This window comes from Asterias rubens, chromosome 16, assembly GCF_902459465.1.
Source record: "Asterias rubens chromosome 16, eAstRub1.3, whole genome shotgun sequence".
Classification (NCBI taxonomy): Eukaryota; Metazoa; Echinodermata; class Asteroidea; order Forcipulatida; family Asteriidae; genus Asterias; species Asterias rubens.
This window is the reverse complement of record NC_047077.1, coordinates 8,736,140-8,808,228: the sequence shown is the minus strand read 5'-3', so window position 1 is coordinate 8,808,228 and position 72,089 is coordinate 8,736,140. Positions and strand designations below refer to the sequence as shown.

At 39.0% G+C, this 72,089-nt stretch overlaps 2 protein-coding genes across 3 annotated transcripts in view; one reads left to right on the top strand and one right to left on the bottom strand.

The window, feature by feature from the left end:
• Positions 1–5,384, top strand: part of LOC117300976 (hairy/enhancer-of-split related with YRPW motif protein 1-like) — an 8,011-nt gene extending 2,627 nt beyond the window's left edge. The window contains exons 4-5 of one of the 2 annotated variants that reach the window (XM_033784850.1): positions 1,576–1,648; positions 2,369–5,384. In XM_033784850.1, coding sequence (XP_033640741.1) covers positions 1,576–1,648; positions 2,369–3,045 — 750 coding nt within the window. In that variant the 3' untranslated portion in view covers positions 3,046–5,384. Of the gene's footprint in view, positions 1–1,575; positions 1,658–2,368 lie in introns of both variants that reach the window. The other variant, XM_033784849.1, reaches the window with a different exon arrangement.
• An 11,058-nt stretch (positions 5,385–16,442) lies between these two features.
• LOC117301090 (rootletin-like) lies at positions 16,443–65,336 on the bottom strand. Its single transcript, XM_033784973.1, has 22 exons — positions 65,280–65,336; positions 62,722–62,790; positions 61,175–61,389; positions 60,149–60,372; positions 57,449–58,111; positions 53,322–53,686; positions 52,236–52,430; positions 43,928–44,032; positions 40,786–41,040; positions 37,503–37,652; positions 36,586–36,804; positions 34,801–35,649; positions 34,281–34,652; positions 33,701–33,868; positions 32,770–33,027; positions 31,999–32,178; positions 30,736–30,774; positions 30,135–30,218; positions 28,384–28,569; positions 24,875–24,957; positions 21,791–23,945; positions 16,443–19,844 (listed from the first exon to the last, which is right to left on the bottom strand). Exons 1-22 carry the CDS (start codon positions 65,334–65,336, stop codon positions 19,587–19,589), a joined length of 7,149 nt encoding a protein of 2,382 aa, XP_033640864.1. The 3' UTR covers positions 16,443–19,586.
• Positions 65,337–72,089: the final 6,753 nt, after the last annotated feature.

The following is a 72,089-nucleotide window of genomic DNA, read 5'->3' as shown; positions in this document are numbered from 1 at the left end:
CCCTCCACTGTTGGCTCGCAAACCTTAAATACTCCTTAATAATAATAACATGCTGTCCTCGATAGATAAATAAAACGTTTATAATTGGAGTGGGCTCTTGTGTTGAACAATTAAAACCGCGTGAGTACGGGTAAACATAGGATATAGGATTGTCCTTTAGCTCGCACTCAGTCCCCCGGAGTTTCTTATATCCCACGGTGTTTCTCCAATCACTGCATGTGAACCGTTTGTGCCCCATGAATTATGGTTAAACACAATCTAAATTGCCTCAACACAATGCCCACTTCTGCGGCTCATGAATTTTTCATGTGAGAGAGTGGTTCTTTAGTAGTTACCACGGGTGTTGGGCGGTGAGCTCAGCACGCTGCTGCTCGTGGCCCCGAGCGGCCCCTGCGAGACAACAATGGCACGGCAGCGCAGACAAAAGACGCAGCAGTGCAATTAATCGGAGGGAGCTTTAATCTCATACCATGGTTGAGACAGGGACTAGAGAATGAACATCACAGGACAGTTCTGAAATAGCGCGTGCAAAAACAAATGATATTGCAATGAGGCGATCGGGGATTTAATGAGCCGTTTAATTTCGTCTTAAATACCAATCATACAATCATACAACTTCGTTCAGCCATAAAATCATGTTGCCTTATTAACACATAAACTCGTGGATTAAAGACAGTGGACACTATTGGTAATTGTCAAAGACTAGTCTTCACAGTTTGTGTATCTCAACATATATGCATAAAATAACAAACCTGTGAAAATTTGAGCTCAATCGGTCGTCGAATTTGCAAGATAATAATGAAAGAAAAAAGCATGTCACACAAAGTTGTGTGCTTTCTGATACTTGATTTCGAGACCTCAAATTCTAAATATGAGGTCTCGAAATCAAATTCGTGGAAAATTACTTTTTTTTCTCTCGAAACTACGTCACTTCAGAGGGAACTGTTTCTCACAATGTTTTATACCATCAACCTCTCCCCATTACTCGTAATCGAGGAAGGTTTTATGATGATAATTATTTCGAGTAATTACCAATAGTGTCCACTGCCTTTAACATTTGATGGCACATTCTTTTTTGATTTGGCTTTAATTTTTATATTGGCCTAAATCAGTTTTTATAGATTTTGTTCCATGTTTTTTTTAATGTGTCACATTTTGTTGGGGTTGTGGTGCGGCTATGTTATTATTATTATACTTTTGTTGTGGGAATAAATAAACAAACATGTTATCAAAGTGTGAAACACATCTGCAACACACACCTGTTATATTTTATGAGATGGCTGTGACAGGAGAATAACAGTGCATTTAAATACTAACCAATTACAAAAAACTGCATGAGATTTCGTAACAACGATCTGAAAAGTTGCTGTTGCTGCTACGAAAGCCCAGTTTTATATAATTAGTTTGTCTTTTACCAAGTCTTCTTCGAAGATGAAAAATGTCTACAAATTGACAACCGCATTTGTTATAATCAAACCATTGTTTATCATATTATTATTCTCAATGTTATGTTCGATTGTATTGCACCAGGCTCTGTTTTAAACACATTGATTTTTTTTTCCCACTTGCCTTCAGGGCTCAGCAAAACTTGAGAAGGCTGAAATTCTGCAGATGACAGTGGACCATCTGAAGTATCTGCATGCTAAAGGTAAGCATGGTAAGAAAACAACACCTTTGATTTCAATTAAACAATTTATTTCCAAATTCCCAATCAGATTAAAAACACCCGTAAACAAAGTGATACACGAATTTTAGGAATTAGGGGCACAGCCAAGTGAGCACAATTGTGCAAGGGAGTGCCCATACAAACATAAACACACTTAATTAACACTAGTTAATACATACAGAACAGACAAAGCACAAAGCACATTTCATGTAATAACATCAATCAAGGTTTGAATGTTGTGCTTGATTTGTGGCATGGTGCATCCTCTCCCTCATTGTGTCTTCTTTGTGTTCGGGGAATCTCAGGAATCCTTTAGAGGATTTCAAGTTTGGTACTTCAGTACAATTAGAGCAATAAGTGTGATATGGAAGCATTTGGGGACACCCTCTTCCACATTCAATTCAGACATAAGTCAATGATGTCGCCGGCATGGGGATCCCCGGCGGCGTCTCCAATATCCTGTCTTTTATGCAGGAAGCCACCTCTGTTGTGGTCTCCGCCCCAGCATCTCTCCTCAGGACACCAAGATTTTGCTGTTCTTACATTTTGCTTATACCCATGTTTGGTTATTTCACTTCTTTTGTGATTAAGCACCAAACAAAGTATTGTGCTCATATTGATGTCAACAATAGAACATTTCAATTTGACCTCTCCTTGTTTTAGTATCGCAAACTCAATCTATTTTCCTCCTCCCGTCTGTAGGTATTGATGGTTCGTTCCACCCTTATGGCGAGGCACACGCCTACGCAATGGATTACCGCGTACTGGGGTTCCGAGAGTGTGCCTCCGAGGTTGCCCGTTACATGGTGACAGTAGAGGGTATGGATATCCAAGATCCTCTACGTCTTCGCCTCATGAGTCATCTCCAATGCTACATGGCGCAAAGAGAGTTCCAGTCCAGGCAGCATTACTCAGTACCAGGCCATCCACACTCTCAGTTCACCTCACACGCTGCTGCTCACGGCCAGACTGGGGTACTACCTCACGGGCAGCATAATGCGGTCACAGACGCCTCACACGGCCCGCCTCTCACGTCTGGTGTCCAGATTACAGATACCTCCACGGCTGGAAGGCAAATGATCCCGATGATCACCAGCTCCAGCCAGGAGGCCTCCTCCTTGACCTCATGTCACGCACGTCTCCCAATGCCACCCTCAACGGCTGCCTCCGTACCAGTTAACTCGTCGGTGTCTGCCCAGATCTCGCCGCCTGTGGCACCAATTCAGAGTCTTCACACGCAGTACCCTGGAGTGACGTACAACAGTCTGCCAGTCCTTTCTCCCAATGGGTTCAGCCCGACCAGCTCATCACACATGACTCACAGCGCCATTATGTCTAAACCGTATCGCCCATGGGGAGCAGAGAATATGGTTTACTAAAAGAATGACGTCACGGCTTCTCCCTGATGAACTTTGACCCTTGCTGGAAGTCTTCCCTCATTGGCGGTTGTCATCGTCACAACCATCTGAGATATGGTGGAACCATTACAAGGGCAGTAGGTGGTTTGGGTAAATTTTCTCCGTCGGCACCCAAACCCAACAGTGTATTTCATAGTGTCCACCATTATCTCAAAAATGCTAATGGTGTAAACCACACATTGCTATAGAACCACCCGATTTGTGGTGCTTTTGTGTTTAACTCATTCAATTTGAAGCACACGTAAAGCACCAGTGTGTGGCGATTTTTTTCCGTACCACACGCTAGCTATGGCGCCACAATCGAGCGTTCTGATTGATCAGTTTGATATTTTCAAATGGCCTAAGGTCAATTACTCGCAAAATCAGAAATGTGCCTAAAAAAACTAAATTATAGTTATCTTGATTAATGCATAATGTGCACACTATGACTTCACGAAAGATTATGCATAATTCAAAAATTAATTTGAACGAAAACAATTAACGATGAAAGAAATGACTTTGATTTAAAAAAAAAAACTCGAACACAAGGTGCTAATAACTGATACAAATAAACATTATGCATACACCAATTATTTCGGCTTTTATATTTGTTTCCACTATGCATTTGTTTTTTTAATTTTCGCTCATTGAAGTGGAAAGTGTGCTGGTAAAAAAAAAGGATGTCAATGGGTTTTTTATTCCACAAACCTAAGTTACAGTACAGCTGCAAATGTTTCTCAACTTGAATTCAATTAGAAACAACACCCTGGACGTAATGCTATTTATTATTATATTTATTATTATCCCATTGATGTTTAAAACTTAATTTATTTAAAAAACAACATTCCATGTATTAAGTCCTCAATCATTTAAAATGGAGAAAGGTAAAAATACTTAACTACCACGAAGTGCGACTATATTTCGAAATCTTATTTATTGTTTACCAGAATGAAAAGTAACTACCAATTTCGTCACATGTACTTGACTTGAAACTACCGTTACAATTGTTATATTTTATTGTATTTATACTGTTTGTAAAATCCTGTAAATAATTATTTATTTAAAAGTCTTCAGCTATGTCACAGCGTATTCAGTTTGCCCTATTGAGGCCATTGGAGACTATCTAGTACAACAAGCATGCTTTGTTGAGACAATTTACTGCTTAATGTACTGATATGTTACCAATATTTATTCAACCTAAGGAGGAAAAGGTCACTTAAACCGTGTACATCTGTAAATCAGAATGTATATAATGCATATTTATGAGCTAATATCCCGTGCCTTAAGTCATTGCTATGCCTCCGTCTGTTCTCTGCATAAACGATTTTATGAAAGGCGTTTTTTCGGAGTTTAAGCCATAGCCGCAATAGAAGCAGCCAGTCTGGACAAGCCGCATCATAACATGGAGTAGTATCTATACTCATTGGTACTTTAAAAGCCGTGCCCAGACTATTAGGTAACGTTGGATACGGCTATGGTTCGTGGCTAACACTGAAATGAACAGAAATAACAAGCAACCCAATGGCGTAGCCAACTCAAGCTGGGGCCGATTTGACAAAAAGGACTATACTTAACTGCAAATCAATCGCAGTTGCTAGTGTGATGTCACAATACAAATCACGATGATAGTACTGACAATTTTGGTATTGCGATGACTTTTATCACTTTGTGAAATTGAGCCAAGTTGTCTTTTGACACGATCGTTGAAACGTTAATTTCAAGATACCGGGCAATTAATTTAAAAAGATGTGGAAGCTGATTGTTGAGTGAACGGCACAGATCTTTAATGAAGCTGCCAAGTGATTTAATTACTAGCATACCACTAAATAGTAGACCAAGTCACCTTGTTATTAATAAAAAGTTATCTGGTACATTCCAGTGTTTTCACTGGCCGGCAATATACAACACTTTAGTCATAATGATACATTTTAAATTTAATATCAGAATTATCACACTAATCAAGAATTGTAAAAACAATAATAGTTGAACAGGTTTGGTTATTTCTTTGAATAAAAAGTAACATAAACCTCATCTATTGATGAACTTTATGTCAAATTTACTTGGGTGTGTACAGATCGTGCCTATCCGAAGCCTTTTATTGCTAAGGTTACATGGTTTCTATAAAACTCAAAATATGCAAACTCAAAAACAGGTACCCAGCTTTATCGGGTATCAGTGAAAAGGGTCTTTTTGAATGATAGGAAACAAAATTCATGTTTACGCTATCTGTTTATAGCAACGTTGATAATCATATTAAGGACAACATTCTTTGATAATGATTTTTTTTTATACATCGGAAAGCTGAAATGGTAATAAAATGATTGATTATACAACCAAACTTGACTTGCAATCGTGACACTGTCTTTTACTCATTTTCTGCTTTGTGTTTCCTGGCTGTCCTCTTATAAGAAAGTTTATGTTATTAAGAGCTAATTTGACCGGCCCAAAGATTGAGTTATGACGAGAGTCGACTATTGTGGTCTTCTCCATTTTGAAGAAATGTTCATCGATCCCAGTAGGTCTACATGAAATTCTAATGGACATTGTATATCCGCAGCGTAGTTTAGCAAAAACAACCCATACAATTATACAACCATAAATAAAATGAGACATTGGTGAAATTTTAGTGCAATACAAACCAAAGAACCCCCCCCCCCTTACTTAGAAAGCAAAAACTCTTGTACCCAATATTGCATAAAGCTTCAAGCACAAAAACTCGCTGTGCACATAAAAGTTTTGCTTAGCAGAATTAGGTTACCAGTCCAAATTAGTTTAAGTTTACATTGATGTGGCTGGTGCCCGACTCATTTTTCACTTATCAAAGAAATTTGTCAAGCAGTTTAATTTTCTACTTGTAACGGCTTTAAAAACTGTTTGATCATTGATGGTGCACACGGGCCAATGTATAAAAGAACAGAATACATCACTACAGAACACAAAACCTCACCTTTTCGTTTCCATGTTAAAGTACAGAGTGTGGAAATGCCTCCATTTTAAGACGTCTCTCCAACATATCATTGCCTCTCTGGATCTGAGCTAATGGTCATTAGCAAGGACAACTCTTGGTTACTGAGTCTCTAGCTCAAGACTGATGCAGTTGACTAGAAAACTTCCACAGAAACACAATCAGCATTCAGCAATACTTTTGAACGCTGTCATTCCTATTTTTCAAGAGTTCACCGGGCCTTTATGGAATAAAAAAAACTAACTTAATGGCTTATGTTTTAGATTGTCCTCCTGTACATGAGACTGTGGTGTACTTCTATCCAGACTTAATGGGTCCTACGTAGTAGGCCTATCGAAGCACACTCAGCATCCAGCAATACCTTTGTATGTTGCAATTCCTTCTTTTTTTGTCAAGTGTTACCGGGTCTTTGTCGAGTAAAATAACTAACTCAAAATGGCTGATGTCTTAGATTGTTCTACATGTGAGAGTGGTGTACTTGTATCCAGACTTATGGGTCATATGGTCCTACCATGGTCTCTTCTCTATGGTCTTACCGAGTTTCGAAGTAGAAGTATTTCATTGTAACAGAAGGAATGACATTCTAGTTTCATTGTAATACATGCCACCTGTAAGAGAATGGTATGTCAACCATTGTTCTGAATACAAGATGGGACTTCAAAGACAGACATTCCCGCTCGACATAATAACAGTGCTCCAAAGGTATTCAGAGAGGCAATCAAAATGTCCACTGTCGTAGTGCTTTTCGATGGGGATTTGTTTTCTTTTTTTTCTAAATTGATTTAAAAAAAGGAATCCTTCAAAAGGATGCCAATTTTACTTTGATGAACAGAAGAAAATTTCCTTCTAGGAGTCTTTCTCAAATTGGAGAAAAAATATTTTAATGACGGGCATGTACACTTGGCCAGACCATGTAACGCTAGGTGGCAGCAGACATACCAGGTTAGGTAACTCAATTGTTTTATGAAATAATTATTCATAAATCATGCACGAGCGCAAGAAATGTCAACAATCAAATCAAAGCGTGCATGGGGATTTGACGCTTTTGACACCGCAATCTTGTTCAAAGTCGAGTGCATAAGTTCTTGTTTTATTAAAATAAATGAATGATTCTTTTAGACGTAGGCCTACACAACAAAATAAAACTTAATATTGGGAAAACGTAATACAAAAGTTCACAAAATCTAGAGAGAAAAAATTGTGGGTATAAGGAGACATAACAATTGTCTTGGTTTTTATTTTATTACAGAATGGACATCAACGATTTTACTCTGTCATTTTTGTAAACAATAACTATTGCTATCATTTATACTGAAATTACGATTTTAAAAGTGGAAACTTGCTACGTTTTGATTTCAAGTTCATTGAAGCCCTTTTTAAAATTATTATGAAATCTTAGTCACTTCATCACGGTATAAAATACCTTTCTTTAATCGGACATTCTATGCAAAGTGGATTTTTTTTTTTATATAAGAGAGTTTTGTCCACTTAACCAATTCTGCGCGCACGCGCAGCTCGGATTATCCATTGAGTCTGCGCGGTGATCCGGCGCGCGCAACCGGCGATTTTTATAACTTGACGTGCCTGTTTACATTAAAACACCATAAGACACGAAACAATCCACGACGCAAAATCGAACAATAAGAAAAGGGACTTTTGAAATACAGAACACCCACGGGGCTAACTGTCCTATTTCTTTTCCCCCCGTTGATTTAATATTTTGTTTGTAATTTCTATTTTTTATTTTCAACAGGTCTGAAGAGACAATACCCAACTATGCGGGGTGGCTGAAACCTTGTAAAAAGACGAGTTCATATGGTTGTGGGAACCAAGTCCAATGAATGGGGCACTCGCGTGGGGAGAGCGTGGGAACTTTGCAGGGTTCTTTGTGGCGGGTCAGCCGGGCAGAACCACACGGCATGCCATCACGCCTTGCTGGATTTGATCGGGTCGCAAAGGCAGTGTTTTACAGGGCTATTTTTGGGGCGGGAAGCCACGGCGAGGGTTTCTGTGAGAAACCACCTGCCATGGGTCGGTGGGGGCAGAGACCGAACCGGCTTGGAACGTGGGACCATGGTGAGACTCAACCGGGCTTTTATTTTAGGTGTGATCATCAAATTTTGAGACCCCATCAATCTTTTCTCTTTTCTTTAAAGGACGAGCTTGACTGCGCAATTGCATGGAAATACGGAAAACAGTAAATACCACGGGATAAATAACAAATATTTGTGTAAGGTTGTGCGTGGGAGGGGTATGGGGAGGGATAGGGAGGGAGGGGGGGGGCTACCACACGAAGCCCAAGTCTTACATAAGGTCAAACCAACATTATTTCTCCTACGGTTGTACTCAATTCGTGATCATCATTTTTGGGGCCATCAATCTTTTGAAGGGCAAGCTTGACTGCCCAACTATAACGTAAATACGAAAAACAGATCTTGTGAAGAAACAAATGTCTTAGTCAATGTTATGTTTTCCTTCTTGTTTTCCTGGGGGGGGGGGGGGGGGGTACCAGTAACTAATAACCGAGGGTTCGGGTCAGATTACTTCTCTGGATATTTTACTTTTTCGTCGAGTACAAGTAATTACAAGTCATCAAAAGCAAACAGTGTGTAGTCGGATGGACTTTACACTTTGCGTCTGATTGATTATTAGTAGATTCGATGTTTTTAATTTGTTAGTCGTTGTAAAAGTTGCTTTTTATTGAAAACATTTTAAATGAATTTCAGCAAAGATCACTTGTTGCCCTTTTCGTTCAACTAACTACAAACTCCCAGAGCAGAGTCGACCCAGATTATGGGACGCATGGATGGGGCCAGACATAATTCTGAGTGAGGCTGTACCCGAATTAGTGGGACAGCTACGGCTACGGCTAATGATGAAGTTGTTGTCAGAGACTTCTTAACTGCAATACATAAAGACGCGGCGATCAACCCGTAGCCAAGTCATAGCCGTAGTTGATAACTGGGACACCTTCTCAGTTTGATGGAGGGAATCTGCCTCACTCCAACTGAGGCAGGATCTGAATCAAAGTTCCCATTTGAACAAGGTTCCGAACCAGGTCAACTGAAATGAGCGACTTATTGGGAAGGTACCAGCAGTTATAAATCCATTGTTCTCGGTATTACGCGCATAGTATTCTCAGAACTACTTTTATAGCGCTAGTGGGAGTGTACCTGGTATGTCTGCTGCCATCTAGCGAAGTCCGAGTCAATTTATTATGACCAGGGTATCTTCGACCGCAAGATAATTACGTCACTAACACGTCATTCTCCCAGTGACGTGCGTTCCTAGGTACCGTATGTCCGGCGAGTGTCTTGGCAGATAGTCGAGTCCCTGTTGTCCTGTGCCCAATTACGCTGCTGCTTAAGCATAAAATACTGTTTAAAATTCCCTGCTTAACAATAGTGAGCAGGGTGCCAGCCACAATTTGTACATGTGATATGGTACTTTGACTGGTAACCCTAATCTAGTAAGCATCATTTTGTTTCGCTTAGCTTTTTTAGGTGTTCGGCCAACAAGCTTGTACAAACTTAAAACTTACTTTGTACATAGGCACTAGTGCGTAGATGAAACTTGTTGCTGTATCTCAACGAATATTGAAGCTATGATGTTCATATTTCAGCATCGGATAGATAGAGACTTGGACAATATTTGAAAAGTTAACGCCAAAATCGTACGACCTTAACTTCCGGGTCGTTACCATGGGTCAAAGTTCGCCTTCGTGTATTTTACATCAACAAAACAACTTTTGAGCTTTTAAACAAAAGTAAAGCTTGTACAAACTTAAAACTTACTATGTTCATAGGCAATGGTGAGTGGAATAAACCGCCACTTTTTGGGAATGATGACGTCATTGGTGACGTCATGACAGAGTTTTTAATTTTGAAAAATTACCATTTGCTTGTTGCTGTATCTCAACGAATAGAGAAGCTATGATGTTCATATTTCAGCATCGGATAGATAAAGACTTGGACAATATTTGAAAAGTTAACGCTAAAATCGTACGACCTTAACTTCCGGGTCGTTACCCTGGGTCAAAGTTCGCCTTCGTGTATTTTACATCAAAAAACAACTTTTGAGCTTTTAAACAAAAGTAAAGCTTGTACAAACTTAAAACTTACTATGTACATAGGCAATAGTGAGTAGATGAAACCGCCACTTTTTTTGGAATGATGACGTCATTGATGAGGTCATGACAAGGTTTTTAATGTTCAAAAATGACCATTTGCTTGTTGCTGTATATCAACGAGTATAAAAGCTGTGATGTTCATACTTGGGCATCGGATAGATAAAGACTTGAGAAACATTTGAAAAGTTAACACTAAAATCGTACGACCTTAACTTCCGGGTCGTTACCCTGGGTCAAAGTTCGCCTTCGTGTTTTTTTCCATCAAAAAAAAACAACTTTTGAGCTTATCTACGGCATAACTCAAGATTGAGATCGATTTGAACCTTGAAACTCAACAGATAGTTGAACCTTCAAAATGACGTTATCGGGTATTAAATAACAATAAAACAACGTTTAAAATTTGTAAAAATCATATGGCGCGAAAGTTTTTTGGGGAATTCCCAACAGCGCTCTCTTTTTGCCCACCAAAGAGGGCGCTGTTGATTATCAAATCTGTGTGCAGCATTAAGTGCAGGGGTGAGCTAGATTTTTAAAGGGCTTTCATAAGTTGCAAACAAAAAACCTGATGCCAATCTTAAACAAACATATTGCATTTGTGAAGAAACAAGGCGTTCAAAAGTGTGATACAAGTTTAACTATAAAATAATGACACATTGTATAAAAAACATCTTTATGGTTCAATGTGTTTGAATTACGTCATCACATAACGTCCAACCGAACACCGTGTTTTTGTAATTAACAAAAAACACTATGTCTATTTTTTTTTTTTTTGGGGTACATAAAGCAGCTCTATATAGGGCCCTGGTTTGAACAGTGAGATACACTTCCAAGCGAACTGGGCGGGGTCCATAACCGTACACGTTTTGATTTCAAGTTCAAATATGAAGCACTTTGAGGTCCGAGACTGGACTCGAGTCATCCAAAATTAATTTCATGATTGAAACAAAAATTAGTTGAATCATAAAAGCATCAGTAGCTACCACGCCCAAACCTTCTGATCCGGAACGATTCGGTGTTGAAAGGTTTGACTACCCCCCCCCCCCAGCTCCCCCCACCAAAGATTAGACAGTTCGTGGTGCAATAACAATTTAAAAACTTGTCAAATAAAACCATCATCCTCGTAATTTACAGGAAACTGACAACTCGATAATTAATTGATTCACCCCCACTCCAAAGTCCTTGCCGCTGGCTTGCAATCTTGAAAAATATTTTCTCTCATACTTTTTATTACCAACCGAGGTCAAAATCTCTACAAGCCGTGCTTAAAGGCACTATGGGCACTGTTGGTTATTACTCAAAATCATTGTTAACATAAAACCTTACTTGGTAACGAGTAATGGAGAGCGCTTGATAGTATAAAACATTGTGAGAAACGGTTCACTCTGAAGTTGTTGAGAAAGAGGTAATTTTTCACTTACAAATGAAAGACTTCAGGCCTGAAGCCATTTATTAGGCCACTGAAAGCACACACATGTTATGTGAAAACACCCTTGTTGCAACCAAGGGTGTTTCTTTCTGTCAATGTTCTCCTGCAACTTCGATGACCAATTGAGTAAAAAAATCACAGATTTATTATTTCACGCATGTTTGGATTCACCATTGGAGAATATTGTCTTTGACAATTACCAAACGTGCACGTCCAGTTCCTTTAACCAGTTGTGTTCCTCCACTACACATATTGCATTGTTATTATGTTGGCTACATTCCATGTGCTATTAGCAATTATTCTGGGCTGGAAAAGTCTTTGAAATAGAGGCCTTCGTTTTTAATTGAATAATTGCAGACTTTCCAAAACCATTTTCGGCTTTAGGGCTCAGTTCTATTCAATTTCCAAAGCAACTTTATTTCCACATATCGTCATCAAAAGGTGCCGTCACTGATATATGAATGTTGAGGCACGTTACAAGAAGCAGGGAACATCCTACAAAACGAAACAAAACAACAGCTTTACAAAGAGACGAATAAAGAAAATAAAAATCCTTAGGTCTGGCTAAGGCTCTGGCTAAGGCTCTGACTCACGCCGAGTTTCAATCCGGACAGTTGGATCGAGATCCGGCAATTTTTATCACGGCCAAAGATCAAGAATCGCCGTCGCTTTCAACAGTGGCCCTTTTCGCCTTTTCGAAATGCCGTCTTTAACTAGGGCTCCGGCTTATAGGCTCCATCTGTCTGTTTGAAACGCCGTGCCGAATGCACACGTTTTCAACATAACTGGCGAAGCCAAAGCCAAAGCCCAATCCCAAGACGTGGTTTTGAAAATAGCAAACTATACTATCCAAACCTATTGTCGATTGCCCGTTTTCAAATCTGTGCGCCAATTGCGGATACATTTTCAAGACAGCACCTTCATTGTTAAATCCGGCATTTTTTCATGTCGAAATGGAACGTCAATTGCCCATTAGCAAATCTGTGCGCCAACTGAGGATGCATTTACCGGACAGCACCTGTTTTTTATCAATTTAACTTTTGCCCTTGCATCACAAACTTGTCCTTTCTTTAAACAAAGGCAATAATATTTACAATTTATGAATAGACACTATTGTCTGTTATTTCAAGGGAATATTACAAAACTGTGACCATGATTCATTAAGATGCCGCGCACGAAGCTCAGGGTTCCGTGAGTATCAAATAAAGCTATCGGTGCACTCAGTTGAAACGGCTAGCTTGTTTCCGAAACCACAAACTGGTTTTGTATAATATAGCGACTGTTGTTTCCCGTTTGCTGTAGACGTTAATTTTCCCATGTAAATTGAAAATTGTTCAATTGCTTTACAACATGTTGCTTGATCATAAAATAAATGTCTGTTTGTAAATAAAATCGCTGGTTAGGTTTTGAATCTGTCTTTTCACTTGTCTCTGTCGTGCCCTAGTTATTTTGGTCTCTCACGAATTGGCCGCAGGTTTCAACATTTCACCTTTTCCCCCCCAACATTTAACATTTTATGCCACATTTCAATGAAATAAAGTACCTCCCATAATTAGTTGCTTCGTTTCCAACAAAATCAACGATGTTTGAATACTAATTATGTGTAATATTGTTACAAACAGTAAATCTGTTTTTGTTTTGCATTTATGTGTGTTGGCAAAAACTCGGTTAGTGACGCAACAGAATTACAACATTTGAAACATAACTTGGTGGAGAAAGTTCAAATCAACTCTATACTCTACAAATGAAGAAAGCGCTACCGAGACAACAGATGGATTTCGCAAAGAGTTAATACTAGTCATATTTCGAGTTTAACGAGTTAATCGTCCTAACTTTGGGTAACTCCTAAAGAGTCCTAGGACTAGTCCTAAGTTAGGACTATCTCTGTGAAATCTACTCTAGGTCAAGGTTGGGATATGTCGATGGATGAAGCCAAGACAGAAAGATCCGAAGGCAAGTCTGTGATACTTTGGCGTTTACTCTTAAACACTGATGTGTATAAAGCACTGTACACTCCGAAGGTTCCCATACAGTGAACGATTTCCCTTGTACAGCAGAGCAAAATGCTACACAAATTGTTTCAATTGCTACTCAAAAGCAGGATTTGCTATTCAATATTAGCCTTCAATGTGCACAAAATAAGTTCAGTCTAAATGTCTTGCTATGCAAAACTGCTAGACGAAATCATTTCCTGACAGATAAATAGTCCGGGTTTGATTGGAACCCAAGACCCTTGCATTGCAACAGCAGATGCGTGTGTTCTCTAAAAGTCCCTGGATTCAGTACTGACATTCAATTGCTATTCGATTGCACTCAATCATCGCATAATTTGACCTCAATTTCAACCCCGTGAACAGGCAGTTTACCGATTGTTAATCATATTTATTTTACAAGGACTATAGGATTTTATAGATTTTTTTGATTATTTAAAGCCATTGGACACTATTGGTAATTACTCAACATATTTTTTAGCATAAAGACTTACTTGGTTCACGAGCAATGGGGAGCTGTTTATAGTATAAAACATTGTGCGAAACGGTTCCCTCTGAAGTAACATAGTTTTTGAAAAAGTGGTAATTTCTCACTCAAACAATAAAAAACTTCAGAAGCCTTTATAAAATGATTCTGAAAGCACACAAAAAGGGCGTTTTTATGCCAATATTTTCTTGCAACTTCGATGAACCAATTGAGCCCAATCGTCCACTTGTTTGTTATTGATATATGGTAATGTTGAGATCCGCCAAGTGAGAATACTGGTCTTTGACAATTACAAAAGGTGTTCAGTGCCTTTATCAACAGTTTTGCTGAATTTTAATGATGGTAAACAATGTCTCAAACTGAGGTGAATATGCTTGAATAAATATAGTAACAAATCCAATGGTCATTAATATAAACTTAAAATGTCTTTATACATTAAAATTATGTTCATTCACAACTGGCAGCACAAAGCTGAATATTGTGGCATTACAAGTTAACAATATTGTTAAAAATTAAGCCGAAAAATGACAAGGCCTATGTATCGTCTCCGGCCGGGAATTAAATTAGTGGAGGACCACTGCAGTGGATGACGAGTGATATAAAACTACACGTCAAAAATCATAAACCTTTGACATGTCAGTCTAGCAACATATGGTATTTATTTTGTTAAAAAAATGTGTGACGCCATTAAGTAGCGATTGATCGCTATGTTAAAAGTTTATGTTTATTGTTTCACAGTGTCATCGTTGGGCACGAGTTGGGGCACGTCAAACTGGTTAAGATTCAAACCTACTGACGTTGATGGGTTGTACATCCCACCAATAAAGTTTCGACCGACGGCTACTTTATGTCTCGATCACTCGCGAATGGTGAGAGAAACACCGGATACAAGTTGCAAAGCTTTCCTGTTTTTTTTTATTATTTACAATGAGTTTTTAAATCACGGCAAAAAAAATCTGATCCATTTAACGCCGGCTGTCCCACTAGGCCTACATGTTTTAAACAATGGAAAGTAAAATGGAGTTTATTTTTCAGTGAAAACTCCCACCTATATAAATCAGAATAATTTCCTTCCTCCCTGACAAGAGCGTGACCGGAGGAACCAAAATGGCCTTGAAGAAGCTATTAAATACACGAGTGTACGGAACAGCCGTTGACACGACAGGTGCCCAGATCTGTGCGCATAATCTGAGCTGACTGTGGGCTCAGCACACGCAGCTGTTGTGCAATAAACCTTTATCAGTTTGATCATTTATTATGACAAACCAGTTGGTTATAAACCGTCAAAATACGGTTTACCGACACCAAAAAATGCACCGTCAAAATGGATTAAAGCTAGGCGGGAGTTTTTGCAGTATACACGGTCTGTGGTCTGCACGTTCGCGGCCCGATTTGTTTTCGTTGTTATATTATAAGAAAATCATCTTCCAAACTTTGTCTTCCACAACTTTCTTTTCTTACTTTATAAGTTCAACTAAGGTTCAACCATACGGAACGTTTACTCGACTTATAAATGTAAGTATGGTTCACAACTGGTTTGTGAAACAACTTTATCTATAGTGGGTTTTATTATAGCAGTTCAAAACGGAACGGTAGACCTTTCCATTGTTTATAAACAAAGTGCGCCGGTTGGCATGACCGGCCGAATGCTAGCAAAACAAACAAGTTAATAAACACAACTGTGACCAAATTCAACATTTTCTGTAAAGATTCACGTGTTAAAATATCTCTTCTGGTTCGTTTCCAACACATTCAACCAATTTTTGAATAATGTTCGTCTTTCTACAAAATGACAATCTGGTTTTTGATTTGCATTTATGGCTTTCCATACATACTTTTCCAACCTGGGTTGGCATAAACTCAAGACTGTGACATTGCAACAGGTATTCCAGAGCTTTACTGAAACTATAACAAACGCCGTTTCGAAAACGAGGACACGAAACCAAGAAAGCGTCCTGACATCTTGAAGCTCATAATGGAGTATACTAACCCGTCGGCTCTTTCATTAGCAATGTGTATATCACCGGGATGCTAGTATTAGTGTGTGTACTTCAATGGAAATACCTGTTATTGTTTCATTATTTACTATTTATTTACAAATCATTCCGTCATTTAGTTGTATTATCTTATAATATATTTTGTTTTCGTCCAAAGTACTCCTCCTTGAGTTAGTTTTGAAATATTGTGTTGCTTTTGTTTTTTGTTGTCATTTCTTTCGTTTTCGTTTCTGTAAAATCCCTCATATTGGTTTGCTCTGTATCTAATATTATATTATTTTCATTTCATTTTCATCGAATTATTTTTCTTGACCACTTCTTAGTATTGTCTATGACTTTAATCTTGTACATAATTTGTTTTTTATTCTCCCTTTTTGTCACCAATGTGGAAATAAGTGTTAGTTGAGTTGAATTGAAAATTAAAACAATAATTATCACTCGGGTACTAATGCATTTTGTTTTACAATCCGACCATAATGTGCGGTCTGTTGCTCGTCTGTTTAATAATAGTCACTAAATTAATGAGGGGTGAATTATACAATACATAATAAATAATACCTCACTAAAACCTCCCCAACAAAAATAATAAGTTTTGTTTGATTAAATAAAAATACAAGCTAAATAAAATCACAATCTATGTACACCTTTACTTTACATTACCAAGTCTGTACTTATAGAGTTGTGTCTATACTTTCAAGCTTCTTAAAAGGTCTTAAAACTTCTCCCTGTTCTTTGTTTCTAGCAAAACCTTAAACTATTTCATTAGTCACTCTCTCAATGTAAAGGAGTGAACAACCATTCGTTGTGTCCGCTATACCATTCTGGCGGACAAGAGTGAAAGACTGGTACTTTCAACTCGATTTAGAGTGAAGTTCGTTTTAGTTTCCATCAAAAAGAGTGACACAGGTCGACTTTCACTCTCAAAAGAGCGTATCTGACACCACTCGGACAACAGAGTGAAATGTTCACCTTTTTACCTTCAAAGAGCAGTGTGTGTTTGCACGGTATAGTGTATAACTCCTTGGGGAAGTTTTTCCCATGGATTAACCGAGTGAAATAGTCAATCAAAACATCTAATAATTGATCACTGGAGTAACATTCACGCAATCTGCAAACTGACAAGAATGCACCTCTAACACAGACACACAATGTTTCAACAATCTATACTTCCAAATTTATGCATTCTTGATGCATGAATAACTTCTTTATGCATTTTTGATGCAACAGTCAAGGTAAATGTTCATAAATTACGTCAATCACTTCGAGGTGAGGATCTTGGCCAAAATACATAACAAAGGCCCGTGGTGCATGACCACTTAAATTAGCGATGTGGTCCACCTCACTCTTGAATGGAAAGAAGAAATACTACATCAAAATAGCCACTGATAATGTTGAAACATTTAGCACACAGAGATACAGGTAGATTGGCCAATATTCTTTTTGTTTTTATATAAACACATTCAACATTTTTCTTCCCCTTCTGACCTTCAAATTCACCAAGATAGCACACATTTTTGTAAACATTTTGGTCGAAAAACCTTTCAAAAAAAATTGGCAAAATTGACTCCCAAGTAACTGTGAAACATAGTTTTATTGTTGGGATAGTTTTTTTTTTAAATGATACTTTAATACAATGATAATAATAGTACGACTGCATCACAGATCTAACTGATACAACACGAACCTGTAAAGAGGTTTACGAGAGGGCGCTGGTCAAGAAGAAAGGAAGTCATTTACTGGTGGTCGGCAACGCAACGGTTAACATTGTTCGGCTCGGGTAGTTACGTCTAAGACAACACGTTTGTAATCAAAGAAATACACGAGACCAGCTTAGATACACTTGTTTAGGGATTGGGGAAATGCCATTAAATAAATATTAAATAATTATACTTAACATTGTTTGTAAATTTGTTTTGTTCTTTAAAATAAAAGTTTTATAAAGTGTTCCTTTAAAAATAAGATTGAAAAACCAGTGACTTAATAAAAACTTCGTTGATGATTTTATTCTATCAGCAAATCTTTCCCAGTTCCAATCGTTTGTTTTCGTTAATAATGTTTTCATGCATACCAATAGATTAACAATCAAATGAGTCTATTTATCACAAAGGCATTGGAGGGTAAAGTTTATTAGCCATTTCCCATCGAATATGCTAACTATCCCCATTGGTGTTAGGTTTGTTTATGATATAAGAGGCCTCAATTCATTTTTTTTACTATATCAAACTTACATAAACAGGCGTTTGCGCGTTTTACGTGTGATTTAACATTACCTTTTACAAACGTTAAAATGCTTCATGTATTGATTAGTCAGAAATCGATCGGTATCAGATCACTTTCCTGATAAACAATATTTCCAACCTTTGAAATATTCGAAAACATTGGTACATAGGCCTACTTCTACAATTGCTTTGTTTTGCTTTTGTTGTCGCTATTAAACAACGGTGCTCAACAACCCTGTTATAAAATTGCTCGCAAGATAATAATATAAGGCTAAGAAAGCTATAAAAATGCCCTTTGCATCGTTTCTATAAAAAGTAAGAAATTACAAAGTTCCGTCCTCACCGAATTTGGCAAATTACAATACCTCAAAAGATGAGTTAATGACAAATTTAAGTTACAATGTTATTTATAGCTCAAAACTTCATTTTGTAAAAAGTGAAAAATGTGAGAGAAATCATTCGATTGTAACAAGTGAAAAATGTCCAGGCTCGGAATTGAAGTATGGAAATTACATTTCCTTTGGTACACGACAAACCCTCGACAAACGAATGTATGACGTCATTTGTTAAAACCGAGGGCGCCCTTTGTTAAACATGGCAGGCAGAATATCGTTATTTAATACTAAATACTCCAAATGTAAAACTTCCTCCTAGACACTTGGGTAAGGCCTTCTTCAATGATAATTATTCAATTTACCGTTACCTTTTACATTATGAGAACTGAAGTCAAAATGCGACTAAATTGTGCCTGATAAAATCAAAAAAGGGCGTTCATAATTATAACAAGTTTGTATTAGAATCGCCATAATGATACGAACGTTAAAGGGGTCTCTAGGAAATTTATCTTTGTTCATCAACTTCAAATTAAAAATTGGGGTAATAATTTCTAATGTTTATGAGCATACTAGGCAAAAATGTATTTTTTTCAAAAATGAACCTCGTTTGTAGTTGTATTAAGAGCCACTTTTGACAAACAAATCTCGGATCTGTTCAGATGATATTGTTTACTTGGCCAATTGATTATGGAGAACAGACCCATCACGTTTTTCCTGTTGCTCAACACTTTCTTAAACAGGTGTAACTTTTTGCGCAAAATTCCGTAGGTTGCCCCAAAAGGCAAACTGTCTTACTGTTTTTGTACATCAGCTAAAGTATGATTCAACCCATTTTGTGATATTTAGTTTGCTCTTAAGTATTCGTGGATTCCTCGATTAGACTGTTGCTCTGTTTGGTACCGGACCCGATCAAAGTGTAAATCTTGTTAACGGTTTGGCCCACAGTTTTATAAAAATGTAAATAGTGCTCCTCTTCAAACAGTGGTCTCAACCTTCGGCCTCTTCCTCTTACAATGTCCGTCTCCGGTGAAGAGTTCCTGCTCCATAAACGTCTCATAATCGGACATTGATGACCCGGACGGACGCCGCTCTGAACGGTACAAGGAATCCAGCGAGCCGGTACTCGTCTTCAGTCTTTTAGAGGTAAGCCATCGGGCTGGCCTCCGGCGGTTGCTGGATGGGGCTGGTCGGGCGAATTGCGGGGTGAGGGCGGGCACGACGTGACGTGGCTGCTATGTTCCGTTGGGGATGAAAGTTGGACGGGAGAGTAGTGCAGATAGAGATCGAAGGGAAGAAAAGAAAGATGGGAGAAGAAAACTCAAGAGATAGAGGGAAAGACAGACAGCGAACAGGGGGTGCCACAACCAAACCAAAACAAGGGAGAACAATGGGGTTAATGAACAACGGTGCAAATATAAAATAAATCACAACATGCCAAAGAGGACTAAGTGTGTTTGACACAAAATAACAGAGGTTTTTCTGACAATGACAAAAGCGAAACAATGAATTCAAGTTTTTGGGATGATTTTTGTGCAATAATAAATTTTTGCTCTGAAACAGTCTTTTTGCAAAATAATTTTGTTGAAAATATCATGGCAACAATATGGAGAATTAATTAAAATCAAATCAAGTTAAAATGTACTTGAATAATATCTTAAAAATGACTCATACTTCGAAGAAATCTGAAAATTGATGTACATTCAAAGGGGTTAAATAATTATTATTTCGGCATCGTGGACCCCCCAAATTGTGTTCATCATCGACTGTACTTGTTTGTTCTAAATGGCTAACATTTGTATTCCTCTGAAGTTCCCAAAACATCATTTCACAAATGGAATAAATAAATACATGAAAAGGAGTTCAAACTAAACGACAACTAAGTGGTTTGTGTTAATGCAAAGGGATATGAAACTAATGGGGGTGAGAAGAGTGAATTATTGTTATTACTGTTAGACGAAAGACCAGACGATAGGGGAGTTTGACATGTATGAGTTCATAGCGACACAGAGTAAAAAAAAAGGCGAGATGCAAATCGAGTGAGAAAAGCAGAGATTATTGTGGTTTAGTGTGAGGCATGGTGGTGGGAATGAGGGAGTTATTGAGAGTGGGAAAGAGGGAGAAACAATGTTAGTAAAACTGCTACGTGATGTACTCGAACACAAATGAGTTTAACAAAAAATTGCGGGAGATTATGGTCGTGTCCGAAATGTCGGCTACAGCCAAACGGCTACGGCTTGATTTCCGGGTCACCATGCGTTGAGGTATAGGACCTCCATAGCAACACCATTAGCAACAGCCGTAGCCGTAGCTATAGCCACCAGTTCGGACACGGCATTGTGCATGGACTAGAGATGGCTCTTCTATATGGATTGCTGGAGTAAACGAGTAGTAATTTTGAACGTCAAGAAGTGCCAACTTCAGAATTCGAAAATAATGATAACTTCAAAAGTCTTGTATTTTCATAAAAGCAACGTGAAATGTACGCACGATATGAGATACGTCAATGGTATGAGATCCATTTACAATTGAAAAACGCACAATATTGCATAGGTTAAATAGACACAAGAATGCTGTAAGATATTTTCATTAACATTTTTAACTATAAGCGAATTGTTGTTTAGGATCCTGATATAAATTCACGTGCATCAGGCAGCAACGAACATTATTTGTATGTGTCGTGATTTTGTTGTATGGACCATCTTAAGATGCAAATATCTTCGCATCCTCTCCTGATGGCCAAAATGCTAGTTACAATTTTGTGCAGACCGGGTCATGCACATTAATTTAAATCTTGGAACAATGTGTTAGAAAAATCTCTCTAAACACAACTTAACATGTTTTGTCATGCAAATCAAGCACATTATGGTTTGCGTTAATGTTTAATGTCTGATGAGCCGAGCAAATCGAGAGAGTAAACGTTATGTTCCGGCTTGAGAACAGTAGTAGCTGTTTAAACTGTTACTTGAGCAGGACCAGAAGGAAGGCCACATGATATCACTTATACAATATAAAATACCATTATACAATTATTTTTGCAGTAGAATAAAACCCCTTTTTAGAAAACAGTCTCAATGTTAAGAGTCTATGTCATGAGAAATGAACCCCTTTGATGAGAAAAGCTTTGGAACTTGAAATAATGATTTAAAAATGATTCTGATTAATATTTCGTGAGACCTACCATTTCGTCAAAGGTGACTGTTGGTGCAGGCTTGAGCGGCACCTCTGATGAAGCAGTGGATCCCTTCGATTTTTCAGAATCGGACACCCCTTTCTCAGAAGAGGAAGAGTTCAATACACGGCACGTCTCCACAGTATTCACAGTCTTCTTGGACGATACCACTGTAACACGGGTAGTGTTTGGTTTCAAGGGGATCAGTGGTCCGGAGGGGCTTGTCGGAGAAGCAAAGGTCACACATCGCGGGGTAGCAGTCTGTGCTCTATCACTTGATTTTGCACGTTTTTTGTGGTGTTTAGGCGCCTTGGATTTGCTGAGCTTCGGGGAACCAGACTGGGTAGGGACTCTACGAGTTGGAGAGACGGCAGCCGAAGGGCGTTTTGAGCTCAGGACTTGGGTTTCAATTTTGGTGCTACTGTGTTCTTCAGTTTTGATCTTTGAGTGGTGCTGTTGGTGAGACACTGTCGGGGCTGCAGTCCAAATGGAGCTCCTTCCAGATGGTGAATGGTCCCTGGGACTGGACTGACTCGTTGAAGCGCCACCAAGCGTCTCATTCTTGTTAGTCTCTGACGTCACGTTGAGTTGCGACGGGCGGTGTGGATTATTATTGTTGTTGTTTGGTTCGCGGCTTCTTTCTGTACTACTCGGTTTGTTCATCTGCTGCTGCTGCAAAAGCATTAGACTTGGAGGAAGGTCTGCAAAGAAGTTGGCACGGGCAGACCGGGGAGAGATGCGCTTGCGTCGTGACCCCGGAGACTCTACGTCACCGGTTGAGGCGATATAGTGCAGTGGAACCTCGGAGGAGGTTCTGGATTTCGCCTGCATTTGGCTTTTAGTCCGTGGTAATTGACCAGGGATAACGGACATGGGTTCACCTTTTTGTGAAGTGGTTGTCTGATAAGGTGGCAGGGGGATGTTGAAGTTCTTCGATGGTGCCGAGGAGTGCCTCCAAGTGGGCGGGGGAGAAGGAGTTTCACCCACTAGGGGGGTGCCCTCGGTCCGCTTCGATGATTGGACTTCGTTAATTTTCTTTGGCAAAAGGAAGCCAGGAGGAGCACATGGATAGTTGGAGCGGTGAAGCTTTGGCGATCCACGGGGACTTGAAGCTTGTACGGCCGGGGAAGAAACGGCCGATTTCACGGTCGGATGTGACCTTGAATTGCCATTGGAATTGGAAGCACTTTGGGTTAGCTGCTGGGTGCTATGTGCATGCCCACTTGGTTTAGAGGTAGAAGTGTTTTTAGCACTTTGTGAGTCAAGGCCACAAGGAGCGCTGGCTCCAACGCCTTTTAAAACTACAACAGTAGAGGGCGCACTGTCTTTTTCACGGGAGGATAGAATAGAAATGTCTTTCTCAGAAGTTGGTGATTTAACACGTGTGTACAATTCACTGTCGGTGTGCCGTTGTTCGACGTCGCATTCATGATCAGAAGTATCATCATGTTCGCGTCTTGGAGACAAGGATCGGCTGGGTAGAGTTCCAGCTCCACGAGCCAAATTCTGCTCGAACATTTTCTTTGTAGATCTTACTCTGCTCCTCTCCATCTCGGCCATTCTCTTCTCAATATCTGTCTCGATCTTCAGCTCCGAGTCCGAAGACTGGGGTGAGGACTTCCGATCCGTTTCACGGAGCATCCCCTGTGCGTCGAACCGACCGAATCTCGTCAGAACGGGCTTGGTTGTGACTTTCCCCGGCCCTGTGTTTTTCTCTGTGAGCGAGGGGGAGGAGGAGGCCGAGTTGGTGTTACTATTGCAACTGCTTCCGTATTCACTATCTGAGTCTTTGACTGAGGAGGACACTGTACGCGAGGTTGTCTCGGATGGTGTTGGAGTGGAGCACATTCTAGGTAATACCTGCACACGTGTTGAGGAGGTCGGTTCTGGGGTCTGGGCCCTGACCTGTTTCTCCGGGGATCGCTTCCTGCGTGGTTTTGGGGACGAGGAGGTTAGTATCTCCGCACTGCGTGTGTACGAACGTCCTTCCCTCAATGGTTTGCCGTTGCCGTCCAGGGGTTGGCGCTCTGTTGTAATCACCTGGATAGAGGTTGTTTCCGTCGATGAGGGCGTGCTGCTCTCGTACTGCATTGCTCTCTGGCACACGGGTTTAGACTGACGGACAACGGAGACTGCTCGAGCAACGTCAGAGTGAGACTTGGATCTGTGGAGATTGTCAACATTAAATGAATAAGGCATACGGGAGTGGTGTCAAGTAGGTGAAGATTAAATGAACTAAAATTGAGTTGAATTGGTAGCAGATTTGCGTAAATGCTTAAAGGGGAGGTACACGTTTGGTTATTGTCAAAGACCAGTCTTCTCACTTGGTGTATCCCATCATGTGCATAAAAAAACAAGCCGGTGAAAATTTGAGCATCGGTCATCGAAGTTGCGAGAAAAAAATGAAAGAAACACACTATTGTTGGATGAATTTGTGTGCCTTCAAATAGGCATAAAATACTTCTAGCTAGAAGTCTTTTATTATTTTAGTGAGAAATTACCTCTTTTTCAAAAACTACATTACTTCAGAGGTAGTCGTTTCCCACAATGTTTTATACTATCAACAGCTCTCCAATGCTCGTTACAACGTCAGTTTTTAAGTTAATATTTGTTTTGAGTAATTACCAAACGTGTACCTTCCCTTTAAAGTTCTTTTCTAAGAGCCTCCTATTTTAGAGCCTCGACTGATTGTGCAGTTCTTGTCATTTTACTGTACAGTATTCATAATTAGAGACACCGTTTTAACACTAAACACTGAATAAAATGTGATTTTTGTATTGTTAAATATGCATGACAATTATTACTAAACCTGTTACAAATTGATTTTGTGTTTTGTACAAAAATAACAGCATAACGAATCTTCTACATCAAAAAGGCTGCTAAAGTCACTAACACACCAAAATAAACTGCACTTCATGAAACAAACAGCTCTCTCTGCGATTCTCTGTTATTTCGCTAAATCAAGTGATCGTTAATACGTCTCACTCGGTTACTACGACAAATCAAGGTATCGCTTTGTACGTTGATTCTCGGTTACTACGGTACATCTAGAGATCGCTTAGTACGTCGATTCTCGGTTACTACGATGTTTACCTCTTGGGTCGCGTCGCCTCCATCTCAAGTCGAACCTGAAAGCATGCCAGGTCGTCCTGTACGAGGGCAATCCGTCTCAGTGCCTACAAATTCAAAACCACATCCCCACAAGAAAATACATCAAATGCAAAGATTTGCAACAAGTTATCCTACCTGTAATCTTTTTCCGATGTGGCCACCTTTAGTGCGCGTGCGCAGATGAGAGAGCGAAGGCGGGAAGGAAGATGGAAGAAAAAACATGGATGAGTTAGTACATGCGCAGTTAGGATCTACGCCATCTGCCCACTAATGCACTTTATCACCGAACACATAACAAACAATTTAGTATTATGGGAGCTTTTAAAACCAAGGGGTTTATAAATCATGTTTACGTCACCACAATCTTTTGAAAGTTTTTAGTTTTGCTAGGTTTTTCTTTGGGGGAGGGTGTCAAATACCATGCGGTTACCGGTAAAATTATAAATAGCGAACACGCACATCGCAAAATTACTTTTAGTCTAAACGTAAAGCCCTGTTCATACTTTGTGCGAATGCGATTGTGATACGAATTTGAATACCACAATTCCGTAACTAATAATTGTCGACAGTTGACTTGTGATCAACCGCTGCGAAACTTTCGCTGCGAAAACACCAAACACCCATGTGACGTCAAAGTTCATATCTCATTCGCATGAAGATGAACCGGGCTCCACGAAGGACAAGACATGCGAACACAAAGGGGGAAATTTCATCCATATCTTTCAAACGATGTTATATTCTCAAAAAAAAAATCATTCAACGTGCAATAAAACAAAGCAAGATTCAAGCAACCCAGCAAGCAGATTTAGTGCATCTAGAAAAAATCATTTGGCATTTCATTTTCGTGACTTCATTCTGGGAATTATAGATGTTTCGTTTGTGAATTTCGTTATTGTTTTACCCTAAATCTATAGGCTAAACTGAGATTACCAAAATAATGTGGTATTTTGAGAAACTATATGTATTCATTCATAAATGCGAAACTAGATCGAGTAAACAGCTTTTTCGTGTGGCAGCCAAACATACAAAGCCGATACTTTCGCTGTTTGTTAAAATCATGATTGAGGAAGATGTACACAAATGATGTATCTGATCGCTCACAGTTCCGTTTGTTTTAGCGGCAATCAAGATGCATATCTGCCATTACAACCATGCCCCAAAACCCTTCAAACCGTTAGCAATTTCATAAAGCCACTGACAATTTGTTAAGTATCCCTTCACCAACCACCAACACAAATCACCTTCAGAGATATTCAAACAAAGCAAAATCACCACAACACTTATCGCAAGGTAAGCAATGATCTAACATGAATGTCTTGGCTCTAGACTACAACAGCAAGGTATACACGAGAGCAACGATAGTTGTTATGTTCGGTACTGACTACCACTAATGAATCTATAAGCTCTATCAGACTAGTCTGGGCTCAGACCTAATAGAATGAGCCTGTGGAGTGAGATGGCAAGACTGGAGAGGGTTTGGACTGGATAGGACGTATTGAAGCGGCCACTGGAAGACATTGGAACGCTGCTAGGTGGTAGCAGACTTATCAGGTTACTTTTCATTGTTTAAAAGTTCCTCGCATGTAAACAATTCCAAGAACAATGGATAAAGACCTCTTATGGTGTCATCGCCGAGGTCAACCAATGGAAACATGCCGCGCACAACTCTCAGCCAATGATAAGTCTTCATTGACCTCAGTGAAAGCCATGTTTGAGCTTGTGACGTAATACGCAAGTTTCTTACAGCTGCTTAAACACAAAAAAAGTGTTAACCTGCTAAGCAAAAATAAGCAGGATATCACTTACAAATGCTATACATGTCACATGGAATTTTTGGCTGGTCATCCCATTCTGGTAAGCATACATTCTGGTAAGCATAAATTGCTCTGTGCTGAAGCACCTCTATGAAATTATGACCAGGGCCCAATTACATAGAACTGCTAAAGCACAACAGTTAAGCACAACAAAATAATGCTTACCAGCTAAAATACCATTTCACAGGTACAACTTATGACTGGTATCCTGCTCATTTCAGCTAAGCAGAATGGTTAAGTACTATTTTCTGCTTAAGCGCCTCAATGAAATTGGGTTCTGGTAAGTCTGCCGCAACCTGGCGTCCCAAAGGTTTCGAATTCATGATGTACACATAAATGGTAGAGCGAAACAAAGGTGGCCGCTGGATTCATTTTAACCCAAACATCATCAATATTCGGAACTCAATTGGGATGAAGATGGATTAATCTTGTGTATTGAGAATAAGCAAAGAGGACAATGATAGCATTTATACTGTCATGTGTTGCTTTTAACTTGACTTAATCTTAAATGAATTGGGTTTCTTTACATTGCGGAGGGGGTGGGGCTCTGAAAAAGCCCAAATAGTTTTAGCAAACACACGATCAATCAATCAATTATTTCAGAGAAAACAACAGCAAAGTATAAGGAAGGAAATGTGGATAGAATCGAATAATAGTAAAATGTGTCAAAGCAATAAATATCAAACCATAAAATAAACTTAATGAACACCACAGTTAAATATGCTTCTGAAGAAGGAATGCCAAGATTGACAAAAACTAAGTAAAAGTTTTGCAAGATTTGTTGAAGTAACCAGGTACGTATGTTGTTGCATGAAAAGTAGCAACGGTCTCAATTCATTTTGTTCTAGTTTGTGTAGCCAAGGACTCTCAGACAAGTGAACTTAATCACTGTATTAGCCAAGAACCCAATGGAGAGAAGACAGAGAATGAATTTTCAGTTCTAGATGGAGGGGGGAAAATCCCAGAGAATTATTCCTGGGAAGATTCCACTTGTAAGTAAGGGGCTGAAAGCCCTATCCACACGGTGCAACAGTGTTGAAGGCAAACAAAAATACATCGCCACCCAATTGAAAGTTGAAACCAAAATGTTTAGAAGTTGTAAGCACAAAATAATCCGTTTTCCAAGATATCGTTTTTTATACAAATGAAAACTTTGTGTACTTTCTCTAAAATAAGCCATAGGATTATTTTTTTGCTACCTTACTGACGAATTTTCAGTAAATGTCTGAGAGCATATTTTAGTTCATTAAGTCTCGGAAGAAAGAACAGTATCTTCATTAAAGGCACAGGACACCATTGGTAGTTATTCAAAATAACTGTTAGCATAAAACCTTACTTGGTATGACAAATAGAGAGCTGTTGATAGTATTACACATTTTGAGAAACTGCTGCCTCTGAAGTAACGCAGTTTTGAGAAAGAGGTAATTTCTCACTCAAATATTAAAAGCCTTCAGGCCTAAAGCCTTTTTAGACATCTTAAAGCACACAAATTTGTGCAACAAGGGTGGGTTTTTTCTCCATTCTCCTGCAACTTCGATGATCAATTGAGTCCAAATTTCCAAAATTTGTTTTTTTATGCATATGTTGGGATACACCAAGTAAGACGACTGGTCTTTGACAATTACCAAAAGTCTCAAGTGCCTTTAAATTTTAGAAAGAAAATCAAAATGCAAGAACCTCCTCAAATGCGTTCTTAACCGTCATGCTATCTGATGCTTTGATGACGTCAGGCACTTCTTGCTCATGGGCAATGCCATCGTTCCCATCATGCTCCGGCACCTTTTCCTGCATCCGCCGCACGAGGTCACCCTTCTCTTTTCTTGGTGGCGCTGATTTCTCGCTGGTCTGTTTGGTTTCGATTATCTGTAAAGCATGAATTAAATTATGGACTATGCACTAAAATGTACTTAAATTTGCTTAGAGCTATGTTCCCCCATTTTTGTTTTTGTTTGTTTGTTTGTTTGTTTGGTTGTTTGTTTGTTTGTTTGTTTGTTTGTTTGTTTGTTTGTTTGTTTGTTTGTTTGTTTGTTTGTTTGTTTGTTTGTTTGTTTGTTTGTTTGTTTGTTTGTTTGTTTGTTTGTTTGTTTGTTTGTTTGTTTGTTTGTTGTTTGTTTGTTTGTTTGTTTGTTTGTTTGTTTGTTTGTTTGTTTGTTTGTTTGTTTGTTTGTTTGTTTGTTTGTTTGTTTGTTTGTTTGTTTGTTTGTTTGTTTGTTTGTTTGTTTGTTTGTTTGTTTGTTTGTTTGTTTGTTTGTTTGTTTGTTTGTTTGTTTGTTTGTTTGTTTGTTTGTTTGTTTGTTTGTTTGTTTGTTTGTTTGTTTGTTATTTGAGTTGCGGTAACACCATGTGTGTATCTACTTGCCAGTACAGGTAGAGATTGTTCTAAGAGAACTGTTTTAGTTTTTTTGTTTTTTCAGCCTTCGAGAAAGACTCTGCTAGGGTCGAAACGTCAGGCCATTAACTATTTTTTGCATTAATTCAACTACCGCGGAGTGGATTTTTCGGGTGTTCGGGAGACTTCTCAGTTCCGAAAAGAACTGTCCTGCTTATTAACTATTACCTGAGAGGATGATAAAGAAATAGGCTGGGACTACTACTTTAACTTATAGGATCGTAATTAACTGCACTACCGCGGAGTCAGTTCTTATTGTTTGTTGTTGATCGGTTTTATTGGTTTTTTTTCCCTCAAACGCAAAGTGAACCATATTATGGCCAATGTTAGCACTTGCTGACACAACATATGACTTGATATCCTTTACTGGACCATTCCATACGCCTTGAGGGGGTGCCAATCACAGAGCCAGTGATTTGGTTTGGAGGGGGCCAGATTCATTCGTGTTCAACATCGGTATGTCATTGTCAAGTGAAGATGACACCAAATTATAAAACTAAGTTTATGTAATAAGCAAATTAATCAGCTTCAATTAACTCGGGCAATACCTGGACTTGTCACCAATACTTTAAATAATCAAAATATCAAACATGCAAAACAAATCATCTTTATATACAAGAAAAAGCTTAGAAGCTTGTGCTGACAACGTATCACAGCGGTGTTGCAACCAAAATAGGTTCCTCGCTTGAGGGTTTGAAATCAAATAAAAAAAAAACAATCGGTAACTTCTGATGACACTTTTAACATCTTTCCACTCATGAATTATTAAACATGAATTAAGAGGGTCGTGTTCCAAATCCAAAAATAATGCTTGTTTCGTTTCAAGGCAATAAAAGCTCGTAGCACAGTAACCCGTAACCAACTAAAACTATATGTAAATAAACATCTACATTATTTTTGGATTTTCAAAAAGAACCTCTTGGTTCACCTTTCCAACTATATTTATTTCAATTAATTTCGTCACAAACGTTTGGAAACAAACTCAATCAAAGGCAATGAGTGCTTAAAAGCACTTGTTGCAACTGAAACTTACACCTACCGTTAGTTCTTGAAACCCCTTGGTAGGTGCCTCAAATGATGAAGAATGACTTTTACTCGTCACCGGTTTGTTATTTTCGGAATTCTGCAATCAAACCAATTACAAATAATAGTTATCAGTTAAAAAGTCAGTGGACACTATTGGTAATTACTCAAAATGATTGTTAGCATAAAACCTTACTTGGTAACGAGTAATGGGGAGCTGTTGATAGTATAAAATGTTGTGAGAAACAGCCCCCTCTGAAGTGATGTAGTTTTCGAGAAGGAAGTAATTTTCTGCGAATTCCATTTCGAGACCTCAGATTTAGAATTTGAGGTCTCAAAATCAAACATCTGAAAGCACACAACTTTGTGTGACAAGGTGTTTTTTCTTTCATTATTATCTCGCAACTTCGACGACTAATTAAGCTCAAGTTTTCACAGGTTTGTTATTTTATGCACATGTGGAGATACACCAAGTGAGAAGAGTAGTCGTTGACAATTACCAATAGTGTCCAGAGCCTTTTAAATAAATTACATTAAAAGCTGTATTTTTCTTATACCAGTGTCATGTGAAAATTCAAAAACATTGTGTTTACATTAAATACCTCAAACATACTTACCTGGTGTGGAGTAGTGTCCATCATTTTCAACTTTTGCAGCTAAAACAAAAATAAACACAATGAAAATCAGTGCATTATAGATTTTTTTATCAAAGCGAAAGAGTGTACGTAAATAAATTTAAAAACAAAAATTGAGTTTTAAAAAGTATCTCCGTTTTTTTCAAAATCCAATCAATGATGTAAATCTCACAGAAAGAACATGTATCGGTGTTTTCATTGCGTTATAACAAAAAAAACAAAATGCCTGAGTTTTTTTTTCACAGGACTCGGGAAAGTACTGAGTATACAGTGCTAACACACATCGGTTTATGGGTAAAAAAAAAACAAATTTAATATTCTTTATCCCCGATGCAAATTTAACATCTCTTATAAAACAAAAACCATTGTTAACAAAACCAAAATGCTTGAAAACTTTAAAGAACTGCAAGGACAGTGTATACGATCGGTCTAATAATAAAGCTTTGTTTGTTTGTGTTTAAAACAGAAGAGAAGCTTAATATAATACACATCTGAACAGTAACAACTTATCCTAAAGACAATCAGAGCATATACTGAGTGAAAGTTGAGTTGTTAACCACCGGTTGTTTTCAGAACCAACACAGCTAAGCAGAGATTTGCACATGGTGCTACCGGAAACCTAACCTTTACCCACCACGAAAAGTGTCCATTTCTGCTTTAGACCTTTCCATTTAATTGTCGGTAAACAAACCGAGCTTGTTGGCATTGATGCCGAACGTTAGTAAACCCCTCAACCGTTTAACACATGTTTTAACCAAATTCAACATTTTCTGCAAACATTCAAATGAATAAAATACCTCAAATGGTTGGTTGTTTAGTTTCCAATAATCTCAACACTGCTTGATTATTTTGTGTGACATCGTTACAGACAAGAGCTATCTGTTTTGGCTTTGTATTTGGCACTCCATAAACCCTTTTGAGACATGATGGGCATAATAATTGCACTGCAGTTTAGGTTAATCTGTCTGTACACCAAAACCAAACGGTGTACTCCTATAGAGTTCGCCATAATTCTCCCAAAAAGGCTAATAGTTTTCCATTCTCTGTTGGTAAAAACTCGGGATATGGCATGTCAAAAGAAGAGACAAATATAAAGCATTAAATTTTTCAAAAACAATCTCATCTCATTTATTTATTTATTTTAAATCTTTAGACATACACAATAGTTACAAGTTGTACAGGGGCTGTCAATGTTAAAACAAAAGTATAAAAACTGCAACAGTTAGAGGTCAAAGGTTACATTACCTCTTGAATCATGGTCTCAATCCTATTATGTTCCAATCTACGGGAAGTTAGACTCCCTTGCAGCCGTTTCTGCAAGTCTGTCCTCTCACTCCTCCACAGTTCTTTATCTCGTTGATAATGGCACTCCACCTGGCTGCTACGTTTCTGCATGTCCTTCATGCTCTGCATTTGATCTTCCAGCTAGATTCAGAAAAGCCAAATGAAATTAAAAGCATGCAAATTACTCTCTTTGAATAGCTGTGAGGGCAGAGATGGTTTTTGTGATTGATTTAATTTGCAAAAAATAGCAAGACCCTAGCAGAGTCTTTCTCGAAGGCTAAAATGATTTAGCTTAGTAGCGCATTTGTTGCACAGGCTGTATACTCCCCAGGGAGCTGAGATGGTTTAAGGAATGAATTAAGGCCCAGTGACCAGGGGTAATGATGTTGGAAGAGCTTTGAGATCAAGTTTTGGGTCATGACATGAGTCCCTACTAACTGTGAATGCAGATGTTTGCAATATAAATTACTTTTCATTTGTAGAAGTATCAGCTTCATTGTAGTCGTCAAGTTTTTGAGGAAAAAAAAGTAAAAATAATTAATAACAGAGCAATTTTTTCTTTTTTCAAAACTTGATCACCAATGAAGCTGAAACTTCTAAAAAAAAGTTATATTAAACATATCTTTATTCACAGTGAGTAGGGACAATTGATCTAAAAAGGTACCAAACCCTTTAATGTCCCATCCAAAGAACAAACCAATAAACTTGCTCAAATTGAACTTATCTACAAACCTCTTTGATTGCATCTGAAAGTTTCCTCTTATCTTCCTCCCAATCTTTCCTCTCCTTGGTGAATTTCTCCTGAGTAGCACTAAACTCCCTCTGCCATTTACTCTCGCGTGAATCCATCTGCCTACGAGTCTCTAACGAGTTTTGGTTAGCCTCCGCTACAAGTCGTCGGTTATCGGCTCGCTCGATGTCCCACGCTGCTTGAAGTCTAACCTGGAGATCTTCTAGTTTGACTTTCTTGAGTTTAGTCTGCTGCTCGAGCTGTTGAAACAATCGATTATCATGAAATAAAGGCTTTAAAATAACAACTTAAAGGCACTGGACACTATTGGTAATTAATTACAATATTTTTTAGCATAAAAACTCACGTTTGGTAACTAGCAATGGAGAGCTGTTGATAGTATAAAACATTGCGAGAAACGGCTCCCTCTGAAGTAACGTAATTTTTGAGAAAGAGGCAATTTCTCACACACAAAAACAAACAAACTGAGGTCTGAAGCTTTTTTTCGGTCACATGAAAGCACACAAATCTGTGCAACAAGGGTGTTTTTCTTTCATTATCCTCTTGGAGTGCGCATATATCCGCCTTTTCAGGCGCAGAAAAACCAAAATCAGACGAATGAAAGCAGACACAACTTATTTGGTCCTTGAAAATCTGTGAAATAAGATAAGTTTTGAAAAGAGGTACAAAGACAATATCTAAGGTTAAGTGGTAGAGAGTTCAAGATGAGTGGGGCAGCTGAAGAAAAAGACATGTCACCCCGGGAGTTGATTTCACATATAGGGCTAGTCCTAACAATAGGACTTGTCCTACAGGAAACATTAAAAACTCCAGGCTTGACGAGTTACTCGTCCTAACTCGAGATATGACTAGTCTTAACTCTTTGTGTAATCCATCTTAGGAGTGACGAAACTTGGGTTCATGCTGTCTTACCCTGCCAACTTTGGTCATCAATTCGTTTCTTTTGACGTCCCAAGATGCCTTCTCGTTACCGTAACTCCTCTGGAGTGCCTCACATCGCTCCTTCTCGGCCGTGAGCTGGCCGCTAAGAGTCCGCCTGTCTCGTTGAAGCTCCTCCATCAACTGCTTTGATCTCTTGGCCTGTGGAAAACATGAAGATTAGGAACTTACATACGGACGTTTTCATTTAAATTATTTTCACTTTCTTTAAAGGCACTGGACACTATTGGTCTTGAAGGGATGAAATAAATACCTATGTATTTCAACTTCACTGCTTTTGTTACACTTATTTACCTGGTCATGTTTGTTGTGTTGTCACATGAAAAATACTCTGATGTTTTACTGTACTTTGTTTTGCAACATTGTTTTGCAACGTTTACTTCTTCAGCGAGTAAAGTTTTATTGGATGCATTGAGCATTTTTAACTTCTTACCAATTTTAATGTTTGTGTAAAGCGCCTTTGGCGACTTTTTAGCAGATTGCTGCGCTGTATAAGATCTTGTTATTATTATTATTATTATAAATAACTAAACAACTGAAATGTTTTGTGTACCGAGAGGGACTCCTTTTCAGCCGCCTGTCTCGCCAACATCTTCTCAGCAACAGCCCTCTCAGCAATCGCCTTCTGTTCATGCTCCTCCTTCACAGCAACCTGAAGATCCCTCTCCATATCTGACCTCCCTTTGACCTCACTCTCCAGCTTACTCTGCAGCCTAGCCAGCTCCTCCTTAAAGTACTTAGTCTCAGCCTCAAGCTTGAAGCGACTAGCTGCGATCTCAGCCTTCCAAATCTTCTCATCCCTCTGGAATTGGATCTGGACATCGAAACGGGCATTGTCAACACGGCGTGATTGGTTGTCTAGGAGACGCTGAAGACGGTCTGATTCTTTCGAGACGTTTTTGATGTCGCTAACTTTGTCTTCAATCTGTTAGAGATACATTTATTTGTTAGGAATAAACATGTAGTTGGTTCAATAGCATGTTTAAAAATGAACAAGAAAAACGATGGTTGGATAAAGTAACAATCATACACACATCAGTGGTAAGGGTTAAGCCAAAACTAAGAGAACTTACCTGTTTAATAAGACGTCTTCTCTCATCCTTAAACTTCGCCTCACTGACTTTGTGCGTCTCTACAAGCTCCGTAGCAGCCTCCACTCTAGACATTAATTCCTCTTCTCTCTTCTTGGCCTTCATCTCAGTCTCGTGTACCTTCCCTCTCAGCTCACTGATGATGTTGTTAGACTGACCCTTCTCGACCTTCCAAGAGTCTTCCCGGGTCATCAAGTTGGACTGAAGAGACTTGACCTCCAAGACAAGCTTCGATCGGTCACTCTCCCACGAGGCATCTCTTGCTTTCAGACTGGACTTGAGTTTCTCAAGGGCTTCCTGGAGCTCGTTGCGCTCTGCTTTCCAGTCCTTCTCCCGGTTCGAGAGCTTCGCCTGTAGGTCTCGCATCTCTTTCCCTAACCGTGTGTTCTCACTGCGAAGCTCATCCTCACCGTTGCGGGCGCTCTTTATAAGCTCAGCCTTCTCTTTGCTTCTGCAGTCCTCCTGGGCGCGAAGCTGCGCGTCCAGGGCATGAATGGTACCCCGACTCTGTTCAAGTTCTTGTTCCATGAGTTCCACTTTGGCAGAGATCTCCTCAAGTTGTCTTGACTTGCTTCTCAGATCAAGATCCATCTCTTCCATCTCAACCCGGCCTTCGGAGGATGTTATACCAATCTGGTGCTCGAAGGCCAGCCGGAGTTTGGCCATCTCTGCTTCGTGTGAGGCTTTGATGATTTCCAGGTGAGACTGGGTCTCCTTGAGGCGTTCCTCGCCTTCCTTCCCGTTGGTTTTGAGAGACTTCATGTAGGTTTCTAACTCAACGGTCCTCTGTTGGAGGGTTTGCTTCTCAAGCTGGAATTGTCCAAATTCGTGCTGAGGGGGGAAAGATAATTCACCGTTACACACTTCTTGGAAGTCACTCTTCTATAAACAATATACAGTTTCCTTTTTCAATGCAGGATCTCAAATCCTACACACATTATCATGTTAGATATACTATTAGGGTGTCTGTCTGTTGGACAGTGGTGCAACCGAACTTGTTTACTTGGAAGGGTTGGTTAATATTTTAATGTATCAACATCTTTTTTGCTGTTTTCTCAGCAAGTAGACACTAAAAAAATTATTATAACTGAAGCTTTCACATGCAACTTTTATTGTATCTTTCTTTATAATTGTGCCTATAGATTCGTATTATGCTGACTAGAACCAATCCATGACCCTGCCTTAAGAGGGTAACATCTAAGGCTAGCGCCCAATTGCATAAAGCTGCTTAAAGACACTGGACACTATTGGTAATTGTCAAAGACCAGTCTTCTCACTTGGTGTATCTAAACATGCATAAAATAATAAACCTGTGAAACTTTGAGCTCAACTGGTCGTCGAAGTTTCTAGAAAAACACCCTTGTCACACGAAGTTGTGTGCTTTCAGATGCTTGATTTCAAGACCTCAAATTCTGAACTTGAGGTCTCGAAATCACATTATTGGAAACTTACTTCTTTCTCGAAAACTACGTCACTCTTTAGAGGATGCCGTTTCTCACGGTGTTTTAAACTATCAACCTCTCCCCATTACTCGTTACCAAGTGAGGTTTTATGTTGACAGTTATTTTGAGTTAGTGTCCACTGCCTTTAAGCAAAAAAGTAGATAAGCATAACAAAAAAACCATTACCAGATTAAGGTTATCAGCCAAACTACCATGTCACAAGTACAATTTGTAACTGGTATCCTGCTAGTTTCAGCGAAGCAGAAAGCTGTTTAGCAACATTTTCCACCCGAAGCAGCTTTATGAAATTGGGCCCAGTAAATACCTGTATGTCGCTCAGCTTCCTGGCGTTCTCCTGTTGCTGTTCATCTTGCCTCGCTATCAGTTCGCTCTTCTCCCTCGCCCAAGCCTCTCTCTCTTTCTTCAGACGAATGTCCAGCTCTGTGCGATCCTGATGGATGCTGGCTACCTTAGCATGGAGAAGGGACCGTTCCTGAGTCAGGATGTCGCTGGAAGCCTTAAGCTCCTCGCTCTGTGCCGTCATCTTGAAATGAGAGATTGTTAAACTTGTAGTTATTGAACAGGAAGATGCGTCATTGGGTAGGCTTCGTGAACATTCCATCCCTCGATAGAATTCAAGAAATTAAAGTAAAGTATCCTGTATTCTAGATTTAGGAAGGTGCCATGTTTTTCGATAGAAAACCTTGTCTTACGAATAATTCTCACAGGTAGAAATAAAGGCATGACTTGCAGGCACAATGTAAATCTCTTTTTGGAAGATTTGTTGGCGTTTTTGTGATTCCGACTGTAACTAATCATTGATTTCTGTATTCATTTTTTGGCATTTCATTAAAGACACTGAACACTTTCGGTATTTACTTCAAATAATTATTAAACATAACAACTTACTTTAAAGTATCGAGCAATAGTAGTTAGTATAAAACATTGTGAGAAACGGCTCCCTCTAACAAGTTTTGGGGAAAGAGGTAATGTCTTACTAATATTTGATTCTGATAAAAGACTGCGGGCTTGAAGCCTTTGTTAGGCATCTGAAAGCAAACAATTTTGTGGAACAAGGTTGCTTATTATCTCGCAACTTCAATGACCAATTGAGCCCAAACTTTCACGGGTTTGTTATTTTATGCATATGTTTGGATACACCAAGTGAGAAGACTGGTTTTGACAATACTACCAAAGATGTCCATGCCTTTAACACGCATCACGGTAACTTAAAACACACACCACTTTCATCTTTGACTGCATGTCTTCAGCAAGTTCTCGATATTTCCAACATTCTCCGTCCAGAATTTCGACTTCTGTTTCAAGTTTACCCAGAATCTTCTTCAATTCCTCCTTCTCGGTGTCCGGGCGAGCGGAGCCTGACTTTTTCTCCTGTGAGGAAACGAAGAGGCAATTCATAAAGAAAGCTAGAATACTATTTTTTTTTCGGGGGGGAAATTATAACGATTGGGGAAAAAACAAAAAATCAAAAAATATTTTTTTAGCGAACAGTGGCTGTCAAGGTTAAACAAAACAAAATGTATATTTCTCCTGATAACGAGCAGAGTGTACTGCTCGAAACGTCGAGTCAAACCGGCTCATTTCAGAGCCAACACTAACTCAAAAGAGAAATATTACCTGGTTGTAACCGCTAGTTGACTTTTATGTAATAGTTCCCACTTAAAATATCTTTACTTTATCGACAGACATCAGATAAACATGTTAGCCAAAATGTCAAGCGATTTACATCTCATACGAGCTATTATTTGACGTAGACTGCATTTGCTAAAATTACCAGCCGAGTCCAAGAATAGATCAGACCGACCTGATGGGAAACTGACTGCTATTAAAAGTATAAATGTCTGCAACAGTGGGGTTTCAGAAGCGACTTAACTGAATTACATCAGAGAATATATCAAATTGGTAACGGTGACGGGAGAGATGAAATTCTTCAAATGTAGAGTGATGCAATTTGTAGTTCTTAAAATTGACTTCAAGCATATCCGTGACGTAAGGATTGTATTGGATATCAGGGCAAATTGGAGCTTGGCAAGTTTATGCTGAGGACAAAATACGGCGGGAAAAGTCACACCCAGTAACGGTGAAAAGTTACGTGTACGTCTGTTGCTTTTTGTTTAGCTTTAGACCGCTTGCATTGGCTGCAATCTTTGAGGAAATGTGAAAAAGGTTATCATTTTGAGGAAACATACTCAAAGTTGTTGGTTTTTTATTGCTTTTCATTTTGCTGTAAAGTGCTTTGAGGAAAGTTTATTCATATTCTGCTATATAAATACTGTTTAATTACTGCTAATTGAAAGTTTGATTAATGTTTAATTTGGAGAGACTCATCATTCTGTAGACACACGGCTGAATGTTTTAACATTCGGCCGCCAAAGTCAAAAAGCGCGGTTTGTTTCAACAATGAACATGTCTATAAGGCTACTCCGGATGGGGTTACAACTGTGCAAAAAGACGACTAATATTTAGCAACATGTTTTACTTGGTCTCATTGCAGAGAAATGCAATCTCTTCAGTTGATTATGTCTCACGATGACTCATCATGTCATTATTTTACCAATCCCGGTTGTTACTTGATGTCTAGGTCCGTCAAGCACGTTGCTTGGATATCAAAAACTCATTTCCAAGATAACTAGCTGTGACATGAAAATCTGTGTTCAAGTAGATTACGGAGTTCCTTGAAAACAAATCATATGGTTTAGAAGAGAAAAAAAAGTGCCATTTAGCTGCGCTTTCCGGAAAGAAAATGAAGCTTTGAAGCATGACCTTTGACCTGTTCTAACGTAGCGCACATAGACCTTTCTTTTGCAACGTCACAGCCCGAGTTTTTGCCAACCCAGATTGGAAAACTATGGAAAGCCGTAAGTGCAAATTAAGAAAAGATCGCTATTTTTTGTAACAATGTAACCAAGTTTGTTGATTTTGTTAAAAACAAAATAAATAATTAAGAGAGGTATTTTATTTAATTGAAAGTTTGCAGAAAATGCTGAATTTGGTTAAAACATCTGTTTTTAAGATTTAGTGTTTTACTAACGTTCGGCCGACCATGCCAACCAAGGCAGTTTGTTTATCAACAGAAGAAAGGTCTATATTCGGGACTCAGTGACGCTCAAGGCGCCTCAACATTCAAGTATTTCCTGCAAGGTATGAGGGACTACGTTTGAATTATGAGACCTACTCCTTTTACATAGCACCGTGTAACGGTTTACAAGGTGATATGGTGAAATATGCTGCCAATCAAACCAGGAACACCGGGGCGAAGAACCCGGTTTCCATTGTTTTACATCAAAGAAGGTAGTCAATGACGTCATGTTCAATCCATATTAGCCGTGCATGAATCGAACCACGGCCACGCTGGTGATGGGCGAGTGCTTTGCGCACTACACGCCACCCGTCCCACCCTAAATCTTATTGTGTTGACACGCACCAACCTTTCACCTACCCTTTAAGCTCACCATTTATCGAACACTAATTTGATATTTCCACATGGATGTTAGCATTGAAACTGAACTTAGTTTACGTCATAGTCGAATTACACGGATTTGAGATTTAATTTGGCCACCAAGGGAGCAAAAACCTCCCTAAGTACAACTGGGCAAATCTCTACGTGTGATAAGCAGAATTCTAAGATTGACTTAAACAATCATTGAGACCGGATTGGCTGTATTGGTCATCGATAGATCGACCGCCTTCTTAAATGCCTAAAAACAGCGGAGAAAAACTTATTAAGACAGCTTGGGATTTCGGTAAAATTTTCAAATTATTGCCCTTCACTTTTTCGATGACTCACCAGAGGAACCGATTTGCTTGTCATTTCACAACGCCAAGCTTTTTCACTAGGCCAATTCATATTACAGTAGGCCTGGTACTTCACGGATTGCCTCCATGCCCTCGGTCACTGCCCCGATGCCCTTGACATGCCCGCCCAAATAGAAGTTTACAAATTTCTCATAGGGTGCCGTTTTACCAAGGAGAAAACGCCTGGGTGCCCTTGCCCTTTCAAAAAAATATATAAGCACACCGGTCTGTATTTACAAAGGAGTGGTAGAGCCAACAAAATACATGTAGTCAGTTTTCAGGTTCTGTGTGGTCAACCAAAGTATGAAATAACAAACCTTCGAAAAGTTAGGCTTAATCCGTTTTGTGAGTCAGGGGAACAAAAGTGAACAGCCGTTAACATTCTCAGCATGTAAAAACATTGTCCTTGATGTTGGTTATGACAACAGAAAAGCAGCTGTTGTTCACATAGACTTAAGACTAGTTTTATCTCGAGTTAGAATGAGTTACTATCCTAACTTAGGACTAGCCTTAAGTTTTAATATCTCCTTGGAAAAGTCATAACTCCTTGTGAAATCGACTTTGTGAAATCGACCACAGATACTGGTTGCAAATTAAATGAATTCGTTAAAAATGAGATATTAAAACAAAATAAACAACGTAAATTTACAGTACCTCTTGCAAATTAAATGTATTCAAAAAAAAGACAAAAGAAACTTAATAACAATACCTCTTGGCCAAGTGTAGCACTTGCAGTTACATCAGGTCTGCTCTGCATGTCCTCCATCTTCATCTTGAGCTCGTCCAGCCTCTTGGAGAGCTCAGCTTTCTCCCTCCTCCAAGCCATCGTCTCCATCTTCTTCTGTAACTCCGTGCTCTCCTTCTCAAAGGCGAACCTCTTCTCTGCCCGGTCCTGCTCGTCCTGTGTCTGTGGTGCGTCGGGGGAATGTGAGACAGGGTCGGGGGAGTGGAATTTCTTAGCGTACTATCAAACAGTGACGGTCGTTTAAAGGTATTTTTTTTAAAGGGTTGGTTGAGAGTCGCATTGAGCGCAGTGTTGTATTTGACGGTAAAGACGCAATTTTTATTGCAGAAAGTTGGTCAGAGAGCAGTTTTAAATTTGGGGAGGAATGTTTTGGGAAGAGGGTGGTAGTGAAGTGGGGAGCAATTGGTATCATGCGAACACATTACGTTGTTGAGGTATTCCGAGATGGGTTACATACAGGAAGGGTCCAAGCAAGGAGACCGTTGCCAGAAGGGCGTCATGCATCATGCAGTAAGCATACAGTCGGTGAAGACACCATCGCAGCAGGGTAGGTACCGGGAATCCATCCAGAGTCAATCGGGTTGGTTTGGAGACGTTCACCAATCATTTTTAAAAGTCGAGTTGGAAGGGGGTGGTTGGCAGAGAACATGCGTGTGAGTTGGGGAAGAATATGAAGTAGTAAAAACCAATTAGTTGATAGTTCAAGATTAGTGTAAACAGGTTAAAATCACATAGAACTGTTAACGTTATACCAACCAGTGGTAAGAAACTCATGTTAGAAGGAGGTGGTGTTGCTCTTGCAAATGCCACAGACCAAGGGACGTATTGGCTCAGCAGACTGGCCCGGTAAAGCATGACGCATCAGGTGAAGCTACGAGATACAGGCTGCAGACTATCTGCGCCATGTGCATGCCGGAAGCAGTGTCTTTAAGGGTGGCCACAACTTCGCAAAATTTTGTTTCTATTGAGTATTGAACGTGACTTTTTGTGTTAACTTTTGAAGAGATTTGTGAATTTTGTGACTTTGGGCTTGGGGTTAGTCGTTTATCTTCGCGTGTAGCATAATGTATGCATGAAGTACATCTAAATGGCATAAAGCAACTTTGCTAAAGTTTTGAAGGCTTATAGAAGCATGCAATGAACACTCAGCATCGAAAACGTTGTCTTTGTATGTATACCTCTGAATCTGTGACAACACACAATTTTTAAAGCATTTTGCTCTTTCAATTAATAGTGTAAACAGGCCAATTCGTCAAATGTGATTACAAACTCATTTGCAAGATATAGACAAATGAACACTAGCTGAAAAAATTAAAAATTAACAAACGTCTATGTATAGGCCAAATATACAATTAATTGCTTTAAATTAGAGTTTTTCTAATTGTGTTCAACGAACATCTCAATATTCCCTCTGCACGAATCCCCCTTCAACCTCGTCCAAATTTCTCTCTAAAGTCCACCCCGATAACACATAACATTATCAACGAATTTGCGGTTAATATTGGCTCAATCCCCCAATGGAATAAACGTCGGATATGCGTCTATTAATACACCCTGAGCCCTGAGAAGGAGGAAGTCCCAAACGGAACTACTCAGTTAGTCGAGGGATTATTTTTACTCGCGGAAGGATTGACTGTATCAAACATACGCTTTTACATCACAAGTTCAGTAAGGGAACTTGGACTTCCTTTGATATGCGGAGGTTTTGGAAGTGGTACAACTCGAGAGGTCTACTTGAAAGTACAAATTAGCATGCAGGCCTTTGTTTTTAAGACAACAACAACAGACATTACTTTTTTGTATCAGTCGTAAACAGTGCGTCCACCCAATAGGGAGGTTTAGCAAATACGTGAACGTGAACGTCAGAAATTGCGATGTTAAAATCTCGCGTTTTTAGCATACGTGTAATTACCCCCTTTTCACGTCAGGTATACGTACGTGCAGACGTCATACTGAGCACGCGATAGCCCAAAATGGTGACGTCACCTAGAAAAAGCACAGTTTCTGACGTTCACGTTCACGTATTTGCTAAAGACAAACAGTCCTTATGTGAATATTGTGTTCTCGTTGTGTCTCACGATTGGTATTTGATTGTTAAATAACGTTATCAGACAATGCACATTTTATATTACAAGCATTATTCAGGATTGGTAGAGCTTAAGAGTGGTCATGTTTTGTGTGATCAAACAATGTACACTAAATAACAAACCTGTGAAAAAGTTGGCTCATACTTCGTTTTGTGAGTCAGGAAAAAAGCAGTGAAAACCATGCACAATTTTCAGCATGTAAAACACGTTATCCTTAATTTCAGAGAGAAATGTTTCCAAGAAAACATGGTTCTCGTATGAACTTAAAAATGGAAGTTCTCAACTCAAAACATGAAATTGTGAAAAACATTCAAAATTGGGTTTCTTTTCGGTCGACGCAGTTCATGATATCAATAAATGTGGGCATGCTACGGCACATGCACATGACATAGTGCACGGAGGTCGCACTGCCTTTCCTCCAATCATCCCACGCATCGTGACGAAGAGCATTAAATTGGAACCCACTCTGTTAACAGTTCGACCCACGTCTTCCTGCCTAAACAGGAAACCAATGAGATTGAAAAGTCTAACCCACATGAGTGCAATCAAAGGGAATTCATAATACAACCCTTTATATGATGTAAAAATAGAGGCATAAATGTTAAAGGGACTGGTCACCTTTGGTTATTATCAAAGACCAGTATTCTCATTTGGCGTATCTTAACATAATTATGCATATAACCAATTTGTGGAATTTTTTTACTCAAATGGTCATCGAAGATGCAAGAGAATAATGCAAGAAAAACACCCTTGTTGCACAGATTTGTTTGCCTTCCGATTTCTAATGAAAGGCTTCAGGCCTGTAGTCTAAACAAATAAGTGCAAAAAATACCACTTTCTCAAAAACTACGTTACTTCAGAGGGAGTCGTTTTTTACAGTGTTTTATACTATCAACAGCTCACCATTGTTCGTTACCAAATACATTTTTATGCTAACAATTATTTGAGTATTTATCAATAGTGTCCATGCCTTTAACACTGTCTATAGAGCATTTCTCCGTCTACGTTATAACACTAACCTCTTGTAATCGGAGATCCATCTCGGATTTCTCGTGAGCAAACAGCTCCCTCTCTCGGGCAAGTTCTGAGGTCAGGTCATCAATGGCAAGGTGACACTCAGTCAGCTGTGTGGACAAATAACATGGAATTGAATTTTTTTTAATTATATATATATACCTCTCTGATACAATATTATATGATACTGCTCTGTAGTGACAATATTCACGACGAATCTAGCTTGATTTCCTTCATTTTAAATCAGTATTATCAAACCTAATTTGAAGAAATACTGATTTATCCGTTTCCGTTGGAGTCATTGTTACCTATTGTTGTGTTTACACCGTTTACGGAGAGAAGACTGTAGCGTGATAAGCTATCAGAAGCCGTGTCTGGAGTAATGGCTTCGGCTGTGGCAAGATCGGCAAAAAGTCCCATACTCTAACGTTGTCGTTGCCGCCAATATCCGCAAAACCTGTCAATCATGTCAACCAAACTTCGCATTCACGTTAACCAATAATCACCGTGGCTGACAGCATCGATTCCTAAACACTGGAAAATGTTGTCAATGTTCTTAACGCGTAGAGCTTCGGTGGAACTTAACGAGGAGCAGAAGAGAAACAATGCTGGCTGCAACTACGTCGGCGTTTCTTGGCTACGGGGAAATATCCTCTTGACGGTGGTTCCTCAACGGTCAATTTTGAGCCCAAGACAATGAGTAAACCGTGGTGTAAAGGTTAACGGCGTTTACTACGGGCTGCTTGTAAAAGCGGGTCTAACTAACAATTCCTCTGTCATCAAATTTATTCACCTTAGCACCTTCGCACTAAAACAGCTCAATGGAAAGATGAACCAAAACTGACTTTTGAAACTTGAGTAAACCAGGATTAGAGGAGCCAAGTCCATCAATGATCCTTGCCCAACGAATGAGCAGAGATGCTTTAACAGCTCTGGCACAAGGACTTTTGGCTACCTCTGTCCACAGTAATTAACGTCAAATCTCTAAGGGGAAAAGGCAACTTTAAATAGATCACGAGCGCTTACAACCTAATTGAGTTTTCATTGTACACAGTTCCTTGACAGCTGAGGACAGATTCAAATTCAACTGCTTGTTTAGTCATTTTCTTTTTCTTTGCGAAACGGTGAAATATAAATACTGTTAAATTATTGTTTGAAGCCTATAAATGGTGTGGATAAAAAGGAAGAAACTATGAATAGATACGTAGTAAACTTGCGGGTACAACCATGTGTAAATCTCTTCTGTGTGAGTGTTGGCTCTGAAAAGAGCCGTGTGGTCTCGACAGTTTGAACAGTATATTCTGCTCGTCTTTGGTGGTAATTCTCTCCCAAATCAGAAACTGGACATTCTTCGTCACCTTTCTTCAATAACGTGTTACAATCACAGTTGCTCTTGCTTATTATGACCAATGACGGAAAATACAATCCGATATAGACCTTTATCAGTGTGCAGTCATCAGGAAATTCTCTCTTTGATATCAACGTAACTAAACCGAGGTTGGAAGAACAAAATAGTCTGGTTCCTATTTGAAAAATGATTATTGGCATACATTTTTGTTATTTGATATGAGGAACATGACAAAGATGGAGGCATCATTGACAAAGGTCTATTGCTCTTTCAAACCGGATCATATTTTAAAAACAGTGCAAGAATATCATTGTATTCCATTCCAAAAACATTTGAGGTATATTCCTCAACAGACTCACCTTACGAGGTAAACGATTCCTGACACTGACACGACTGCTTGACACTCAAGAACAGAAGTTCCTCTGACAAACACTCGTTATTAAAGCAACCTTCATAACCTCAACGCTACATAAACAAGTATGGTATCTAAGTATGCTATCTTGCGTATAACGACTGTACTGTTAATAACAATACTCGGATATAGCGACGACTAATACGGGCTGCTCGTTATAAAGCGAATGCAACTAGCCGATTCTCCGGTCGTCAATTCATTCACTTAAGGAAGAAGCTTTGAAGAAATAGTAAACTTGCAGATACAACCATCTGTAAATCTTTTTTGTGGGAGTGTTGGCTCTGAAAAGGGCTGGACGCGGGTGTGGTCTCAGCGTTCGAACAGTGTACTCTGCTCGTCTTCAGGAAAATCATATACATTAGCGCAAGTGATCACAACAAAGCAGCTCCATAGCAAGATGAACTAAGACTGACTTATTAATCTTGAGGAACCCCAGGATTCCTCAAACCATCTCCAACTCGCTCTCCTAGACAGACCAATCACCTTCAAAATGAGAACGGTGCACCGCTTGCTTTGACACAAATATGTCACAAACCACAAAACGGGATTCTCCAACCATAAGTACCCCCTATGTCGTCCCAAAGTTCAACGGGGAAGTCACTGCGAATGACGGCAGACGATATCTGCTACGATGGGGCCCGACCTTGGTGATGGTTAACTTGCTTAAAGGGGGGGGGGGGGTAATGAAGACACATGTCTTGATCTGATTTAAGCATAATGCCTCCTCGGCAGTTGGAGCGCATAAGGATGTCTTTAAATGCACTGGACACCTTGTCAAAGAACAGTATTCTCTACACTTGTTGTATCCCAACATATGCATAAAATATCAAACCTGTTAAAATTTGGGCTCATTGGTCATTGTATTTTGAAGGAAAAAATGAAAGAAAAAACACCCTTGTTGTATTACTTTGTGCTTTTAGATGCATAATAAACGGCTTCAGCTGAAGTCATCTATTAATTGAGGGAGAAGTTACATCTTTCTCAAAAACTACGTTGCTTCAGTGGGAGCCGTTTCTCACAATGTTTTATACTATCAACAGCTGTCCATTGCTCGTTACAAAAGTAAGGTTTTATGCTAACAATTATTTTGAGTAATTACCAAACGTGTCCAGTGCCTTTAAGCATCCTACCACCTCGGCAGTTGGAGAGGATGCGGATAGTATGTCTTAAACTCTCACACTAACATCTTGGGAGAAAAAAAGGTCCGTGCTCTATGGCAATGAGCTCTCGTGGCTGCCTCACGGTTTATATAGAAATATAATCCGATCCTGCCACAATTAGTCGTGGTTTGATCAAATCGATCGTACGAGGCAGGAGGGCTAGCAGTTGACATTTCAGTCTTAGATGTTGTTTGACCGACCACATGTTACGTCAGGTCACCGGTAGTGAACGTGGCATGTCATCTTCTTCAGTCAACTATTTCCCTTTCCCTAAAGCAGAATGGTGCGTTTTTTTAGCTCCGCAAAATGTATCAGCTGCTACTCAAAAATCATCATTTGCTATCTCAATATTAACATTCATTGCGCACAAAACTTTCCAGTCAAAATATTTTGCTAAGCAAATTTTGTTAGAAGAAGTCAGTGTTATTTATAATTGTAATAAACCCATAGTTTTCGAGACTTGCAATTTACAGTCTATCGAGCCATAACCACATTTCAACATGAACATCAAAATCGTATATCAAATTCTATAAAATAAAAGGAAAAACTCACCTGTAAAAAAGTCATTTCAAACGGTGGTCGCGTTTTTTTTTTTTTTTTTTTTTTTTGAGATATTGACGACAATCTGGCGCGAGAGTGTCAACTTGGAAAGATAATTCCGTATTTTCAAACGTTTTCAACCCCTTATTCATAACGTCTTGAACCCGTGTTTTCAATTGTTTGTAAAGATCTCTTCACCATTTAATTTGTAACTTTTCAAGATTTGTTTTACAACGAGCAGATCTGGCACGCTCGTCAACCGGCGTCTCGAGATATGACAGCCTTACAACTGTTCGTCTACCCGGCATGAGGTCGATAGACAGAGCCGTCCCCCCAAGACAAGCATACAGATGAGACAAGATAAAAGACAGAAGAATAAGGCCAAATAAAAACAAAATACCAGAGAGCGTCCCATCCCTCATCCCTTTTTTGAGGCAGCATCCTTTTTTTATATATTTTATTTTGCCTTTTCCATTTTAAAACGACAAACTTTCCGTGTATTCTCATTAAACAAATGAAGAATTGGTGGCCAGTTTGAATTAAAATGCTTGGCGGCCGCCTTTGAAATAAATAAGAAAAGCAAAATAAAAAGGCCCTCATCCTCCTCTTTTTAGAAACCCGGACGATCAACTGGCATTTTGTTTACCCGGCCTAAAATGTCCTTGGACTGAAAAGTGCCTCATGAAAAGACACAGGAGAATTCCAGTATGCGGCAAATCAGCTTAAGCAGCCATTTATTTGCGTTGGTTGTTTGTTGTGTTGCCGAGTGCGTTATGTAAACGTGACTTCATTTATTGTGCTCCTTTTAACAATGGTAAGAAAGACTTGTACACTTATACAATTATAGCATAAGTAGGCCTTCAAGTCACTGAACAAAGGCGATGATTTTGGACAATGTCATTCATCATTGCGCACATGTCTGGAATTATTGAACTATTTTGCGGTCAGCATTAACACGGGGTGGCTCTTGCCGCGTATATTTTGAATTTGTATATGGTGAAAAACACAAAACACACAACCTCAAAATGCAAACACGTAAATTTTCCAGTGCACCCCAAGAAAAAAACATTCAGAGACGTGAAGCCCTGACAAAGGTTGAAACATGCCTCCCCAATCCACTGGAAAGCATATAATGCGCCACCCCATGCCCGAGTGAAAATAACTATTATGGATATCCTAGTCATCTAACCTTTACTTGAAAGGGACTGATCATTATGAAGATAAGCACCACACCTCAACCTACATTACGACAGGTGATGGAATTATGCCTTGTTTATAATTAAAGGGAAGGTATGCTTTTGATAAATACTCAAACAATTAACGACCAACCAAACTTACTCCAATAAGTTCTTCTGTTGATTGATTTTCGGCAATATCTCAAAAGCGCCACCAATGAAATGTTCATAGGTTAGTTTCATTTAGTTTCATTAGAGTCATCTTGGATAAAACAATGTGGACGGTTCCACAAAGTTATAGTTTACTTTGCCCTAAAGGCATGCAAGTATAGGTTTTTATGTCATGTCATTGCGGATGATTCGTGGTTATAGTAGACTATCACTGATAGTCACTGTCATTTAGAAAAAAATGTATAAGAAGAACAAAAAGAGATGATAGTCAATTGTAAAAAATTTCAAAACATATCTTGTCACTCCATTGTTTTTATATAGGACAAACCTGCGATGGGCCACTAGCCAGGAGTCTGTCTCTTAACATACTCTGCACATGTGCCAAATGCCATAGTTCTGTCATGAAATGCACATCAAGTTCAACTAAGGCCTATACACACCCCCAAAAAACACTGTTCACAAAGCTCGCAAAATGTGTGACAACAGGTTCAACTTTGTAGCTTACCTTTTGCAGACAGTGGCATATCACGTTAAGGTTGACTCCCATTTTAAGCCGTTCGTTCATCCCAAATTATCTCAACGAGTTGTTAAAGCATAGTAGTACGTGTTTTTAATCAACCATAATGACAAATGAACAAAGTGACTACACAGTGTAGTGAGTTGTGCGGTTAACCAGTTGAAGCGATGCCATTCATCTCAGGTTCGGACAATGCACCACGTTACTAATGTATTTAAGGCCATTTGCACATACAAGTGGGACAAACATAATATCACATCACAGTATGAGGTCATTCACCTCTTTATCGATCCTCATACATGCTTGTAGACACCGTTGAACAATGGTTCCTTTGACAAACTCACTTTCAACGACAGAACATGATGGGGTCGATCACCTTGGACACGATGTTGTACCATGGAGCTATGAGGTTGTACTGCAGCCAGCCTTTAGTCCCGTATTCACTGCGTATTCACTGCATATGATATTTTGAAACCTCTCGGTTTGCTGTTTTTTCAATTTACTGCAATTTGCTGGTGCCGTAATGCCTCGTTCCTCCTTAGCTTCGGAGCTACTAGCGTAAATATCTGTCAGTCTGGCAACCAACAAACCATCATCCACATCTTTAAAGACTGCCCTGACTTCAGACTACCAAATGGCTCGCAGGGACTCAGAGACCTTGATGAGGATACCATCAAGTGGCTTGAAGTCACTTAATTACCAATTTGACTTCATTCATCGCTCACTTGGTCCAGAGATCAAACGAAAGAGGAGAAGTCTGCAAGCTCTAACTCGAAGGCCTGGAATTACACACTCGTATGAGATTCGTGTTATTTTACTATTCACGATCGTGCTTGGTATTAACTGTACAAAACATGTCTGCACGATGTAACAGTGGATTGTTCGTCTCAAAGTTCAACCAGGCATAACAAACGAGACTAATATTTCATGTAAGAGCTGCTTTTTCCTCTCACTTTATTGCATACTATTACAAGGCTCAAAGGTAAACTAGAAACCAAACAGCGTCATAACAATGAGTATTGGATTCGTTCAAATACTTCAAGCACTCACCTCTGACCGAACACGCAGCAGTTGCCACAAACTACATTACACTTTTAAAACTGGTTTTCTATACCTTTGGGGGGTCGGTGAATTCGAATCTGAACTACTGTTAATTTACTTATACAATTTCTACTTAAAGCATTAATGAGCAGGATACCAGTTACAAGTTGTTAATGTGACATGGTATTTTGGCTGGTAGACTTATTCTGGTTAGCGTTGATGTTTTGCTTAGCTTGTTTTCGTGCTATCATAGACTCATCGGCTGCGTACGTGACATTTGAGTAGCCGGAAATTATTTCGAGAAACACCAAGTCACTCTTTTTCGAGACAGGCTATTTATAGATCATGCTTTCGAGACCCAATCTGCAAACCAAGTGAATCAAGTATTTCCCATGATTGGTTTGGAATTAATGTTGATTTAACCCCGGGGAAGGAAAGAGGGAGGGGCGTGCACAACGAGTAATTTGAAATAGAATTGCAGTTCTATTTTAAAGGGAGGAAAAGTGGAGATGCGAGACATTGAGTTGAAATTGTTGTTTCCCAATGTTTTAATGCTACACACAAAGTGAGAACAAAAGAGGTCCGCACAATGTATAGGGACGTGAAACACTATGTGGACTTACACACACGTCCACACAGGTTTACAGTGTTGAAGAATGGCAATTGTTAACGATACATACAAAGTTTGGACATGCGAACATGTACGCTTCGTTTTTGAAAGGGCAAGGGCACCAAGGCAATTTCTCCTAGGTATAAAGAGCACTCTGTGAAGAAATTGTAAACTTCTACTGTAGCATTTCAAGGGCACCAGGAGGCATGGACGCAATGCCTGTAACTATACAAATTAGGGCTCTCAGTACTTTCACTTGTTTTTGAAAATCATAGGAGGTCGAATACTTCTAAAGACTGTGACTCACTCGTGGACACGGGGCGTGTTCTCCGCAACAGGGCCCTTCGAAGGTTGAAAGTATTTTGAAAGTAAATGTTAACCCGGTGAGCTTACGTCAGTTCGGTAATTGCTTTGCTCCAGTCTCCTCCCGACACTTTCCGAAATCTCTGCCCCACGAACAAATAAAATGTCGTTTACACACGCCCCCACTCGATCATAAATACTGCAAATTCTGACCGGCTGTCTTTAAAATGCCGGTGTGCCAGGAAATTCTGTCCCACATCTGGCGAACTGTGTACAAACTTCTTCAGATAGCGCCCTCTTTTGAATCATTCTTCTTCAATCCATATTTTTGTTTTCATTTCAGATACATTTATTTCATGTCAACATCAATCACATTGTGATAACATTGTTCAGAAATCATATAAAAACTTAATCCAGTTAATAAAAAATAAATAGAAAATAGTTTGACATTAAAGGCAGTGGACACTATTGGTAATTACTCAAAATAATTATTAGCATAAAACCTTACTTGGTAATGAGTAACGGGGAGAGGTTGGAGGTATAAAACACTGTGAGAAACGGCTCTCTCTGAAGTGGAGTAGCTTTTGAGAAAGAAGTAATTTTACACGAATTTGATTTTGAGACCTCAGGTTTAGAACTTGAGGTCTCGAAATCAAGCATCTAAAAGCACACAACTCCGTGTGACAAGGGTGTTTTTTCTTTCATTATAATCTCGCATCTTCGATGACCGACTGAATTAAAATTTTCGCAGGTTTGTTATGTTATGCATATGTTGAGATACACCAAGTGAAAAGACTGGTCTTTGACAATTACCGATAGTGTCCAATGTCTTTAACATGAAGGAAAAAGAAAAAGCAACAAGTTTTTTTCCTCTTCCCTAAAGTCTTTCAGTGAAGTGGAAATACATGAACAGTAGTGAGAGAGAGAATCAGAAAGCACATAGAAAAAAAGAAAGGGGCAACAAATTAATAGAAAGACAAAGGGGGTGGGGGTTGGAGGAAAACCGTTATATTATAAGACATGATAAAACCCTCACCTCAAATCGAAGCAGTTCCTTTTCCCGCTCTTTATATGCAGCATCCTCAGACTGGCTAACCTGTAGCCCGCCCTCATCGTCCATCCCTGACGCTCCTCCATTCAGCATCTCAGCCCTCTTCTCAGCCACCTTGCATTTTTGTCTTTCTTCAGCAAGCTGCGTCTCTAGAGTGGCTATCCGGTCTTTAAGACACCGCTGGAAGTTGATATAATAATAATAACATATGTTAAATTTGTAATATATATTTTGAAGTAGAAACAAACTGCTGTGGATAAGTAGAGAAAATAAGTTTTAAAAAATGGCCCTTGCAACCAATTTCGGTAAAACTTAACGGTCACTATTGGTAATTACTCAAAAAAGTTATTATGACATCAAACTTGCTTTTTAGTAACGAGTAATAGGTAGAGGTTGATAATATAAAACACTGTGAGAAACGGCTCCCTCTGAGGTGACGTAGTTTTCGAGAAAGAAGATTTCCATGAATTTGATTTCGAGACCTCGGATTTAGAATATGAGGTTTCGAAATCAAGCTTCTGAAAACATACAACTTCGTGTGACAAGGGTGCTTTTTCTTGTATTATTATCTCGCAAATTCGACGACCGATTGAGTTCAAATTTTCACAGGTTTGTTATTTTATGCATATGTTGAGCTACACCAACTGAGAAGACAGGTCTTTGACAATTACCAATAGTGTCCAGTGTCTTTAAGGTTGCTTTTTTTAGTTCTTCTGTGTCCTTAAAGGGATGGTACACGTGTGGTAGTACTTGCATTGTGGAGCTGTTGATAGTGTAAAACATCGTGAGAACTGGCTTCCTCTGAAGTAGCATATATTTTAACAAAGAGGTAATTTCTCATTAAAACAATAAAATACTTCTAGCTAGAAGTCTTTTATTCCTATCTGAATAAGCAAACAAATTCGTCCAACAAGGGTGTTTTTTCTCTCGTCATTTCCTAGCAACTTCGATGACCAATTGAGCCCAAATGTTCACAGTCTTGTTATTTTACGCTTATGTTGGGCTTTGACAATTACCAAACGTGTACCTTCCCTTTAATACACACCACCACAAGTTTGACATTACACTCACCTCAAAATTCACAGCCACTTCCGGAGTAGCCTCCTGCTCAACAAATACATCATCGGTAGCCTCAGCAACCTCACTTCGCTGTACCTCACCCTCTGCCCTCTGTACCTCACCCTCATCCTCTCTAGACACCGAGCATGCCCGTTTGAGGTCGGTCTGCAGCCCCTCAGACCTCTCCTCCGATATACGGATGCGCTGCAGCAAGAGGTCCCGCTCTTTGGTGACATTGGTGAGGCGAAGCTGGAGGTCTTGTTGGAGCTTGGAGGATTCGGAGCGGAGCTGCTCGGCTTGTTGGCGGGTCTGGAAGAGCTCCTTCTCCTGTTGTTCTTGGGTAACCTCCTTGCTCTTGACAACTAAAATAAGATCCCCTGTGAAGAAAACACGCAAAATATTAGCTTTTAATCAAACAAGATTAACAATTACAAAAAAATGAATACCTGGAACGTAAATCAAAGTTTCGTTCTATTTAAAGTGTCAATGATTCCGGCCGGATGATACAAAATAACAATATAATAACGAAGTCTCATAAAGCGCACAAATCCACCGAAGGTTCTCAAGGCACTGTAACAAAAGAAGGGTAAAACAAAGTGGGAAGGGACCAACAAATAATCATAAAAATAATATGTGAATTTCCAATATTGTTTAATATGAGAAGTAAATGGACCGTATAAAATTCACACTGGAGGAAATTAATGAACTTGACAAAGAAATAAACTTAGGGTGTACATGCAATCAGCTGAGTTTAGAATTGTTGCAGGGGTTTTGTAGAACCAACTGAACCGAAACAAAACGCTGGTGCAGTGAATGTTCAGATGACATACAAGCATGAAGGTTTAATTGAGATGGGCAGCTACTAAAAGTGAACATGTGCTCACCACAAGTATCGAATGCTTTCATAAAAAATGAAACATAAGAAACGAACTGATCTTCATGAAACGGCAGCTGGGAATACATTTAACACACAGTCTACTTCGCAGCAGTGTATTGAAAAATTCCGTAACACATTATTTCGAATATAAGAATAATACACGGCTGTTCTATGTTCAAACGGCGATCTGGTATCGACGCTTCAAATACCAAATTAGATTTCTGGCGTGTTAATACTTCTTGACGAAATAGCCGTAGGGTGATGCTTTAGCATTAAGAGCGATATCTCTACGGCATTTGAGGTGTATCTGATAAGACATATTTTGAGCATTCTTGACTGGAGACGCATCTTCTCGATACAGGGAGGAGTAATTTGTGACACACATTTCTACAATTAAATCCAGCCGCCTCCCCGCAGTGACGTAACCATATCTAACCATAAGTATTAAACACATCATGTCTGTGACGTCACCCCGCTATGCATGACGGGAAATATTCTTGAAAAATTGACATGACAGGTTTCCCCCGGGAGCAACAAGATGGACGGATTTGATCATGCGAGGGCGGGCTTTATTGTGAAGGGCACGGCTGGCTCATTGGCCCAATGATAATATTATAAGGTCATCGAATGAGTCCAATGTGTTTCACAGCTCTATAAATAGCAACATGCATTCAAGATGTCATTTCATATACAATCTCTATAGATGGATTTCAATAAATGTCATTGGCCGCCATTCATTGGCTGAGAGTCGTGCGAATCGGGTACACGCGTGTGCATTTTCCATTGTTTTACATCAAAGATGGCGTTCAGTGACGAATACTGCAATCTATCTATAGGGAAGAAGAGCTTCAATGTTCATGTTATACTGATATCGTAATAGTGTTTCATTTCCCACGAAATTTACCCTTTCTGTGTCCCGGGGAGTCTGACCCAGAATATCACATTTCAGTTTGACCCGGAATCTGTGTGTGAATGACCCAGGAAATGAGGTCAAACTGACGAAGATTCTAGTTTGTAAGACCAGTTTCCAGGTCGGCCTGACCCAGCCATTGGTCAGGTTCCCTTGGATCCGAAACTGGGTCACTCCTGACCTTGCAAATTTTTTAGTGTAAAACTACAAACAACTTTCCATAAAGCTGTCATAGCTAACTTTGTGTCCATGGAAAGTATACCCTTCTGCATTAAATTTACAGTCTTCAGGCAGAAACTGTTTCTGTCACAAAATCAGCAGTGTGAAAACTTCCAACACTCTTCAAAAAGCTGGCACTGCTAAGTGATTTTGTTGACCCTAGAAAGTACATTCTTTTACACCAAAACGTTTGCAGTTATAGGTACGGTGTTTCACTGCATCACAGTTCGGGGGATTCAAAACGGATGGTTGTGCATGTTGCGCATGAAATTCCAATAACTATTAAAACTAAAGCATCAAGTCCATACAATACAAAGACAAATCGACTTGTACAAGGAATGCTATAAAATGAACACTTTAACTGTTAATTTATTTTTTTAAATTAACAAGTTTTAATAAAACTGTAAAAAAAATGTTTTTCATAACACCCTATATAGGTCAAACCTTAAACGTGTTTTTGCATTACAATTGGCGAATAATCTTTAAAAATGCACTTCAAATGCTTTAACAATTAGATCTACGATCCGTCAACTTTACATAACAGGCAGGGCATTCAAAGCCCATTCTTCTTAAGAAAGAACTTTAATAAAATAACATATGAGATAGAATTGGCTCATTTCGTTCAATCAAACATCCATTGGTGGTTTACTTATTAAAGCCAAAAACATCGAAACTTGCGACCAGCTTTAATACACGACACATCAATTTTCAATTCACTCCAAATGATCTGTATTATCAATCTGAATTTTCAATTATAAAACCACCGGGGAATCCAACTGCGCAAATTTCAATTAATTTGGGCTGACCAAAGAATAATTTACCGGAGTGAGATTTGGACCTCTGGATTAGCGCGCAACAAATTGTTGAGGAAGAACTGTTCAAATAATTAACCACGTGATCGTCGTTTGAATGTTTATTTAGTCAGCCTTGTCAGCACCATTATCTCAATTTGAAATTAGCCTTTTGCACAATGTTGTCAATTCCACAGCCACTGAAGGAAGAAAGCTCTGTCAATGTTTAAGCACAGGGCCCAATTTCATGGCTCTGCTTACCGTAAGCACAGAATCGGCGCTTACCGTAAGCACAGAATCGGCGCTTACGGAAGCAGGGAATTCTGTGCTTACGGCAAGCGTATTTCACGGGTTAGCGGTGAATTTTGTCTTCTGCGCGTGCGTACTCCCCGTTACTAGGCATTCTAGGCTTACAAGGCTAGCGCAGAAATTCGGCGCTTGCACGTAAGCGGGGAATCGTGATCGTAAGTGCAGAATTCGGCGGTAAGCAGAGCCATGAAATTGGGCCCTGATTGTGAGCGACGGTAATACACGGACGAAGGTGACGGAAGATGAGCAATGACAATTATTTGCGAGCAACTGATGAAATTCATTTGGAAAATAAAGAAGTTTCTGAGCAACTTTAATCATACGTTTACCGGTCAGGGATGTTATACTATTATGTTATAGGGATATTGCTGTATATACTGACACTCTTACTCGCTTTGAATACAAATTACCTAACTTTGAAGGTTTGGCAAATCTGCTGCTTCAATCAAACAATCGAAGTTTGCGTTTTTACTATGAACTTCGTTTAAACGTTAACTGTCGTAATTATTTTCTTCAGTATTTTTTTCAAATGGGAAGTTGCAGAAGAGGGCAACACACCGAATAATAATTCAGAGATGTATGCAAATGTATGCAAATCATAATGCAAATAATCAAACCTGTCTACTGACTCCTTACTGCAGATCACTCCACTTCGAAAAGAATAATTATGGTAAAGTTAATATTGAAAGATCATGCAGAATGTAATTTTCAAGGTGTTATCCCAAATTCAATCGCCACAACTAATAGCTTACTCGAACTATTCTGTTAAAAGCTAATAATTTTTATCATATCTTTTAACAAATATGTAATAAGGTTCAACTGGAGGGAGCTCATCTAATGTTCCAAGAAAAATTTAAGTGAGAAAATAGAATAAGCTGTTGCAAACTGCTAACCAATCAAAAGGACCGATGGTATTAATGCAAATAATAGTTACTGGTCTGATGTTTCGACCCTATTGTTTTAAGGAATACAACCACACAATTCTCTAAACTTTGCAAAAAAAGAAATAATTTGCAGGTGAGAAGCTACAAACCTAGTTCATCCTGTAGGGTGGTAATCTGACTCTGTAGGACGTGAAGTCTCTCATTGTCAACCTCTGACGTCGTTGATGATGTAGACTCCTGTCTGGAAACTGGTTCTGACTTTCTCTCCTTCTCAACGAGCACCTTCTCGATTGCTACCTTCTCGGCTAACGTCTTCTCTGTTGCTTCCTCTAGTCGATCATTAAGATCTTCAAGACTGATCATCTTCCTTCTCATAGAATCTGCCTCCGTCTTCAAAAGAGCAATCTGGGATCTCAGCTTATGCTCCGTACCTTTGACCTTGCCCTTCCCATGATCCTTCGCTCCTGCAATCTCACTGAGCTTGCGCAGACTCTCTGTCTCAAGCTGGAGACTACGATTTTCGAACTCTGCCTCGACCAGGCGAAGCTTGAGGGAAGCTACGACTGTATCGGTTTGCATATGCCGGGGGCGAGCGTCGTCCTGCCCCTCGGGTGATTCTTTGGTATCGGAGGTTGGGTACAAGGTGTTCAGTTCCTCGAAGGTCTCCAGTTTGACACGGAGAGCCTCGTTCTCACGGAGAACACCTTCAAGCTGTCGCTTGAGGGTGCTAACCTCAGCTGAGATCTTCTCTTCGGTTGGACGGGAAGTGTCTGGTTCAGTGTCGACATCTTTGCTTTGGGATGATGATATTCCTACACAAAATGATGCAAAAGTAATATGGAATATTATAATGAAGACTTTTCAAGCAGTTGTCTCACAAATGTGCTTTAATTCTCACAAGGGGCCATGGCAGCTTTAAAAGGCACTGGACATCTTAAATAATTTTCAAAGACAAGTACTATCACTTGGTGTATCCCACCATTATGCCCAACAAAACAAATCTGTGAAAATTTGGACTCAATCGGTCATTGAAGCTGCAAGAGAATAATGAAAGAAAAACACCCTTGTTGTACAAGTGTATGTGATTTCAGAAGCCTAATAAAAGGCTTCGGGTCTGAGGTCTTTTAATATTTCAGTGAGAACCTCTTTTTCACGGACTGCGTTTTATACTTCAGAGGGAGCCGTTTCTCACAATTTTTCCTGCTACCAACAACAGCCCTCCATTCCTCGTTACCAAGTAAGATTGTATGGCAAAACTTATGTTGAGTAATACCAATAGTTTCCAGTGCCTTTAAGATCTAAATTGATATCCAGAATACAGTGTGACTCGCCAAGACTCAGCACCCCATGGAGCAAAATTATCGCAGACAAACTTAGAAGTGAGCCTGTCAGATGGAGCTTGACTACTTATCTCCCTAATCGGTCAATGGATGAGATATCCAAAGCCCTAATCCTGAAGTTTCTTTTCCAATGAAGAGGAAGAATCTAGTTATCCGGCTGTTATTTTATGAATCATAGGAAACGGGGATGGCATGCCTTGACTTTCTTTATCGGGAAGGTTATAGCGATGAAAAGTCAACACTTTTATGAAGTGTAAAATAATAGTTGAACAAACTCGGTAATTTTTTTAGCTAAAACGCCTCGAGGAGTTTTTCCAAAAATAGCTCAGAAAGGATGCAAAATGACATTTTTATAGTTCTAATGCAGCTATTAAATCGAACACACTTTAGCGTAAAGGCAAGTCCTCCACACAATAATTATGTTGATCCTCTTCTCTGAGTATATAATTAGAAATGAAAGAATTCAAACTGAAGCATGACTATCATCAGCATTTTTGAAATTTTGAAATTTTTGCCTCGAAACCTGAACGCGAAGTTTACGTAACTGCAATATAAATTAATTATGTTCAAATTTGCTATACAAAATGTACGGACTGTTTTGCAAAAATCTGATTTTGCTATACATAGTAAGTAGTTTAAGACGACATCGGTCTCTGTACACCACAGACACAATATGGGACAGCCAGCTCGAGTCTTTAAACGCGTTGCTACTTTCGTCGGAGCAACTTAGGCAACTTTTTGGTGGATACATGATCTAAATAAAAAGACTCAAATAATTAAAGCATTATTTTGTAAGACTACTGGAAACGGAAGTCATGTTTTCATCAATTGGATAACGTTGTATCTACAGTGTATCTGTAGTTATCGTAATTTGTTTCAATGTCCGAATGACTAATAACATGGCATATGAAACGAAGGAAATCCCTTTAACCAAGAAGCATCATGACAGCTGATTAAAAAACAAGTAAGCTCATAGAAAAGTTGGAAGTTTTGTTTTACAAAGTTCCTAATGACACTGAACACTAATGGTAATTGTCAAAAGACCAGTCTTCTCACTTGGTGTATCTCAACATAATGTGCACAAAATAACAATCTGTGAAACTTTGAGCTAAATTGGTCATCGAAGTTGCGAGATGATAATGAAAGAAAAAACATCCTTATCAAATACTTGATTTCGGGACCTCAAAATCTAATTCTGAGGTCTCGGAATCAAATTAAAATATTTTGGTGGAAAATTACTTCTTTCTTGAACACTACGTTACTTCAGAGGGAGCCATTTCTCACAATTTATTTTATTTTATACAACATCCAACAGCGCAAGCGCTAATTACAGGATTGATACAAATATTAATATTAAACATTATAAAAACAGCCAAATTTAACAATGTGTTATAACATCAACAGCTCTCCTTTGCTCGTTACAAAGTAAGTTTGTATACAACTATTATAAGTAATTAGTGTCCACTGCCTTTTTCATGAGATATCATTTACACAATAACTCGTCTTTACCTGTTTCTGCACCAGTAGATGAGCTGGCCGCTGTCGGCCGATCGAGGGCGCCTGTCATCTCCTCGTTCTTCATCTCAAGCTCGCGCATCTTTCTGCGCATAACCGTTGCCTCCTGTTCTACCAGCATGAGTTGTAGTCTAAGTTCAGCCTCTTTCTCGGTCGAAGCACCTCGGACATTCTCGGATTTCATCCCCTCCTCTAAGGTTCCAAATCTCATCTTAAATCTGAATTTAAAAAGTTTAATGATGACGTTTACAAACACAAATCAAAATTTTTATAAATCCGTACTACATTTTGGACACTACTTGTGCAACAAGGGTGTTTTTTCTGTCACTATTCTTACGCATTTTTAAAGTTTGTTATTTTATGCATTATGTTCGGATACACAAAGTGTGAATACTGGTCTTTGAAAATTATCAATTGGCTTTAAAGGCATGGTATACTTTTTGTAAATGCAAAACCAGTATTGTCTCTGGGTGTATTACAACTTATTATGCGGAAAACAACAACTCTGTGAAAATGTTGGCTAAATTTGTCATCGAATTTGCAACAGAATAACAAAAAGAAAAATACCTTTGTTGGGGGTGCATAAAATGTTGTGCATTGAGATGCCTTAGAAACCTATTCCAGATTAAACAATTTTTGGAGGTATTATCTCTTTCTCTTGACAATACTTAAAAGGAGTGGTTTCTCACAATGTACATACTATCGGCCGCTATTCAGTGCTCCTTACCAAGTACCAAGCACATGTTAGGGTTTCTATTCACCGTGTAGAGTACTTACTAACCCAAGGTGTACCCTGCCTTACACCGTCCTATTTTTCACATCGCACTGAATCACTCAGATCATGATCACACTGAATCACTCAGATCATGATCATTTTAATGCAACTTCTCTCGCAACTCTTTCGTTGCCAATGACAACATGAAACAGTCCCTTTCAGTGGGACGCCCGCTATCGTCTTACAAGTGTCCCCGACCAATGCCTCAATTGTTCCCAGTGACTATTCTGAATAGCCCATATTACCTCTCAAGTTCAAAGTCTAGCGCCTCCTTCTCCTGCTCTACCCTGGATAAACTCTTACGGATGGCGTTAGCCTCCTCCTCAAGCAGTTGCATTTGATTCTGTAGATCACGCTCTCTTTCCGTAGACTCCTCCAAGTCGTTCAGTAGTGACGACACGTCATATTCAACCTCAGAGTCCGAATCGGAAGACGTGGATGATGCTCTGAGGACTTGGATCTGTGGGAGCAAGTTTAATTATGAATTATGAAAGCTCCTGAGTCCCTAAACCATTTCCAGCTCAGGCTGACTCAAAAGTTTGTTTTGTGTTTGTTTGGGTTTTTTTCTTCTGTTTTTTGTTGTTGCTGTTTTGTTTTTGTTTTTCATTTTGACCCATGTCTATAGGTCATTTTGACTCAGATTCCGCGTTTTACTGACCCATAAATAGTTCAGGGCCCACGGGACCCGAATCCGGTTCAATTCTTTCCCGGAGATTTTAGAAACAAACACATCACTTAAAAACTACACATCGTTGTTTTGAAGCATTGAGGCCGATTTGAGTACATCTCCGTCAACACTTTATTAAATTAAACACCATTAGGTAATTTGATGGCCTAAATACTGAAGGCTTTGCAGCAGGATATGGAGTCCGCGCATCCACCTTCTCCTTAAAGACACTGGACACTATTGGAAATTACTCAAAATAATTATTAGCATAAAACCTCACTTAGTAACGAGTAATTGGGAGAGGTTGGTAGTGTAAAACATTGTGAGAAACAGCTCCCTCTGAAGTGCCATAGTTTTCGATAAAGAAGTAGTTCTCCACGAATTTGATTTCGAGACCTCAAGTTTAGAATTTGAGGTCTCGAAATCAAGCATCTAAAAGCACACAACTTCGTGTGACAAGGGTGTTCTTTTCTTTCTTAGTTATCTCGCAACTCCGACGTCCAACCGAGCTCAAATTTTCAGAGGTTTGTTATTTTATGCATATGTTGAGATACAGCAAGTGAGAAGACTGGTCTTTGACAATTACCAATAGTGTCCACTGGCTTTAAAGGCACTGGACACTTTTGGTTATTGTCAAAGACCAGGTCTCACTTGATAACGAATCTGTACAGTTTGAAAATTACGAAAGAATAAAAACCCTTTTTGCACACATTTGTGTCATTTCAGATGCATACTGAACAACTATGCCTGAAGTCTTTTATCATTTTAGTGAGAAATTACCTCTTTCTCAAAAACTACGTTTCTCACAATGTTTTATACTATCAATAGCTCTCCATTGCTCGTTACCAAGTAAGTTGTTATTTTCAGTAACAACTAATAGTGTCCACCAGCAGGATTAATCCTATATTGAGTTTAGGACGATCTCGTACTCATCCTCACTAAGAATGTCATTGCGTCCTAAACGTTTATGGTTAAGGATCTTAACTCATCATCAGTCTTAAGATTAATATTTGGTGAAGTCGACGGCAGCGCCTTTAAAAAACATGAGGTCATTTGATGGCCTAGATATTGAAGGCTTTGTAACAGACTCCTATAATCCTCCTCCTTAATCTTAAACATACTGACCTTGGCTTTGAGTTTCTTGGAGGCGTCTGCGTCGTGTGACTGCTTCAATTTTCTCCGGATCACGTCAACCTGACGAAAGATACGACAAAACAGAAGATGAAAGGACGGTGTGATTACCACAGCATTGGAAACAGACTCAGACGCACTATAGTTAATTTGGCACCAGAGAGACTTAACACAGTGAGTACAGTCACCTTCACTATAAAGAGCACTGTTTATATAATGAGGTTCTTCTTATAGAAATCTCTTGAAAAAAAGTTCTTTAGTTTGTGTGCAACCAAGAAAATACACCGTCCACCGTCCAGTGCAACTCCGATGACCAATATTTGAGCAAAAACGTTCAAAGATTTCTTATTTTATCCACGTTGGGATACACTAAGTGAGAATACTGGTATTTGACAATTGTCAAAGGTGTCCATGCCTTTAAGCTAGAGCCAATCACATAAAGTTCAAAGCTTTTTATAGAGAACATCCTTCAGTCAGAACAGCTCAATTAACCACATACCCATGTTGCAACCCTCAGTAGAATCACATACCAGTGTTGCAAACTGGACTACTTTGGTGTTGTCAAAGACCAGTTTTCTCACCGAATGTATCCAAACATGCATAAAATCACAATGTGTGAAAATTTGGACTCAATTGGTTATAAGAGTTGCAAGAGAACAATGAAAGAAATAACACCCTTGTTGCACTTTGTGTGCTTTCAGATGCAAAGGAATCAGGCTTGAAGTATTTTATTATTTGAGTGAGAAATTACTTCTTTCTCAAAAACTGCGTTACTTCACAGGGAGTCATTTCTCAAAATGTGTGATACTTACAACAGCTCTCCCTTGTTGCTCGTTACCAAGAAGTTGCTAGGCTAACAAAATAATTGAATAATTACCAAAAGTGTCCAGTGCCTTTAACAAAACATGTAAATGACTAGAGGGTAGTGTCAATCCTGTTTTCGAGAAAAACAAATTTTTCAGCAAGATGAAATTGACCTTGGAAAGTTAACCTAGGATTATATCATCAATGCGTAAGTGCGATTTCCGTGACACATTTAAATCACTGTAACCCATGGTTACACAGTAAACAATTTGTTTTAAAGGCATTGGACACGCTTGGTAATTTTGTCCAAGACCAGTATTCACACTTGGTTTATCCCAACGTATGCATAAAACAACAAACCTGTAAACATTTGGGCTCAAATGGTCATCGAATTTGCAAGAGAATCATGCAAGATAAAACAACATTATTGCATTACTTTGTGTGCTTTCAGATGCATAATAAAAGGCTTCAGCTGAAGTATTTTATTATTTAAGTGAGAAATTATTACTAATATCAACAGCTCTTCCTTGCTCGTTACCAAGAAAGTTTTTATTTTAAGTAATTACCAGTAGTGTCCAGAACCTTTAATGACTAGAAAGACTAGATCCCATAGGTTTTACCATAAACAGACAAACAAGTTGAGGCATGCATTACTCAGGCTACACTAGAAATGCAGCTGCGAGAGCAGTCGATAATGTGAGGGAAATGAAGTTAGACAAATTACCGTAGTCCAGATAGCGAGAGAGAAAGTGCGCCAGAACTATATTTGACCGTTTGGCTCATTTACAAATACCAAGCCAGAATTGATCGAGTTTTTTAATACAAGTGTGGGAGCCACACTGTTTTAGAAATATAACACTAAATTTAGATTTTAAAAAAATAAAAAAAGCTATTTGATTCAAAGTAATCGTGACCTGATCAAGACGAATCAGGTTAGTAAGTTCAGGTTTTATGATGAAAAACGAATAATAACAAAGACCTGGGAGATTGTCTTGTTTTAGAATGAAACTAAAAACTAAATTCTTATCGTGGTCCTTGCTCTGGTTACAACACAGACACAATCACCGGAAGAAAAAAAACACCGGTAAAAAATATGGCGCCCTCTGGAGGAGCTCCTAGTGCGAAGTATGACGTCACAGTGGTACGTAGGTTGTCACATCGGTCGCTCAAGGAATGCATTGGTAAAAGTTAGTACAAATTTACCCTGAAACCAATGATCCAATATCATAATATACGTGCAAAAATAATACAGGTGCAGCCTGTAACTCTCAGAAGTTTTAAAATGGTATAAGTCAGGCTGGTCAAATCATTCTTGTCTGCGTTGATCGTTTTTGTTATTATATCGGGAACCAAAAGTCTGTTTGCAACTCGACATTAACAGAGCCGTGTATTGAGGGAGTTGCGACAACTTGTGATTATACAAGCCATGCTGTGTCAAAACTAAATAAAACACGTCATGAGCGAATGCATGGTACCAGACTAGTCTGCCCATTGGGTTGTGTCCATTGGGTTGTGCTGCATTTAGACCGAAACATGGCGTCAAGCAGCCACGTGACAGAATAAAACTGGTCTCTCAATAAACAGCTATTGGCACATGGTGCAACTGATTCGTGAATGCTTCTAAGACCTAATCAACCATTTTAAGACATTTAAGACTTTATATCACAACTTCACCGAAAAAACACCAACACTTATTACTATTTCAACACCGATAACAAAAAAATACTTAGCCACAATTTGGTACTTACTTCTGTCCTATGAAGCTGCATGCGAGTAAAGGGAAAAATAATACACATGAATTTCATTGGAACTAATATTGGGATACCGGTACAAAGGTTGCCTACGAAGCAATTATGACTGTATCTAAAATTAGCGGCTGTGACTGCAGCTGTTGTCAACAAGCCCTTAGCAGTGATCTATAGCCGCAGTCAGAGTCGCTAGTTTGATAAACAGCTTCAGTTTCATGCAAATGAATTGGAAGGGATAAAATATTATCAGTTTATTATACTGTTACATCTCCAATTACTGAAGAACTACTATCATGAAAGAAGTTCATCAGGCTGGTAAAAGTACGAACTTTCACACATATAGGACCCCCTCATACCCCCAAGTTCCACCCCGAGGGAGGACACAATCGGCCAAACCACCATCCAGTGGCCGTAGCAGGAAACAGCGCCACCAACCGACTGGTGGTGCCTCGTTCTGAGGATGACTAGTGAAACTAGTCGAAACTTTAACAAAAATTACGTGAGTATTTGGCTGTGTTTCATTGAAAATTCATTTATTAAGTTAAAGAACTACTGTATCGCACAATGCATGAGTGTTGAATTCCATGGTACATAATGGTTGACTAGACTTCCAAATGAGTCGTTCAAGTGCGCATAACGTTGCTGGTCAGTAGTCGCCTAAAAAAAAATGTTCGCGTTCGAACTTGCTCCTAATCTCTCCAAACCCTACCACAGAAATGCAAATATTGGCCCACTTTGGTGATAGGGTTAAACATTGACAACATCACGATTGCAGAGCTTGATTTCAGCAACCAAAGTATGCAGAAATGCTCCGAGTTACTCACTGATAAGAATCCGTAATGCATTGCTTTAGTCTGACTGTTCTACAGTCCTGTCAGATTTTTAATTAATGGCTGTGTAAGCTTTCAGGGAACCTTAAAGGCACTGCACACTTTTTGTAAAATTGTCAAAGATTAGTATTCTCACTTTGTGTATCCCAACTATGCATTAAACAACAAATCTGTGAAAATTTGACTCAATCGGTCATCGAAGTTGTAAGAGAATACTGAAAGCAAAAACACCCTTGTTGCATTACTTTGTGTGCTTTCAGATGCATAATAAAAGGCTTCAGCTGAAGTTTTTTATTACTTGAGTGAGAAATTTCCTCTTTCTAAAAAAATAAACTACGTTACTTACTTCAGAGGGAGCCGTTTCTCACAATGTTGTATACTATCAACAGCTCTCCATTGATCGTTACCAAGTAAGTTTTTCATACTAACAATTTATTTAAGTAATTACCAATAGTGTCCAGTGCCTTTAAACACTAAATAACAAACTAAATAGAAGCAACGTGAACCTTAACTGATCGTATCGCGGTGTTGCGAGTAAATTACATTGGAGTTACAAAACCGTTGCGACTAAGAGATTGCTTATTCCTGGATGGTCAAACAAAATGCCATCCCATTGAGTAAAATGGTGTGCTGGGAATTTGAAATATTTAACTTTATTTTAAATATATATTTAAACAAAATACTGGCAACTACACAACAATCATGCTGATATTAGACCGAAAATGCACTTGTCACATGCGTTGTACGGTATGCCTCGCGCGCAATGTTTAAAATTTAAAAAAATATAATATTTGTTTCCATATTTCATTTCTTTTAAGATCCGTTGGTATGTTCAATTTGCTTGAGTGATATTTGAAACTAACCAAAGTATAGTTGGCCTACTACTATCTTTAGTGGAATGGTATGGACAATATTGCTGGAAAAGTCTGGAGGGGAAATGACGTTATCTTCTCCTTTGAGGAAAAAAGGACATCTGCAGAGTCCCCTACAGTGTATTCAACAGTGGTGTGTTTCCGGTATAGTACCCTGACTCACACAGGCTAACTTAAACGAATATTGTGTCTGGATTAACGGGGAACTGGTCATTGTTAAGTGCGGAAATTTCATCAACGCTGCGAGTTGTTCGCTTGAACTTTAAATAATAAATTGTGTTAGGCCTGCGGGGGAAATAAATTGAATGACAAGACATAAAACGATCGAAGGATACCAGCAGGAAATTGATATTTATTTGGATAATAAAACAAGTCATCGTTGCGGGTTTGTTTTCTTCCTGGAGACAATATTCTTAGATGTTTTTTTTTAACTGGTGAGGAGCGATAACTAGATATGGGTTAACCTTGGCCAAAACATGAACAAACTTTGTAAATTTGTACGCATCACTTCAATGATTGAGTTTAACTAAATGGGTATTTTTTGACCTGATGAGTTATGTATTTTAATGTACTTTTCTTTAATATTTGTTTTGCTTAAGCTGGTGAGGTTTGGTAAAATGTGTTTACCTTTAAGCCAAAAATAAATAACCTTTATAGGCGACAATTTGTAAACTTGTACGCATCACTTTAATGATTGAGTTAAAGAAAGTGGATACATTTTGTGACGTTATAATGTAAACTTAAACTGAACATTATAGTACAGCAGTTGAGTGAGTTGGGCCCAGTTAATGCTGAATCACGAAAACCGGTATGTTCCCCACAATTGGGGCTTATAGACAAATGAAAAATTAACTTTCATGACAAGTGAAAATGGGGATGGGGCACCTGTTCCAGACTAAATTCCCTTTGGTACCCCGGCCCTGTCAATGAGTGTACATTGGTAACGCGTACAGGATGAAGTGGGGCATTCATAGGTCATACAGTTAAAGATGGTCCGGTATAAACTGGGGCCCCCTATGTTTTTTTTTTAAGTTGCTACAAGCGCAAGTCATTGGATTGGTCTTAGTGCCATTGGTCTATACCCCTGACCTACACCCTCATGGCTGGTATTCAACTTTTTAGCTTAGCAAAAGACCTAATATAATATGTTAAACAAACTTTAAAGGAAATGTACACGTTGGTAATTACTCAAAACAAATATTAACTTAAAAACTGACTTGGTAACTAGCATTGGAGAGCTGATGGTAGTTTAAAACATTGTGGAAAACGACTCCCTCTGAAGTAACGTAGTTTTTGAGAAAGAGGTGATTTCTCACTAAAATAATAAAAGACTTCTAGCTAGAAGTATTTTATTCCTATCTGAAAGCACACAAATTCATCCAACAAGGGCGTTTTTTCTTTCATTATTTTCTCCCAACTCCGATAACCAATTGAGTTCAAATGTTCACATGTTTGTTATTTATGCATTATGTTGATATACATTAAGTGAGAACACTGGTCTTTGACAATTACCAACAGTGTACCTTCCCTTTAATGGATGTAAAACAAATTTTAACCTAGTTTTACCTATGCACCGATGTTTGTAATACTCAGACTTTCCCGACCTCTGCTGAGCAAAAGACCCAATTGTTAAAGTTACATTGGGGATATGATCGAGCAAGACATGATGGGGGAAAAATGGCGCGGCGAGATCGATCACTCATGGGAACGAGGTTGTGGTCTACCTTACTAACTTGATCGCCAGCTAGACCAGCATGCACCCCATTCCATGCCCAACGTGCGTGTATTTGCGATAAGGTCTATGAACCACAGCACAGCTTATATTATATATCCGGATGATTCTTGTTAAATAACAGCCATTTTTCACCTGGAATGACCAGCTCAAGGGACGCCGACCAATCAGGTGACAGGGTCAGACAGAAGGTTTTTCTGCCGGCCTTAATCTTTTCAGGAATCACTGTCGAGTTCCAGCTGCCATCATGGTTTTGTTTGTCATAATATTATCTACAGCATTTCGCAACCGTTCGGTTGTTTGAATCTTAAGTATCGATATATTCAATAAAACTAACTTTAGAAAATATCATTTAAAAAGGTGGTCGCGTTTGAGATATCACCGAAAATCCGGAGCGATTATGTCCACAAAGAATTATCCCTCAGGAATACGCAATGGGCAGCTAAACGCTTTCCAGATTCACTTTGGGGCATAAAAACTGATATCGTTTTACATACCTACTCTACTTTGAACATGGAGGCTTTGAAGTGAAATGTTTCGCAACAAGTCTTACTACCGAAAGCTGCTGTGGACTTCAATAGTCATTATTTTTTTAAGAGTAAGACCAAAAAGTGTGACCAAAGGTATAGTTCTATTTAATAATGGTTTTGGGTACATTTTGTATTTTTGTGTACGAGATAATGGTGGTAAAAAGCTTCCCTTAAAATATTACTTGCTAAGGTGCTGTAGTGTTTTAGAAATGAGTAAAACAAGTTCATGCAAATTATTTCAACATGCAAAACGGATTTTACGCGACTCTCCTGAAAACATCGCTCAACTATTTTAACTTTTTTTTTCTCAAAAACTTGACGACTAATGAAGCTGAAACTTCTACAGGTAAATTATATTAAAACAAATCTCCATCATACAGTGAGTAGAGATTCGTGTCATGGCCGACAACTTGATCTACAAAAATTATCAAAACCCTTTTTAAAGGGTTTAAAAAGGAACACCCATTGCTACGCCGTCTGGTTCTAGGGAGCCGGCTCCGTGGCATTTAAGAGAGTGAGCAAAACACCGGTAACAAGACTAAAATAGACTACAGGAATGAATCAAGGAACGAACGAAGATTCAAATGGAGACGAAATGGTTAACCAGGTCTCCACATCTGGCCAAATGCCAGTTAAAACACCTAAGGACCAGTCAGAGAGATTCCAAAGTGATCCGGCTGGCTATAGTTGAGCATCCTATTATGGACCGGTGTTCGGTTAATAATAATGTGTTTTCCCGTAACCCTCTGCAACTATCAACAAACTCCATTACATGCATTCGAAATAAACCAGGCATAATATTGTTCCTTGGAAAAAAAAGTAGGAAAATTCTGTCGAGTATTCAAAGGCTGACCTAAATGTACAGCAACACACGTATTATACTTGTAATATAATTCCTGACAAACCAATGAGCGGTCCTTCGATATAACTTTTAGGCAATCGAGCTTTAAAATACTATTAAACTTGAAATGTATGATGGTATGATTGTTTGTCATTTATCTGTAAAGAGTCAGTTTCAAATTACATGTCTGTTTAGAAACTCAGCTGTAACAAGGGCGTTGGTGGCAGCACTAAGACAACTGTGAGATAGCGGGGATAACTGATAAATGAACATCAAGAACAAAATGGGTGTCCTCGTTTAAATTTTGACATTTTATAATACTTCTGTCAGTCACAGTGTCACCATCAAACGCATATTGCAAATTATTTAAAACGGCAGCATAAATCCCAAGGCAATCATTTTAAGCTCATGGGTAGTGGCAACTGTCACATTCAAACTCCAGAGTGTGTGCTGCTCCGGCTTGGAATTGACTTGCTCCAAAGAAGATAAGGGAATTTCCTGCCCGTGTCCAGGGCATTTTGGGAAAGCACCCCTTTTGCAGTTTTAAGACAAAAATGTTGGACAAGACTACATGAGTTGAATGTCCGACGTGTTCAAACCAACAGCTCGTCAAACAGCAAGGCTGCCTACGATCATTATAGATCACGCAGTACTCTGACACCTTGCTAAACTCGCTTTAAAAAAATCCGAATCAGAATTGACCCGGATCAGAATTGACACTGAACCATAGCTCTATGCACGGAACATAATTGACACGGATCCGAGTTCCTTTGAGCCACACCTAGTATGATCCGGAATCTGTGTCAAACTGACCCGAAGAGTCAGTATCCACTTGTTTGTTCATATAAACCAGTTTCCGCGTCAGATTGATCCATGAATGGGTGAGCCACAAACTGATCACGCCCAGCAATCTGGGTCAGTTTTAAGATTTAGAGTGCAGTTACTCGTACTTTTTGTGAAGTTTCATGAAAGTGTAACTATCGTTTTTAGGCATGTCGTATACCAAAATGCAAAAGGTCCTTGATAATGTTAAAAAACACAGGGTCTTTTAGAATTTTGTTCGTGACTTGTTATCACAGGTTTGCTCTGAAGGATGTATACATTGAAATACAACGAGGTTCTTTTAAGAAAACAAAACAATAATCGCTGTTTTTTTTTTTACTAGCATAAAACCTTACTTGGTAACGAGTAATGGGGAGAGGTTGATAGTATAATAAAACATTGTGAGAAACGGCTGCCTCTGAATTGTGACGTAGTTTTCGAGAAAGAAGTAATTTTCCACGAATTTTATTTCGAGACCTCAAATTAAATTAGATTTCGCATAAGTTGAGATACACAAAGTGAGAAGACTGGTCTTTGACGATTACCAATAGTGTCCAGTGTCTCTACAGAGGGACTTTGATGGCATGAGCTTTCGTAACAACAAATTTGAACTCTGGATGACAGTTCTATTCGGTCATTTGGAACCTAGGTTCCGTGTTATTCTGGATTATGCTCTTTGGCTCACATAAACTGTTGCAGACTTGGGTTTGGAAACTCAGTGAAAGATTTTTTTTTCTAGTTACCCCATTCATTATTAATTGTAAGGATACGGGAATTAAATTTCCTTTTCTAGCACCTCGGGCAAATACAATCCCTAAGAGGATTCAAAACATCATCAGGATTTTAAGTTTCACATCAAACTTTGACAGTTTGTTTTTTCAAGGGAGCCAAGTTGCTTTTTGGATGTACACATAACCCAAATAACGCTTCAGTCACAAAGCATTACGTGTTTTCACATGGCCCCAACGGGATGACGAAGTTTACCGGCGAATTACCAGCGACTGTAAATAAGAAATGAATAAGTGAATGGAAAAATAACAGGAAGGCCCCCCTCCCCTCCCGAAAGAGACCGTTAAAGAAGATAAACTTGTATATAATTTGGGAGCTGTTTGTGTGTGTGCGGTAATGCTCATTATGAAAACCTTTCAAAGTTGATAACCATACGGGATAGGTTGCCGCTTAA

Excerpts from the sequence above, each read along its gene's own strand:
- LOC117301090 (XM_033784973.1), bottom strand. The coding sequence starts at position 65,336 with ATGAAATTCATGTGTATTATTTTTCCCTTTACTCGCATGCAGCTTCAT. Across the intron at positions 61,390-62,721 it reads CCAAGAAACTCAAAGCCAAG|ATCCAAGTCCTCAGAGCATC; the intron begins GTCAGTATGTTT and ends TTGCTCCCACAG. Across the intron at positions 33,869-34,280 it reads CTGAAAAGGAGTCCCTCTCG|GCCAAGAGATCAAAGCAGTT; the intron begins GTACACAAAACA and ends TGTTTTCCACAG.